Raw genomic sequence first — 72,089 nt, 5'->3', positions numbered from 1 at the left:
CAAGATTGTAGCCATTGGCGATGATGTGGACTCTATGTAGGCTTTGATTGCTAATCCTGCCATGTAACTTACATGTGATGCAGGGAGCACTTGAAGATCCGCGGTGGTCACAAAGCCATCAGACTCTTCATTCATTAAAATCATGGCAATGCCTCCGTTTCTTTTCACTTCTTGGCCTTTCTCCAATGCTCCATACCCTCCCTCACACAGCACTATCCTGCCTTTGACATCAACATTTGCCAATGATCCTGTACCGCAGTAAGCAGATGACGGATTACCATTTGCACCTGCATAAACAAGTGGCAGCAGCGTTGAAGGGAAATCTTCAGGTTGGTAAAGGGATTCGCCGTTCAGCTCTGTGTTATTTCCAAGTAATACTGTTGCTCTTATTGCTCTGTCTATAGTGCTTGCCCCTACAGTTAAAATCCATGGCGCCTCATTTGATAAAGAGCTATTATCTGGTCCAGAATTTCCTGCTGAGCAACTCACAAAGATCCCCTTTTGAATAGCTGCATATGCACCTAGTGCAATCACATCATCATAAAAAGGATGAGAACCAATTCCAAGAGAAAGAGAAAGTACATCAACACCATCCTCAACTGCAGCATCCATTGCAGCCAATATCTCACTGTCACCGGCGTTACCAGCTCTGCCGGAAACTTTATACATTGCCAAGTGGGCTAGTGGGGCCATACCAATTGCAGTGCCATTGGCCTGCCCAAAGTAATTGGCACCTTGCACAGGGCTTCCAGCTGCTGTGCCAGCTGTGTGAGTCCCGTGCTGGTATTCATCCAATGTGTTATTACTGTCAGTGGCAAAATTTCTTGCACCAATGAGCTTATTATTGCATGATGTTCCATTCAGCTCGCATTTCCCTTTCCATTTTGCTGGTGGAGGAGGCATTCCTTTACCACTAAATGAAGGGTGATCAGGCGTTATTCCACTATCGATGAGTCCAACAATCACTCCCTTGCCATAATTTGAAGAATTCCAAAGCCCTATGTTTTGTTGCAGTCCTAAGAAGCTAGGAGAATGGGTTGTGTGCAGAGGCACCAACCTTCGAGGACGGGCTGACACGAACCCTTTCTTAGCTGCCATTGCCTTTACTTCACCTGCCGTAAGTTTTGCAGCAAATCCTGTGGCGACATGGCGGTAGGAATGTATCAAACGCGGCTGGTTTGAGCTAAATGCATTCTCTGGTAAAAATGATTGATACCAGCTATATAAATCTTTGGACTTTGAGAAATCATTGCCCTCAGGTTTCTGTAAGAGGACAATATAAGTCTCTAAGTTGCTTTCCTCTTTCTCAATTGCATCACTATTTGATGAATGGATTGCTGACTTGGTGGTTGCTTGGGAAGAGCTAAACATTGAAGGGAGAATATGGAGGATCACAAGCAAAATGGTTGGCAACATTTTGCACCTTTTGTTTTCCATGTTAACAGGAGAACTGGAAAGTTCTTGTGATATTGAGTTACTTAAACCTTAATTATGTATGTATATATAGCATCCTACCATACAAAGAGACAAAGAAATAAGAAAATATAACGATGGCTGGCATTACAGAAGTTGAAGATTGTGTTTGAATTTTTTTATTTGTCTTACCCATTTAAGCTCTTGGGAATTGGCTAATTAGAAAGATCGCAAATTGTTCATGTATAGAAGTTCTTCTTTAGGACTTGGTAATGCCGCCAGTCCGTGTCAGAACAAAGCTGTGATAATCCATATGAAGGTCATGGTTTCTTTGAATGTTAAGGTTGGACATTTGTCCAATGCCAAGTGGTTTATCGTTATTTTTAATTGCATATTCTTTGAACTTTGCTCCACAAGAACTATAGTTGACGCGGATATTATTCCAAGCAATTTACAATTTTCCCTTTGTGCATAGTGCATTACTAATATCTTTTTCATTTTCTCTCTCTTCCAGGTTCCAGGATTTGGAATTTTCTTCTCTGTGTTAGTTCTTTTTGGTTTCCAATAATGTCGAACAAAAAAATATTGCAGTTTCTTTCAACACATCAATTTTTTTTTTTTTTTGGTTTTGTTCTTATTTCCTGCAAGATGTACAGTAAAGTTACCTGTTGAATCAAATACCTTGTAATTATCAGGTGAGCAAAATTACCATTATTTGATTGTCCAACTATAAGTAATGTCAATCCTGGTGTCCCGTGCCTTTAACTTGTCCAACTTGTCATTACTGATAGTATCGAAAATTTTCAAACCAATAAGCTTGTTGCACAGTGTTGCATTGAACTCGCATTTCCCTTGTCATTTTGATGGTCGAGGCGGCATTCCTTCACCGCTAAACGAAGGTTGACCAGGCGTTATTCCACTGTCTACAACTCCAATAATCACTCCCTTGCCATAATTCCAACATTTACAAAATCCTAAATTTTGCTGGAGACCCAAAATTCTAGGTGTATGGTTAGCGTGCAGGGGCACCATCCTTTGAGGCCGGGCTAACAGCAACTCTTCCCTCATTTTCATTGCCCATACTTCATCTGCTGTAAGTTTTGCAGCAATCCCAGTAACCACGTGGCGGTAGTAGTGAAGCAAACGTGTGGTTGGGCTGAGTTGAAGGCGTCTTCTGGAAAAAATGATTGACAGCAGATTTCTGAATCTTTCGAATCTGTGAATAATAATCCTTCTGGTTTCTGTAAGAGGACAATATAAGACTCCAAGTCACTTTCCTCGTACACATATACATCACTGGTAGAAGAGTTGAAGGGTGTCTCAGCGATGGCTTGAAAGGAGACATGGAAGAAAGAATAAGGACATAAACAACATGCTTGGCATTGGCAATATTTTGCATCTTCTGTTTTCCATATTGTTGGAAGAAGTGGAAAATGAGTTGGACATCGAGGAAAGCACTTATAGTTCTACAGAAGTTGGAATGAGTTGATTAGATTTCTCATTCATCTTTCGATCGTGATTGGGACTTGGGTAATGCTGCTAGTCCATGTCCAGACAAAGCAGCGATCAAAATTTACTTGAAAGTAGTCTCCATATCCATAATGCCAAATGATTTATCCTTTGAATTCTTTTTTATTTAGTGGGTCTCTTTTATTGACTTCGATTGGATTGTGTGATTCTTAGAAAATTCTTGGTGAGTGAAATTTGCTGCAAGCATGAGCGGAGACAGAAAATTAATTTAGTGGTAAAAAAAAATTATTTTACTTGATTTAATTAATACATGTAAATTTTTAATATTTAGTATTAGTTATAAAAAAAAAATATTATAAAATAATAAATTTTTATTATGACATTAAATTTGCATGATCATTTCATTATTAATTTTATTAAATAAATCTTTTTTAATATATGTAATTAAAGAATCATACAATAAATTTTCTTTCGAACACTTTAATTGTTGAGGAGTTCTTTTATAGGGCAAATTTATAAACTAAAAGGATGTGCATATTAATAAAGATATTGTATGTTGTATATATCAATATTAAAAAAAAGAAAAAAAAAAAAAGAAGCAAGCTCCATCAATGTTGATGAATTTGGTGAATGGGGTTAATTATCGACCCTTTATCATCAAAATAGTAAAACTTGGGCTCTTTAATACATATATAATTTTTTTTTTTAAATGTCCACTCATATAAATGTGGCTCTGTCCTTGGCTAAGAATAATTTTTATCTACAACCGGAAGAATACCTAGCCAATTATTAATTCCCATTTTGATTAAAATCAGGTTAGCAAAAAAATTACCAGTGTTTTTTACTTTGATTGTGCAATTCTGAGGAAGGTCGCTCCATGGTTTTTCCTCCAAATATTATCTTATCAGGGGGTAAAAAAGAAAATAAAGGGCTAATTAACATATCAGTGTTTCTTTTCGGAGGACATTTACTAGTTGCTACTAAGGAATTGCAATGCCTTGCTAATGTGCCCTGTTTAATTGACAAGCTCCCCGGGGCCAGGCCTATGCATAAAGATTTTGCAATAGTACTTAGTAATGCCGTCAGTATAAATATAAAACTTCAGAAACGCTGTGATGTTGTTGCTCAAAATGAAATTTTTCCCTGCAGCAAAATGCCATTGTCGATCTATTTCCTCTGTTGTAGTCCTAGAAGCACATCAGATTTTATCATTGACCTCTGTGCCTCTCATCCTTAGCAAATAGTTTAGGCTCTGGTGGGTTGAATTTTTAGTTTTTAATTTTTATTCCTTTCAAAAATTTTAATAGATGTATACATTTTGGCAGATGATGATAGAAAAGAAAATTACACAAGACATTAATTTTATTTTTTGCAAAAACTAATGTTATAGTTTAGCTTTGATCACTACTTCCAAGCATTCAATACAATTATTAAATCAAGCATTTCACATTTGACAAACATACCCTTAGCGTTGTGCAGGCACTATTGAGCTCTAGAACTATAGGCTAATTCTTTAATCTTCATTCAAAGATGACAGCAATTGGGCTTTTAACACTATGTAAGTCTGTCTTCCAAGTAAGATACCCTTGAGCAAAAGATCCAGTGGCATTTCCATTTCTGCTAAATGTCACCGAGTATGTTGCTTTCTGGTTCACTGCATTGAAATGTAGTGTATTAGGCGTTACTTCAACATTTACACCTTGAGGGGCAGTAATCTCATGGATGAAAGATGAGCCTGGCTGTCCGACATTTGTTACTGTTCGTGTGTATTTCTTTGGATCAGATCCCAATTTGATAGAAAATGAAGGGTAATTCAGCTGAGCTTCAGGTATACTTGAATCATTTGAGCACTTTACTGTGCGCTGCACGATAAGTCCTATTTCTTTGTCTGAATAACCCAGGCCACAAAGGTAAGGAATGTAATCATCAGATTGGATATCATAAACTAACCCTGGATTATTTGCTTCCGATGGGTTCACATGACCTGCACCAATATCAAATACATTAGCAGGAACAAATTGCTGATCGAAAATGGGCTTGCCTCCAAGGTTTGATGAACGAGCAGTGGTCATGATGGCAGATTTTATGGCAGCAGGTGACCAATCAGGGTGGGCACTTTTGAGCAAAGCAGCAACACCACTAACATGAGGGCAAGACATTGAGGTGCCTGAGATCATATTGAATGTTGATTTTGTTTTGGACCTATCATCGACTGAAACTGGCCAAGCAGCTAAAATTCTGAAACCAGGGCCTATAACGTCTGGTTTCAAGATCCCAGGACTTACCCTGCTAGGACCCCTTGAGGAAAAGGAAACAATCTGAGGAGCATCGGGCAGACCAGTTACGGTTCCTTTAAGCTTGATTGTAGCAACTGGTGATGCTGTGGAGTTTAAATAAGATTTGATAGCTAATCCATCCACGTAACCCACATGTGATGCAGGTAGAACATGAGCATCGGCTATAGTAACATAGCCATTGCGCTTATCATTCATTAGAATCATGGCAGCACCACCGCTATCCTTCACTTCTTGGCTTTTGTCAATTGCAGCTATCCCCCCTCCTATCTCACACAATACTATCTTCCCTTTGACATCAACATTGCTCAATGATCCTGGTGCACATAACGCAGATGATTCATTGCCATTGGCACCTGCATAAACAAGTGGCAAGAATTTTGAAGGGAAATCTTTGGGCTGGAAAAGGGATTGACCATTAAACGTTGAGTTATTTCCAAGCAACACTATTGCTCTTATCTCTCTATCTACAGTGCTTGCTCCTACTGTTGCAATCCACGGAGCCTCATTTGATAAAGACCTTTCTTGTGGACCCCAATTCCCAGCTGAGCAACTCACAAAAATGCCCTTTCGAAAAGCCCCAAATGCACCTATTGCAATACCATCATCGTAGAAAGGAAGCGAAGGACCTCCAACAGAAAGTGAAATCACATCAACGCCATCCTCAACTGCAGAATCCATTGCAGCCAATATGTCAGCCTCCCTGCAACCTGATTTCTCGCAAACCTTGTACACTGCCAAGTGGGCTAATGGTGCAATGCCATTCGCAGTGCCATTGGCTTGCCCATAAAAATTGGCCCCTTGCACAGGACTTCCCGCTGCTGTGCTAGCAGTATGAGCCCCATGCCCTACCACATCAAATGGAGGCTCACCAGCAGAACTGAAACTTCTTGCACCAATGAGCTTTTTATTGCATATCGTCCCATTGAATTCGCATTTCCCTTTCCATTTTACTGGTGGAGGAGGCATTCCATCGTCACTAAATGAAGGGTGATCAGGTGTTATTCCTGTGTCCAGAACTCCAATAATCAATCCCTTCCCATAATTGGAATAGTTCCAAAATCCTACATTCGGTTGCAGACCTAAGAAGCTGGGAGTACGAGTTGTGTGAAGAGACAACACCTTCTCTGGACGGGCTGAGACAAATCCTTTTTTCCTTTCCATGGATTTTGCTTCTTGTGCTGTTATTTTTGCAGCGAACCCAATAAACACATTGCGGTAGGAATATAGAATTTGGGATTGGTTTGAGTTTGAGGTGGAAGCTGGCAAAAATGACTGATACCATCGGTCTAAATATTTAGGTTGCATGGATACTGCACCTTCTGGTTTCTCTACAAATACAATGTAAGTTCCTAAGTTTCCCTCCCCCGTGGTTGTCAAGGAGGAACTAATTCTGAAAGCAAAGCAAAGTTGAAATAGGACCACCATTTCTAGTAATAAATTGCACCTCTTATTCTCCATCTCCATGTTAGCACGATGAGAACTAGAAGATGATGGCACTAAGGTTCACTCTATAGTATGACATATACCGGAAATGATTGGCTGGTTCTTGTAGAGATGAGTTCTTTAAATTTTGAAAAGAATTAGCTTGTACACAAAATCTGTGTTGCTGAAAGGTTCGGATAGAACTTGGAACTTATCGCTGTTTTAGCAACAAACTAGGCAGACGATATAATCAATATATGATGAAGCCAGATTTACCACCGATATATTCGAATATCTGGCGGAATCTTGGGCCAAATTTCACCCTAATTACTTAGATTTTTTTTTCCAATAATATCACCAGCATCAGGTTTTCTTTCTTTCTTTTTTTTTTTCCCCTTCTGATGACAGAATTTAAAACTGAAAATTTTGTAGTATTCTGAATCCCGTCAATCTCTCCTTATAATCTATATTATTTTATTTTTTAAAAAAAATGTTCTTCCTGTTCGTTGCATATGAAAAAAAAAATCACATTAATCTCTCTCCATTAGATATTTGAATTTCATTATCCTTTGTTTGGAATATAAAATTGGGTTATAATATTAATCTAAAATTCTTTTTTACTTACATCTTTTAAAAATCTTAAAATTTTTAAGTCTATAATTTTAAGCATTAAAGAACTTTGCTTATCATATTATATATACTAAAAATCAATTATTTTTTAATTAAATTTTCGATTAGATTAAAAATAGTGATTTTTATTTTTTTTAATTAATATATATATATATATATATATATATATATATATATGAGAAAGTTTTAGACTCAAATTTTTTTTTTAAAAAGTGACACTTGTATTTATCATTATCTGACACTTGACATAATTAAGAAATAATAATTTTATTTAAATAATAAAAAATATTTAAAAATTAAAATATTTAATAATTAAAATTTCATTTTAACTTATCTTATTCTTTTATTTATTAGTATAAACAACTCAAAATCTCATTTTAAAATTGAAATTAGTTTTGTTAAATTAGCTTAGTTTGAAATTTCATTTTCAGTCAACTAATCTATTTTTAATACTATAGGCAAGGGATATAAAAAGAGTGACTATTATCACCTCAAAATAAATTTTGACCAAAACATGAAATAAAATGCCTAAAAAGCACTTACTCCTTCACTCTGTTAGTACCAATTTAGTATTGAAGTTTAGAAAAAAAAAAGTTTATTAAAAAAAATATAATTTTGGATATTAATAAAAAATTTTATTTAAAAGATTATTTTATTATTTTAAAATTTTAAGAATAAATTAAAATCAAATTTAAAATGATTATAAATAAAGATGATGATAAAAAAAATTTAGAAGGTTTCAATAGTTACACTGTCATTTCCAAAATTTAAGGAGTCAAGTATACATTTCTAACAATATATATATATATATATATATATATATATATATATATATATATATATATATATATATATATATATATATATATATAAAGATATAAATAAAAGTCTTGCCACATTGGGGGCAAAGGTATATTCCTAACAGAATTTATAAAAATACAAGGATGCCCCTCCAAACACCAATATGGTTCTACCCCTGTCAAAATCTAATTTTAAATTTCTTTTAATTAATACATTTAAGAAATTATTAGAAATACGATGCTTTCCTTAACCATAAACTTCTTAAATTAACCCTATATTAATAAATTAATTGAAATTTTTAACCCTATATTAATATATTAGTAAATTAATTGAATTTTTTTTAGCCATATGTTATTTTTTTTTTAAAGTAATCTTTTGCACGTTTTACTTTTCAATTACACTTTTTTTTTCTTTACATCATTAATCAACTAATTAGTTTATTTTAAAATTCAAAATTAAATGGTAAAATTTTTATAGCCTTTATCAAATAAAAAATAAAATTATTTAAGAAATAAAATTTTAATTTAATTTTGATAGTCACATAATTATTTAAAATATTAATATAAATTTAAATTGCATTTAACATAATTAATTAAAAATTTTAACAATTAAAAATTTTAATATATTTTAAAATATAAAACATAAAAATAAATATTAAATTATATTATTAAATTAAAATAAAATAAATATTTCATGCAAGAGCAAAACGACTAGTTTTGAAGTATTTTGAATCCATCAATTTCTCCTTATAATATGTATTATTTTATTAAAAAAATGTTCTTTCTGTTCATTGCATATGAAAAAATAAAATTACATTAATTTCTCTTCATTAAATATTTGAATTTCATTATCCTTTGTTAAGAATATAAAATTGGGTTAATTGCTAAAATAAAAACTCTGAAATTTGGTAATTTTTATAATTAAAATTTAAAATTTACATAATTATCAATTATCTCTTCATGTTTGATTGATGTTTTAAATTGATTCGACCATCAAAAAATCGTTAGTATACTTAATGATAGTTTTATGTTAGCTATCATATCATCAATATAGAAGCCACATCAGAAATCCTAAATTAGGATTAATTGCAAAAAAAAACCATAAAATTTATCAAATTTTACAAAATTTTCAGTCTTGACAGAGTTTTGTGCAGTTGCGTAGGTCACTGTAACATCTCAAAATTTTAAATTTTATTATTTTATGAGCATTTTTGGTATTTTAAATTTATTTAAATTTTAGGAATTTTTTTGAGATTTTTTCGGATTTTAAAAATCGGGTTCGATTTTTCGAAAATATAAATTTTGATGATTTTTAAAAATTAATTTAAAGACCACGTGGCAAAACTAAAAATATATTTGGAGTCTACGAATTTTTCTGAGTTTTCTGAAATTTTTTCGGAATTTTTGGACCTCGTTTTCGGTCCCGAGGCAGAGTAAAAAATTTAAAATTTTGTATTCCGAATCGAACCGGCCGAATCGAACCGGACCGGATCGGACCGGTCGAATCGGACCGGTCTTCTTCTTTTTCTTCCTCCTCCCCGCGCGCGTCTGACCCCTCTCCCTTCTTCTCTCTTTTTCTCTCTCCTCCCTCCTCCTCCCGCGCCACCTCCTCGCCACCTCACTCGCCGCCTCCTCTCCCACGGCCGGCCGCGCAGAACGCCGGAAAACGGCTCTGTATAACGCGCAAAGACGCGCTCGACCGTTCACCTTCCCGGCCAAAAATCCAGCGGATCCGCCACCAATCGGACCGGGTCTTGTGTCTAAACTCATCTACTCGTCGAGAGCTTTCCATAGACACCAAGAACACCGAAATCCATAGAGCGGTTTGTCCAATTTTTGCCCGGGAAGTTTTAGCCCATTTTGACTTTCGGGCTAGATTTCTCACAAACCGTGAACCCCACGAGAAAACCGAGAGTACCAGAGCGCTCCACTCGTCGAGAGCTTCGCGGCGACATAAATTTCAAATTTTTCCGACACCGTTTTTCGGTGGGTCCCACGGAACTTCGCAGTGTTTTTCCAAGCATTAAATGAGCTTAGAAAATTTTAAAAAATTTATGTACTAACCCCCGTGTTGTGGGCTTCGTGTAGGTATCCTCAATTCGCGAAAATTCGCGATTGGCCGGTGCGTGAAATTCGCCGCATGCACTGCATCGAAAAGTCTCCGATTGTCAGACGTCCCGAGTGCGTTCCCGAAGTCGGAATTGGCAAAGGTAAACCCGAACCTTGCTTTTTCGTAATTTTCTAGTGCTTAAATAGGATTAAAAATCTATAAAATATTCTTGGTAGCTCAGAAAATTATGATTCTTTTTGCAATAGCCTAGTAATATCGCTAAGGACAGCGGGGCAAAATTTTAGAATTTTTAGAGCTTATTTGGATAGTTTTTGCAAAAATGATCAATTATAAGGACTAAATTGAAATTTTACATATTGCGATGGATGACTGATTTGATGGGCCCAGGAGGGGCTGTGTGATGTGATTGAGTTGTGGATATATGGATTGTGGATATAGAAGTGTGTTTTGAGCCCTTTTGCAGGTTGGGTAGGTCCTAGGTATAGGGAGACTCACGGATTTTCGCACGACTTAGGACGTATTTGGTCTTTTCTTGATTTGTATTGAGTCATTTGTATTAAATAAATGTAATGTAATTGTCAGTGAGCGATGACCTTCTTCCTCCGCCCAGCCGCCACAGTGACCGTTGTCAAGTCTGTGAGTAAAATATTAATTTTAATTGTAATTTCGATATTATTATATGTTCAAGCATGCCCATGCATCACTTATATGCATATATTTATGTAGTTAAACTCTAGGCACGATTTATGTTGCATTCATAACTGTTAGCGTGCCATGGATGTTGTTGTGGTAATTTGGAGCGGTGCAGCGTTGGCGTGCGTGTGATGTGGTGTGGACTATGGATAGGACGGGTAGACACGCTTGAGATCTTCGCTGGGACCGGTCCTTCGGGTAGACACGGCTTGAGTTCTTCGCTGGGACCCCGATTTGGTTATTAAGTGGAAGTCCGAGCTGAGTTCTTCGCTGGCACCAGGTTGGATTTAAGAGAGCTGTATAGGGGATCAGCTCCCTTATATTATGATTGATGTTACAGGGTGCGTGAGTGCTCCAAATTACCTTTTTGATGTTAGGATGTGAAAATGTTATTGATGTTACATTTCACTCCACAGGTTGCATTAGTTCTAGATAGTTATAGAGATTATAGTTAAAATTGATATTTTACTCTCTGAGTCGAACGCTCACTCCTGTTCAACATTTTTTCAGGCTACAGGAGGATTTTATTGTGGTTAACCTGCTTTTCTCCTTCGTAGGTTGTTTTATCAATATTTGTGTAATTTTATTTACTCCTAGAATTTCCGCATGTGTTAGAGATATTTAAATGATTCGGGTCTGTAATATAAATTGTCATGTGGACCTGTAAAGTTATTATTTGCATGTTTGATGGAGTGGATGAGGGAGCTGAGCTCCCATTTATTTTTGATGCTGATATGAGTATGTGGAGGGTGAGCTGAGCTCCCCAATTGATGATATATTTTGTTTACAGGTCGGGTGAGTCAAAAACTCCCCGTTGAAAGGTCCACTTTATGGCCGGACTCTGTTCGGTTGGTTTCTTGAAATTGGGCCCAAATGGGCCTTAGAGTTGGGTTAATAAATAGTTAGGCTTACTACGGGCCTCGGGGGCTTTAGGCTGGCCCAGGTCCTAGTGCCTATCCGGCCCATAGGTTGGATCGTGACAAATGTGGTATCAGAGCTTAGGCTCCAGATTCTTAGGGAATGTTTATCTAAAATGTTGAGAAGAGTCTAATAGGAGTCACATGCGGAAAAATAGGGTCCACATTCGTCTTGCATTGTCATCTTTGCTTCTAGTTTCTGCTCCATATATTGTGTATAAATATGAGTCTATAGAGCTGTGTAATGTGCAGTTTTGAATTTTGTGGGCTAATCTCTTGAATTTCGGAAAATGCGTAGAAGGTGAGAGCCGCCATCGCACTGTAACAGATGTGCTCGACGAGGTTTCAAAGACAGATGAGGCGCTGCCAGGAGGCGGGGTAGGAGGCCTAGAGCTGCTCAAGTAGAAGAGCAGCTGCCACCAGTACAGGATCAGTCTTTTATGGCACAGGGTCCCATGGACCCCATGGTAGCTACTCTAGCTGGGTTGCAGAGAACCATCGATATGATGGCTCAGTGTATGGTCCACCCTCCACAGCAGCAGCAGTCCACTGCACCAAGAGGGGAACCTTACAAACAGATAATCAATTTTAAGAAATTGGTGCCAGGTACTTATGATGTGTCAGACGATGCATATCGGTTTTTGGATTCCTGCAGAGATGGCAGCGAGTGCGATTGACGATAGAAGACTAATAGAGTGTATACAGCATGTCATGGGGCCTATGCCTAGACAATGGATGAATGACTACGTGTTACCTCGGATGGAGGGTTTGTCGTGGACTCAGTTTGTGGAACTTTTCATCAATCGGTTTGTGCCAGAAAGCTTCAGAGATCAAAAGCAGTGGGCCTTTGAGGCCTTAAGACAGAATGGCAGTGCAGATGAATATGCTCTGCAATTCGAATTGAGCAGATATGCCCCTACAGCGGTAGCTACAGAAACTATGAAGGTAAAGAGGTTCCTAAAGGGGCTTGACAGGAGGTATGCAAACCTGGCCATGATGTCTGATCAGTCTTTTGATGTGGTAGTTGATCGAGCCAGACAGATAGAGATTAGCTATGCTGTGGATGACAGCGAAAGGGCAAAGAAAAACAGAGCAGAGGGTTCTTCAGGTGTTCCCCACATGGCTACTAAGGCATGGTGGTGGCCAAACTAATTATAGAGGAAGAAGCAGAATAAGAGAAGTGGTTTGACATAAATCCCGAGGGTTCGCACCGAGGTATGGGTCCAAAGCGGTAGTCACGATCGGTATAGCGATTCGATGCAGTTCAGATCCTCCTTGGCACCTTGTGCACAGTGTGGAAGAGGACATTCAGGACCTTGTATGATGGGTTCAGGAGTATGCTTCAGGTGTGGCCAACCAGGTCACTTTGCTAGGGAATGCCGTGTTGATGAGCCACAGATGGGGTCACAGTGGTTACATTGCAAATGTTCCTCGTCGATTGTATCCGGTGCTTCCAAAGATGGCAGTGTCGATTCGATGGCCAACAGGCCGAGGACAAGGGGCGTGGATTTGGAGGCGATCAGAGGTAGAAGTCGATGTCGTGGTTACGCCACTCAAGGTAGGGGTCAAGCTCGGGTTTTCACCCTGACCCACCAGGATGCTCAGGCTTCGAATGCAATTGTGGCAGGTATTCTTCTGGTCTGTTCCTATGAGGCTCGTGTTTTAATAGATCCGGGTGCTACTCACTCATTTGTCTCCCCTGTGTTTTCTATGAGGTTGGGTAGAAACCCTACAACTTTAGAGTGCCCTTTGTCGGTAGCTACCCCACTTAGTGACAACATAGATGTAGATATGATTTTTCTGGGTAGCCCAGTAGTAGTGGATGGAAAGATCCTCCCAGCAGACTTGGTTCCTCTACCAGTAATGGATTTCGATGTAATCCTGGGGATGGATTGGTTGTCAACTCACTATGCCACTTTAGACTGCAGGAGCAAAAAGGTGTATTTCCACATACCTGGTGTGGAAGAGTTTAGCTTTGATGGTGACAGGAGCGTGGCTCCATATAATTTGGTGTCAGCAATTAGTGCTGGAAAAATGTTGAGGCGTGGATGCCAAGGGTATTTGGCATTGGTGAGAGATACATCTGTAGAAGGTGCCAACATGGAAAATGTTCCTGTTGTCAGAGAATTCATGAATGTCTTCCCTGAAGAGCTTCCAGGGTTGCCACCAGAAAAGGGAATAGAGTTCTGCATTGATGTTGTTCCGGGTACAAACCCCATATCAATGCCACCTTATAGGATGGCACCAGCAGAATTGAAAGAGCTAAAGGAGCAACTATAAGAGCTTTTGGACAAGGGTTTTATACGTCTGAGCACTTCACCCTGGGGTGCTCCTGTTCTATTTGTGAGAAAGAAGGATGGGTCATTGAGGTTGTGTATTGACTATGCATACGGTGAACAAGGTGATCGTATGAAGAATAAGTATCCACTTCCTCGGATCGATGATCTGTTTGATCAGCTCCAAGGGGCTAGATTCTTTTCCAAGATAGACTTGCGATCAGGCTACCATCAGTTGAGAATCAGGAATGAGGACGTGTCCAAAACGGCATTCAGGACAAGATATGGTCATTATGAGTTCTTAGTGATGTCTTTTGGACTCACTAATGCACCAGCAGCCTTCATGGACTTGATGAACAGGGTGTTCAAGCCATTGTTGGACCGTTTTGTCATCGTATTCATAGATGACATTTTGGTATACTCTCGGACTGAGGAAGAGCACGTGTGGCACTTGAGGATGGTGTTGCAGACTTTGAGGGAGCACCAGCTATATGCCAAATTTTCAAAATGTGAATTTTGGCTAGAAAGCATCTCATTCTTGGGACACGTGGTTTCTAGTGAAGGTATTCAAGTGGATCCCAAGAAAATTGAAGTCAGAATCGATTGGCTTAGGCCTACAAGATCCACCGAGGTGCGAAGTTTCTGGGTCTAGCTAGCTACTATAGGCATTTTGTGCAGGATTTTTCCAGGATAGCGGCTCCCCTAACTAAGTTAACTCGGAAGAATGTTCCATTCATTTGGACAGATGATTGTGAGGAGAGTTTCCAGAAGCTTAAGGAGTGTCTAACCACTGCCCCTGTGTTGACACTACCTATGAGTGGTGAAGGATACACCGTGTATTGTGACGCCTCCAGAGTTGGCTTAGGGTGTGTTTTGATGCAGAATGGAAATGTAGTGGCTTATGCTTCAAGACGATTGAAGAGGCATGAACAGAACTACCCCACCCATGATTTGGAAATGGCGGTTGTAGTCTTTGCACTAAAAATCTGGAGACACTACCTGTATGGTGAAGTGTGCGAGATATACACCGACCATAAGAGTTTGAAGTACATCTTCCAACAGAGGGATTTAAACTTGAGACAGAGGAGATGAATGGAGCTTCTGAAGGACTATGATTGCACCATCCAGTACTAGCCTGGGAAGGCCAATGTTGTAGCAGATGCTTTGAGCAGAAAATCTTCTGGCAGTTTAGCGCACATTTCAGTAGAAAAGAGACCGTTGATTCAGGAAGTACATGAGTTGATGGATCAAGGTTTAATCCTAGATCTTTCAGATGAGGGGGTATTGTTGGCTCATTTTTCGGTGAGGCCAGACTTGAGAGACAGAGTTAGAGTTTCCCAGCACAGAGATCAACAATTGATGAAGATCGTAGAAAGAGTACAGCAAGGTGAAGTTTGAACACCAGAGACCGTCAGGGAAGCTGCAAGAGCTCCCTATCCCAGAATGGAAGTGGGAAATGATTACTATGGATTTTGTGACTGGGTTGTCTCGTACCACGCGAGGATATGATTCGATATGGGTAATTGTAGACCGCTTAACCAAATCAGCTCACTTATTGCCTGTGAAGACTACATATTCTGTGGCACAGTACGTCGGACTCTACATTCGAGAAATAGTCAGATTGCATGGAGTTCCCGCTTCCATAATATCTGACAGAGGGCCCCAGTTCACTTCTCGGTTTTGGAGAAAATTGCAGGAGGCACTTGGCACACAGTTGAACTTCAGTACGGCTTTCCACCCTCAGACAGACGGACAGTCCAAAAGGACAATCCAAACACTGGAAGACATGCTTCACATGAGTGTCTTGGATTATGGAGGTCAATGGGATGATCAGCTAGCTTTGTTGGAGTTTGCCTACAACAACAGTTACCACTCCAGCATAGGGATGGCACCCTATGAGGCACTATATGGAAGAAAGTGTAGGTCTCCTCTGTGTTGGACAGAAATGGGGGAAGCAAAGGTGCATGATGTAGACCTAGTGCAGTACACTTCAGAGATAGTTCCTTTAATCAGGGAACGATTGAAAACAGCTTTCAGTAGGCAGAAGAGTTATGCAGACCCCAGACGGAGGGATGTGGAGTTTGCAGTAGGCGACTAGGTATTCCTGAAGGTTTCTCCAATGAAGGGAGTCATGAGATTTGGAAAGAAGGGCAAGTTAGCACCTCGGTATATCGGACCTTTTGAGGTTACTGATAGAGTTGGAGCAGTTGCCTACCGGTTGGAGCTACCACCCAACCTTTCTCACGTTCATCCCGTATTTCACATCTCCATGCTCAGGAAATACATTCCAGATCCTTCTCATGTACTACAACTAGATGTAATAGAGCTAAAAGAGAACTTGACATTTGAGGAGCAACCTGTAGCCATAGTGGACTACCAAGTGAGACAGCTAAGATCCAAACAGATCCCTATGGTTAAGGTTTTGTGGAGGAGTCAGTCGGTGGAAGAGTGCACTGAGTCGAGCGGGACATGCATAGCAAGTACCCTTATTTGTTCAATGTATAATCATGTGCTTTATTCTGCCTTGTGTAAAAATTCGAGGACGAATTTTCTGTAAGGGGGGAAGAATGTAACACCTCAAAATTTTAAATTTTATTATTTTATGAGCATTTTTGATATTTTAAATTTATTTAAATTTTAGGAATTTTTTTGAGATTTTTCGGATTTTAAAAATCGGGTTCGATTTTCCGAAAATATAAACTTTGATGATTTTTAAAAATTAATTTAAAGACCACGTGGCAAAACTAAAAATATATTTGGAGTTTACGAATTTTTTTGAGTTTTCTGAAATTTTTTCGAAATTTTTGGACCTCGTTTTCGGTCCCGAGACAGAGTAAAAATTCAAAATTTTGTATTTCGAATCGAACCGACCGAATCGAACCGGACCGGATCCGACCGATCGAATCAGACCGGTCTTCTTCTTTTTCTTCCTCCTCCCCGCACGCGTCTGACCCCTCTCCCTTCCTCTCTCTTTTTCTCTCTCCTCCCTCCTCCCCTCGCCGGCGCGCCGCCACCTTCGCTGCCACCCCAGCTCGTGGCGCCTCGGCCCTCCCCACCGGCTGCCGCTGGAATGCCTGAAGCGGCTCCGAAGCAGCGCGCGACCGTTCACCTTCCCGGCCAAAATCCGGCTGATCCGGCCACCAATCGGACCGGGTCTTGTGTCTAAACTCATCTACTCGTTGAGAGCTTTCCATAGACACCAAGAACACTAAAATCCATCTAGCGGTTTGTCCAATTTTTGCCCGAGAAGTTTTAGACCATTTTGACTTTTGGGCTAGATTTCTCACAAACCATGAACCCCACGCGAAAACCGAGAGTACCAGAGCGCTCCACTCGTCGAGAGCTTCGCGGCGACATAAATTTCAAATTTTTCCGACACCGTTTTTCGGTGGGTCCCATAGAACTTCGCAGTGTTTTTTCGAGCATTAAATGAGCTTAGAAAATTCTGAAAAATTTATATATTAACCCCCGTGTTGTGGGCTTCGTGTAGGTATCCTCAATTTGCGAAAATTCGTCAGTTGACCAGGTCTGTGAAATTCTGGCCTGACAGACCCGTTACTGGAAAAGTCTCCAAATTGGACCGAGGTTTTGGCTACCCCCCCATTGTCAGACATCCCGAGCGCGTTCCAGAAGTCGGAATCGGCAAAGGTAAACCCGAACCTTGCTTTTTCGTAATTTTCTAGTGCTTAGATAGGATTAAAAATCCATAAAATATTCTTGGTAGCTCAGAAAATTATGATTCTTTTTGCAATAGCCTAGTAATATCGCTAAGGACAGCGGGGCAAAATTTTAGAATTTTTAGAGCTTGTTTGGGTAGTTTTTGCAAAAATGATCAATTATAAGGACTAAATTAAAATTTTACATATTGTGATGGATGACTGATTTGATGGGTCCAGGAGGGGCTGTGTGATGTGATTGAGTTGTGGATATATGGATTGTGGATATAGAAGTGTGTTTTGAGCCCTTTTGCAGGTTGGGTAGGTCCTAGGTATAGGGGAGACTCTGCCGGATTTTCGGCACGACTTAGGACGTATTTGGTCTTTTCTTGATTTGTATTGAGTCATTTGTATTAAATAAATGTAATGTAATTGTCAGGTGAGCCAGATGACCTTCTTCCTACCTTTACCGCCACAGTAACCGTTGTCAAGTCTGTGAGTAAAATATTAATTTTAATTGTAATTTCGATATTATTATATGTTCAAGCATGCCCATGCATCACTTATATGCATATATTTATGTAGTTAAACTCTAGGTACGATTTATGTTGCATTCATAACTGTTAGCGTGCCATGGATGTTGTTGTGGTAATTTAGAGCAGTGTGCGTGCGTTGGCGTGCGTGTGATGTGGTGTGGACTATGGATAGGACGGGTAGACACGGCTTGAGATCTTCGCTGGGACCCGGTCCTTCGGGGTAGACACGGCTTGAGTTCTTCGCTGGGACCCCGATTTGGTTATTAAGTGGAAGTCCGAGCTGAGTTCTTCGCTGGCACCAGGTTGGATTTAAGAGAGCTGTATAGGGGATCAACTCCCATATATTATGATTGATGTTACAGGGTGCGTGAGTGCTCCAAATTACCTTTTTGATGTTATGATGTGAAAATGTTGTTGATGTTACATTTCACTCCACAGGTTGCATTAGTTCTAGATAGTTATAGAGATTATGGTTAAAATTGATATTTTACTCTCTGAGTCGAACGCTCACTCCTGTTCAACATTTTTTCAGGCTACAGGAGGATTTTATTGTGGTTAACCTGCTTTTCTCCTTCGCAGGTTGTTTTATCAATATTTGTGTAATTTTATTTACTCCTAGAATTTTCGCATGTGTTAGAGATATTTAAATGATTCGGGTCTGTAATATAAATTGTCATGTGGACCTGTAAAATTATTATTTGCATGTTTGATGGAGTGGATGAGGGAGCTGAGCTCCCATTTATTTTTGATGCTGATATGAGTATGTGGAGGGTGAGCTGAGCTCCCCAATTGATGATATATTTTGTTTACAGGTCGAGTGAGTCAAAAACTCCCCATTGAAAGGTCCACTTTATGGCCGGACTCTGTCCGGATGGTTTCTTGAAATTGGGTCCAAATGGGCTTTAGAGTTGGGTTAATGAATAGTTAGGCTTACTACGGGCCTCAGGGGCTTTAGACTGGCCCAGGTCCTAGTGCCGGTCCGGCCCATAGGTTGGGTCGTGACAGTCACTTTCTTTTGAATATATTTTTATTGCCTTAAAATCTAGAATCTCCAGTGCATTTCAGCCCTGCGAGTTTGTTGCTGAGCTAGATTTCTCCTCCTCAATGGCTTCAGAATATTTTATCAAGATCTTTTCAAATTCTGGCTTTTAAACAATCTATTTCGCGCTGAGTCTGCTACATAAAGCTAAGATCATGGTTAAAGTTTGAAGAGAACGGTCTCTCTTTTGGAGAAGAAGTCAATTCTGATGGAATCTTGGTTTGCTCGTTTCTCTATTGGCTCTCTTAATGGGTTTTGCCGTTGCTAGGGTTGGGGTTTGTGTGTCTGGGTTTGGAGTTGCTATTTTTAATTACCTTGATTTTTAACCTATTTCCTTCAAATTTAATATATTTTTCAGCTTATAAAAAAAAACTTAAAATTTACGTAATTATCAATTAAATTCTCAAGTTTCATTAATATCTCAAATTGATTAACCATCAATAAATCGTTAATATATTTTAACAAATAAATTATCTTAAATTAGTAAATTATCTTATTTGCTGATAAAAAATAATTATTAAATCATAAAAATAGATAAAACTTAATTTTATAAATTTACCGTTAATTACGTGGTAAAATATTATTGATTGAACATTTCATATAGGTATTCTAAATTGAAAAATTCTTACTTAGACCGAGTCTATCATAGACCTAAAATATAAACATATAGGATTCACCTGTTTAATAGGTGGATCTCACCGTATATCTTGTGTTTTATATCCATGTAAATCTCGTCTTTGTAAAAAAAATTCATTCTAAATTATATAATTTCCCATTAAGCAGGCTCAAACTGGAGAACGGTTTCCAACCCAAGAACGCTGAGGCCGCCACAGCTTCAAGGTAAGGCTCATAGACAGTTTGTGACGGTTTTTAATCCTATTTACGCAACATATTTCAAATTCGTACTTAGTTTTAGGGACGCTTTTCTATGTCCCCAGTAATAATTTTTTTCGTGACGTTTTCAATAATGAGGATCCATTTCTCTGTTTTAATTTGAAGCGTGAGGTGCCTTTAATCATCCATAAAAGAATGCATTATTATAAAAATAGTTTGGTCATTACTTCTGAGCATTCATTGCAATTATTAATTTCCCCAAGCGGTTTACACCCTTGCACGTCAGCTTTGGTTGCTAGCGCCTAGACTAATTCTTTAATTCATTCGAAGTAACAGCAATTGGACTTCTAACACTGTACAAGTCTGTCTTCCAAGTAAGATACCCTTGAGCAAAAGATCCCTTGGCATTTCCGTTTCTGCTAAATGTCACTGAGTATGTTGCTTTCTGATTCACTGCTTTGAAAACTAACGTATTAGGCGTTACTTTAACATTTACATCTCGTGGGGCAGTAATTTCATGGATGAAAGATGAGCTTGGCAGGCCAACATTTGTTTCTGTTCTTGTGTATTTCTGTGGATTGGATCCCAATTTGATAGAAAATGAAGGGTAATTCAGCTGAGCTTCGGGTATACTTGAATAATTGGAGCATTTCACTGAGCGCCGCGCGATAAGTCCTATTTCTTTGCCTGAACAGCCCAGGCCACACAAGTAAGGAATGTCATCATCAGGTTGGATATCATAAACTAACCCTGGATTATTTGCTTCTGATGGGTTCACATGACCTGCACCGATAGCAAATGCATTAGCAGGACCAAACTATAGGAAATAGGCTTGCCCCCAAGGTTGGTTAAAAGAGCAGTGGTCACGATGGCAGATTTTATGGCAGCAGGTGACCAATCTGGGTGGGAACTTTTGAGCAAAGCTGCAACACCGCTAAGATGAGGACAAGACATTGAGGTGCCGGAGATCATATTGAATGTTGATTTTTTTTTGGACCTATCATCAACTGAAAATGGCAAGCAGGTAAAATCCTGACACCAGGGCCTATAACATCTGGTTTCAAGATCCCAGGACTTACCCTGGTAGGACCCCTTGAGGAAAAGGAAGCAACCTGAGGAGAATCTGGCAGACCGGTTACGGTTCCTTCAAACTTGATTGTAGCAACTGGTGATGCTGTGGAGTTTAAATAGGATTTGATACCTAATCCATCCTTGTAACCCGCATGTGATGCAGGTAGAACGTGAGCTTCGACGGAGGTAACATAGCCGTTGTCCGTATCATTTATTAGAATCATGGCAGCACCACCACTATTCGTCACTTCTTGGCCTTTATAAATTGTTTTTCCATCCCCTACTCTGTCACACAATACTATTTTCCCTTTGACATCAGCATTTCTCAATGATCTCGGCGTACACAGCGCAGTTGATTTATCACCATTTGCACCTGGATAAATAAGTGGCAAGAATTTTGAACGGAAATGTTTGGGCTAAAAAAGGGTTTGATCATTAAACTTTTAGTTATTTCCAAGCAACACAGTTACTCTTATTTCTCTATCTACAGTTCTTGCTCCTACTGTAGCAATCCACGGAGCCTCATTTGATAAAGAACTTGAATGTGGACCCGAATTCCCTGCTGCGCAACTCACAAAAATTCCCTTTTTAATAGTGTTACAATTATTTAATTGGAAAAGTTATGTATTTATTGAACTTCAAATTGCAAATATATAGAGTTACAGCAGAACTAAAAATAGCTAAAAATACTGCTATCATAACTAAAAAATGGTGACCTCTATTGCCACTATTTGCTTAATAGAAATATAAAATATCTTGCTGAAAAACAGCTAAAGACTAGGACAAACTAAAGACCAGGACCACTGCAGAACAGGTCATGATCCACTTGTCAACATTCTCCTCCTGGATCAGGAACTGCATACTCCCAGCTTCTCCCTGAGAAATTCAAATCTGCTAACATGAAGTGACTTTGTAAATATGTCTGCAATCTGATTTTCTGTTTTGCAGTACAATAACATCACTTCACCATTCTTCTGGACTTCTCTTAAGTAATAAAACTTAATATTGAAATGCTTATTCCTTCCATGGAACACTAGATTTTGAGATATAGCTATGGCAGCTTGATTATCAACAAATATCACAGTGCTGTCATCTTGTTTCAGCTGTAAATCCACCATAATCTTCCTGAGCCATAGTGCTTGATTAGCGGCGGTATTCTTTGCTACAAATTCTCACCGTTGGTATGCCACTATTTCTTGTTTCTTTGAGCACCATGAAAAACACCCTGATCCAAAAGTAAAACAATAACCAGAAGTGCTTTTCATATCATCAAAGGACCCTGCCCAATCACTGTCAGAATATCCATGAAGCTTGAAATTCTGACTTTTGCTGAACTTGATGCCATAGGTTTGAGTTCCTTTGAGATATCTAACAACACGTTTGGCTGCCATCATGTGCAATTTGCTAGCACAATTTAGAAACCTGGATAAGACACTTACAGGATACAAGATGTCAGGTCTTGTTGCTGTAAGATACATTAAGCATCCAATTAGGCTTCTATACACTCCTTCATCAACTCGTTCAGCTCCATCTTCTTTCTGCAACTTCTCCTTTTGATTCATCGGAGTGCTCACACTCTTGCATTCATCCATTCTGAATCTTTTCAGAATTTCCTTCAAGTACTTCTTTTGGCATATAAAAACTTCATTCTGAGCTTGCTTGATCTCCATACCAAGAAAGTAATTCATTTCTCCAAGATCTGTCATGTCAAAGACCTTCATCATCTCCTTCTTGAATTCTTCAATCTTTACAACATTATTTCCTATGACGAGTAAACCATCTACATAAAGAGAGATAATCACAATGTTAGAGCCAGCTTTCTTGACATACAGAGTTGATTCACTTAAGCTTTTTTCAAAGCCTAGCTTCAGTAAATGATCATCTATCCTGCTGTACCAAGCTCTTGGAGCTTGTTTTAGCCCATAAAGAGCTTTCTTTAACAAGCAAACCTTCTCTTCATGTCCTGGCACACTGAAACCTTCTGGCTGCTCAATAAAAATTTCTTCCTACAATGAACCATTCAAGAAGGCCGATTTCACATCCAACTGAAAAATCTTCCAACCTTGTTGTGCTGCCAATGCCAACAACATTCTGATTGTGTCCAACCTTGCTACTGGAGCAAAGGTTTCGAAGAAATCCACTCCCCACACTTGTGCGTAACCTTTCACTACTAACCTCACTTTGTGTTTGTTCACTGAGCCATCAAGATTGAGCTTTGTCCTGAAAACCCATTTCACTCCAATTACTTTTCTGTCTTGAGGTCTTTCTACTAGCTCCCATGTCTGATTCTTTTCAATCATGGCCAGCTCCTCCTTCATTGCCTCTATCCAATTTTGGTCTATTTTTGCTTCCTCATATCCAGCTGGTTCAAAAACAGCAACATTGCATCTTTGATAAATATCTGAGAGTGTCCTCATTCCCTTGACAGGTTGATCATCTATAGATTCATCAGGAATAAGAGACACAATCTGCTTTTTGGTTTGAGACTCCTCATTCCAGTCCCACTGTTCATGTTCAAGAAATTGAACATCTCTGCTGGTTATAATCTTCCACATCGAGGTTGAAAAATTCTGTAGGCTTTCGAAACTGAACTATAACCAACAAAAATTCCTTGCTCAGCCTTCTCATCAAGTTTGTCTCTCTTCACCTGTGGAACATGTGAAAAACATAAACAACCAAAAATTTTAAGATTGTTTAGGTTAGGTTTGACACCATGCCAAGCTTCAAATGGAGTCTTCTTTCCCACTGCTCTTGTAGCGACCTATTAAAGAAGAAAGCGGCGATGTTCTTATACATCCAAAACCTTTTTTGAAGATTCTTATCATGTAACAAGCACCTAGTCATCTCCATAATGGTTCTGTTCTTCCTCTCACTAACCCCATTTTGCTGTGGAGAGTAACGGACAGTGAGCTGGTGCTCAATTCCAGCCTCTTCGCAAAATAAATTGAATCTTTCTGATGTATATTCAGTGCCATTATCCGATCTAATGACCTGAATCCTGCAGCCACTTTGGTTTTCAATCCAGTTTTTGAACTTCATGAAAATTTCAGCAACTTCCGATTTAAACTTCATAAAGTATATCCAGCACATTCTTGTTAAATCATCAATAAAAACTATGTAATACCTGCTGCCATTTAGTGAAGGAGTTGACTGCGGACCACATAGATCAGTATGGATTAGCTGCAATTTCTCTGTAGCTTTCCATGTAGACGTTCTGAATGGAAGTCTAATTTGCTTCCCAAGCATACAAGCCTTGCAGCTTGTGAGATGCTCCTCCAGGTTTGGTAGACCTCTTACAAGATTATTTCTTTGCATGAACAGCAAAGCTTGATGATGAAAATGCCCCATCCGTTTGTGCCAAGTGTCTGTGGAAGTGAGTTGACATGAAAATGCCACTTGCTCCTCCTCCAAAGGATTCAGAGAAAAACTTCTTTGCCGCATCTTAATTCTGAATAATTCTTGACCGCTTGGATTAAAGATCAAACACATTTTATCTTCAAACAAAAGTTTGAATCCTTTCTCCAGTAACTGTCCCACACTCAGTAAATTTTGATCAATTTCAGGAACATACAAAACTTCAGAGATTATTTTTATACCTGAAAGACTTTCAATGGCTACCGTCCCCTCTCCTTCTACTGTGATGTATTCTCCATTTCCAATTCTGACCCTTGAACTTGCAGATTTGTTGAGCTCTCTGAATAGCTCCTCATTATTGGTCATATGGTTTGTACAACCACTATCAACAAGCCAGTTTTTGCTTGATGTCTTTGACGTGAAACATGAAGCAACAAAGAGTTGTTCTGGCTCTTGTTGAGTTGCAACTTGAGCCTCACCCTGCTGCTGTGTCTCCTTCTCTTTGCAAATTATCTCTGCATGCCCAAGTTTCTTGCATTTTCTACATCTCATGTCAGGTTTTCTCCAACACTTGTAGTGAGGATGATTCTTTCTGCCACAATATTGACAAGGAGAATATTTTCCTCCTTTGCTGCTAGTGTTGGAGTTGCTTTCAGTAGCTGCATTTTCTGAACAGCCTGCTGCTCCTTTCTTTCCTTTCCACTTCTTGTTTTTGTCTCCAGAATTTTGCTGCCATTTGGCTTGCAAGGCTCCCTCAGTAGTTCCTTCTTGCCTCATCATTCTTCTTTGTTCCTGTGCATGCAATGCACTTACTAATTCTGCCAAACTGATCTTTGAGAGATCTTTAGTGTTTTCCAAAGAAGCAATGGTTGCCTCTTATCTTTCAGGCAAGGATACAAGTATTTTTTGAACAATTCTATTGTCAGTAAGTTCAGCTCCAAGTATCCTTTCCTTATTTGCAATGCCAGACAACCTTTCTACATACACCTTGACGGTTTCTGATTCCTTCATATGCTGCATTTCAAATTCTCTAACCAGATTCAGCACCTTCATTCCTCTAATTCTTTCATCTCCTTTATACTCATTCTTGAGAAAATCCCAGATAGCTTTAGCTGAGCCAAGCGACATGATCTTGCTGAAGATGGTAGGAGAAACTGCAGCAAAGAGACAATTCTTTGCTTTGGATTTTTTGGTCTTTTTCTCCTTGTGTGTTTTGATCTAAGCCATTGTTGGATTTCCTGGTAAAGGAGGTACCTCATAATCTTCCTCTACAGCTTCCCACAAATCACACGCATCCAAAAAAGCTTCCATTCTCACTGCCCACACTTGGTAGTCTTCTCCATCAAACACTGGTGGAGCCACTACTGAAAAAGAACTCTCACCTTCCATTTTCAAAGGTGTTTTACAGAAGCAGGATTGGTTAATGTTTTGGGTAAACACTCATTCAAAAAACTCACAAGTCTCTCACAGGTCCCTTAAGAAAATAGGGCTCTGATACCAATGTTACAATTATTTAATTGGAAAAGTTATGTATTTATTGAACTTCAAATTGCAAATATATAGAGTTACAGCAGAATTGAAAATAGCTAAAAATACTGCTATCATAGCTAAAAAATCGTGACCTTTACTGCCACTATTTGCTTAACAGAAATATAAAATATCTTGCTAAAAATAGCTAAAGACTAGGACAAACTAAAGACCAGGACCACTGCAGAACAGGTCATGATCCACTTGTCAACAAATAGCCCCAAATGCACCTATTGCAATGGGATCATTGAAGAAAGGAAGCGGTTCACCTCCAAGGGAAAGTGAAAGCACATCAACACCATCCTCTACTGCAGAATACACTGCAGCCAATATGCCAGCCTCGCTGCAACCTGATGTCTCGCAAACCTTGTACATTGCCAAGTGGGCTAATGGTGCAATGCCATCCGCAGTGCCATTGGCTTGCCTATAAAAATTGGCACCTCGCCTTTGGACTTCCGCTCTTATGCTAGCCGTATGAGTTCCATGCCCAATCATGTCAAATGGACGCGTACCATCATATATGAAACTTCTTGCACCAATGATCTTGTTATTGCATGTCGTCCCATGGAATTCGCATTTCCCTTTCCATTTACTTGGTGGAGGAGGCATTCCTTTATTGCTAAATGAAGGAAGATCAGGTGTCATTCCATTGTCCAGAAGTCCTATAATCACTCCCTTCCCATAATTGGAATGGTTCCAAAATCCTTCATTCGGTTGCAGACACAAGAAGCTGGGAGTACGAGTTGTGTGAAGAGACGACACCTTCTCCGGACGGGCTGATACAAATCCATTTTCCCTTTCCATGGATTTTGCTTCTTGTTCTGTTATTTTTGCAACGAACCCAGTAACCACATTGTGGTAGGAATATAGAATTCGGTTGGTTCGAGCTTGAGTTGGAAGCAGGCAAAAATGACTGATACCAGCGGTCTACATCTCTAGGTTTCATGGATACTGCACTTTCTGGTTTCTCTAAAAAGACGATGTAAGTTTCTAAGTTCCTCTCCACAGTGGTTGCCAAGAAGGAACTAATTTTTGTTATAAATAGCTTGTATGTTAGACAGTATAGAGAGAAAGAATTCCTATATTGTTAAAATATAAGGGAATGACAAAAGTAAAATATGTATAGAATTATATATATATAATTCAATATATATTATTCTATTATGGTACTTGGCATGTATATGTGTGAAATAAAATAATTATCCTATTGTAATTTTCGTAAATAAATTACGAATAGATGTGTTTATTAACAAGTAGATGTGTCTGTTAATAGACAGACATATCAATTCTATACAAACAGTCACAACTGTTTGTATAGGTGTCTGTTAATAAACAGACATGTCTATTCTATACAAAGGTCATAACTATTTGTATAGGTGTCTGTTAATAAACAGATATATCTATACAAATAGTCACAACTATTTGTATAGGTACCTTTTAATAAACAGACATGTCTATAACACAAATAGTTGTATCTATTGGAGATAGACAGATGTGTCTATCTAGTAAAGGTGCCATGACTTTTTATTCTTTATAAATAAGGATGAGTTTTTTCAATCCAGACATACTACTTCTACTTCTTCTTCTTTTCTTCTAATCTCTCTAAATTCAGTTCATATAAAAAGTTCTTAAGGGAAATATTCAGGAGTTGCTGTCTACAGATTTCAGGCTTTGTTGTATCTTGGAGGTATATTGCCATAACCTTGCAGCAATCTAGTGGGGGCAATTAATACCTTAAATATAGTGATTTATCACGCCTCAAAGCCTATTCTACACCTACTGCCTCAACAATTTTAAGGTATTAAATGCAATAGAGTCCAAGGCTGTTTCCGTGATGAATCAAGAGTTTGTGAAACTTGATCATTTTGATGGGACAAACAATGTTCGCTGGAAAGACAAGATGCTATTCTTACTCACCACATTGAAGATTTCTTATATACTTGATCCAAGTTTGCCTGCTATTTCACCACCAACTCCAGAAGATTCTGAACAAGTGAAAGCAGATCGAGACAAACGTGAAGAAGATGAATTGCTATGCAGAGGTCATATTCTTAACAACTTGTCAGATAGGCTATATGATCTATTTACTTATGTCAAGTCTCCAATGGAAATCTAGAAATCACTGGAGTTCAAATACAACTCAGAAAAACAAGGTGTGGATAAATTTCTCATCATGAAATATTTTTAATTCCAAATGGTTGATAATATATCTGTTATGGATTAAGTCTATGAGTTACATGTCCTTGTTTCAAAACTTAAAGATTTGAAAGTGATAGTTCCTGAATCGTTGCAAGTAGGAGGAATAATAGCAAAACTTCCTCCTAGTTGGAATGATTATAGGAAGAAATTACTGCATACCACATAAGATTTTTCTCTTGAACATATTCAGAAACACTTGCGCATTGAAGAAGAGACAAGAAATCATGATAAGAAATTTGTTTCTGAATCTACTACAAAAGTTAATTTTGTGCAAGGAAGTCAGAATTTTCAAAAGAAAAATTCTGGAAGTAAGAGAAAGTTTTCTGAAGTGAACAGCGATACTAGTTATGGCAAGAATACAAATCAAAGAAAGGAAGAACTTGTTACAATTGTGGCAAGAAAGGGCACTACAAACGTGAATGCAGGTTTCTAAAGAAACATAAGAAAGAATATACGAATAATAGAGCTCAGAATTCCAATAAAGCAAATATAGTTGAACAAACTACTGAATTGATTGCAATGATATCAGATTTGCATATTGGAATGGTAACATAGCTCAATATGGCTACAACAACCAAATCCAATGATTGGTGGTATGATTCTGGGGCTACTGTTCATGTTTGCAATGATAAGACTCAATTTAAATATTATGAAGAAGTTGTAAATGGGCAAAAAGTTCTAATGGGCAATCATGATTCCGCTAAAGTGGTGGAAAAAGGAAGTGTTGAATTAAACTTCACTTCTGGAAAGAAGCTATTATTAGTAAATGTGTTGTATGTGCCAGAAATAAGGAAAAATCTTGTGTTTGTTAGTCTATTGTGTAAGAAAGGTTATAAGGCTGTTCAGGAGTCCGATAAAATAATTGTGTCCATAAATGGACTATTTGTGGGAAAATGTTACTCATGTGATGGAATGTTTAAACTCAGTATTAATAATAATATGAATATTTCTGTTTATACTGTTGAGTCATCTTTATCTTTATGGCATGATCGTTTAGCACATATTAGTTTTAAATCTTTAAAATTTATGGCTAAACATGGTTTAATTTCATATATAGATGATAATAAAAAATCTTGTGAAATCTGTATACAAGCAAAAATGATTAAGAAATCTTTTCCAAAAGTTGAGAGATTTTCTAAGTTATTAGAACTTGTGCATTCTGATATTTGTGAATTAAATGGAATATTGACTAAAGGAGGAAATAGATATTTTATAACTTTCATAGATGATTTCTCCAAATATACTTATGTTTATTTAATGAAAAATAAAGATCAAGCATTCCAAATGTTTCATATTTATAAATCTGAAGTTGAGAATCAAAAAGGAAAAAAAAATCAAAATTTTGAGAAGTGACAGAGGTGTTGAGTATTTTTCCATTGAATTTTCTTCATTTTGTGAAGAAAATGAAATTATACATCAAATAAGTGCACCTTATACACCACAACAAAATGGGTTGGCAGAAAGAAAGAATAGAACCTTAGTGGATATGCTTAATTCTATGCTTGTGAAATCTAATTTGCCAATAAACTTATGGGGAGAAGCTTTACTTACTGCTTATCACTTACATAATAGAATTCCTTCAAGAAAATTTAAGATTTCTCCATATGAATTATGGAAAAATAGAAAACCTAACTTGAACTATCTAAGAGTATGGGGCTGTTTAGCTTATTATAGAGTTTCAGATCCTAAAAGGACTAAATTAGGTCCTAGAGCTTTGAAAGGAGTTTTTGTTGGTTATGCCGAAAATTCCAAAGCTTATAGAATTTTAAATTTAGACTTAAATGTAATTGTAGAATCTAGGGATGTTGAATTTATTGAAAATAAATTTCATAATGACCCTATACATAAGCCCATTAATAGTTCAAGTCAAAGCAATGGTTCTAGTATTGATATTAATTTTGAATCGACGTCTAGCAACAAAAGAAAGTTAGATTCTTCTAATAAAATTAGAAGAAGTCAACGTATTAGAAAAGAAAAGAATTTACATCCAGATTTTATATCTTCTCAGGCTATTGTTTTTCTAGTAGAAGGCAATAGGTCAGTTGTACTTAACAAAATACCAATTTTGTTAAATGTAAAAGATGATCCTAAAATGTTTCAAGAGGCAATGACTACAAGGGATGTGGCCTTTTGGAAAGAGGCAATCAATGATGAAATGGATTCATTATTATTTAATAATACATGGGTTCTAGTTGATTTGCCACCTGGTTCCAAACCAATAGGATGTAAATGGGTTTTCAGAAGAAAATATAACACAGATGGATCGATTCAAACTTTTAAAGCTAGATTGGTTGCAAAGGGTTTTAAACAAAAAGAGGGAATTGACTACTTTGATACATATGCACCAGTGGCTAGAATAACATCTATTATAGTACTTTTATCTTTAGCATCAATATATAATTTATATGTACATCAAATGGATGTTAAGACAGCCTTTCTAAATGGTGACTTAGAAGAAGAAGTTTATATGGAGCAACCAGAAGGATTTGTTTTACCAAGGAATGAAAGAAAAGTTTGTAAATTAAATAAATCTTTATATGGTTTAAAACAAGCACCGAAATAATGGCATGAGAAATTTGATTATGCAATTTTGGAATATGACTTTAAACATAATAGTGCTGATAAATGTATTTATTCCAAATTTACAGATCATTTTGGTGTGATAATTTGTCTTTATGTTGATGACATGCTTATAATTGGAACAAATATGGAAGGTGTGAATGATACAAAGAAGTATCTAACCTCAAAATTTAAAATGAAAGATTTAAAAGAGGTAGATACAATCTTAGGTATCAAAGTAAAAAAATATAGTGGGGGTTTTGCTCTTGCCAATCTCATTATATTGAGAAAATATTAAATAAATTTAATCATTTAAAAGTCAAAGAAGCAAAAACTCTATATGATGTTTCTTCCAAATTAACTGAAAATTCTGGCAGAGCAGTTGCTCAAATTGAGTATGCTAGTGCAATTGGTAGCTTAATGTATGCTATGCATTGCACTAGACCTGATATTGCTTTTGCAGTATGTAAATTATCAAGATACACTAGTAAGCCTAGTATTGAACATTGGAAAGCAATTTCAAGAGTTCTTGGTTATTTAAAAAGAACTATAAACTTTAGTTTATTTTATAATAAATTTCCAATTGTGTTAGAAGGTTATACAGATGCTAGCTGGATAACTAGTATTAATGATAATCAATCAACTTCCGGTTGGGTTTTTACCTTAGGAGGATGTGCTATTTCTTGGGCATCAAAGAAACAAACTTGTATAACCCATTCTATAATGAAATCAGAATTTATAGCTCTAGCAGCAGCTGGTAAGGAGGCAGAATGGCTGAGAAATTTTTTATTAGATATCAAGTTGTGGCCACAACCAATGCCTGCTATTTCCTTATATTGTGATAGTCAAGCAACAATGTCTAGAGCTTATAATAAAATTTATAATGGAAAGTCTAGACATATTAGCTTAAGACATGAATATGTGAGACAATTAATCTCTGATGGAATTATTACTATTACTTATGTCAAGTCTTGTAATAATCTGGCAGATCCGTTTACAAAAGGGCTCTCGAGAGATATGATAAAAAATACATGTACTGGATTAGGATTAAAAATATTCCATTAAATTTACTAATGATGGGAACTTTACTTTATAGTATTATTACTAAATAAAGTTTAAAGGGTAACAACAAGTTATTAGTAAATGTTGTAATTAAGTACTTAGTGTATTAAGTTAATGGAATGAGGATGAGTATTTATACTCTTAACGAAGTTTAAAATTTTTACAAAAGAAACTTCACCTATATGAACATAGGAAGTGGTGCCGCTTCAACAAAAGTGAGAATAACTTTTGTAAATGTTCATGAAAATAGAAGGTAGCACAAGGCCATATTCGTGCTAAAATTTTGATGAACTTTTTAAGTCGAACTAATTGATTTGTGTATGTAGTATTTCCGGTTCTATTTAATAGGGATCTAGGTTTAAGCTAAGGCCACCATGATTTCTTTAGAACTTTGAAATACTTACACTAAGGAAAAGTTTAAATCGAAAGATACTTTTCATTATGCATGAAACAATGGGATCTAACAATACAAATTAGGCGGGGGATTGTTATAAATAGCTTGTATGTTAGACAATATAGAGAGAAAGAATTCATATATTGTTAAAATATAAGGGAATGACAAGAGTGAAATATGTATAGAATTATATATATATAATTCAATATATATTATTCTATTATGATACTTGGCACGTATATGTGTGAAATAAAATAATTATCCTATTGTAATTTTCGTAAATAAATTACGAACAGATGTGTTTATTAACAAGTAGATGTGTCTGTTAATAGACAGATATATTAATTTTATACAAACAGTCACAACTGTTTGTATAGGTGTCTGTTAATAAACAGACATGTCTATTCGATACAAAAGTCATAACTATTTGTATAGGTGTCTGTTAATAAACAGATATGTCTATACAAATAGTCACAACTATTTATATAGGTACCTTTTAATAAACAGACATGTCTATTACACAAATAGTTGTATCTATTAAAGATAGACAGATATGTCTATCTAGTAAAGGTGACATGATTTTTCATTCTTTATAAATATGGATGAGTTTTTTCAATCTAGATATACTATTTATACTTCTTCTTCTTTTCTTCTTATCTCTCTAAATTCAGTTCATATAAAGAGTTCTTAAGGAAAATCTTGGGAGTTCTTTGTCACAGATTTGAGCTTTGTTGTATCCTGGAGGTGTATTGCCATAACCTTGCAGCAATCTAGTGGGGGCAATTAATACCTTAAAGATAGTGATTTATCACACCTCAAAGCCTATTCTACACCTACTACCTCAACAATTTTCGAAGTGACGCTAAGCAGAAACAAAAGCACCATTTCTGGAAACAACTTGTACCTCATGTTCTCCATGCTGGCAAGAGAACTAGAAGAGAAACAGCTTGGATGGGTAACTATGCTACAGAATTTAAAATTGAAAATTTCATGTTATATTCTTATGTATAGATACTTGAATTTTATTGAATGAAAAGCAATAAAAAATGAACACTCTCACTCCAGGCTTCTTACGGTATCAGATATCAAATCTTATGTTCCTTTTCTCAAACTCTCCTAATGTAGATCTTGTACTTTGATTTTCATTTTAAAAATCTAGCCAAATGTAAGAATATGATCAGACATCTAATCTGGTAATTCATGTTCCTTCTTTCTCAAATGGCAAAATGCTCTCCTAAATATTTACCCTTTACAATTAAACATATGCCATATATAAATTCTCTTGATTGACATTTTAAAAATCTAGCCAATTGTCCTTTGCCTTTAATCAGTATGGTAACTTCTGATTTAACAGAGGATCGCTTGGATTCTTAATTATATCTATTTTCCCCCAGAAAAATTTAATAAATCCAGCCAAATGGAAGAATATGTTAATGGTGAATGGTGACCTCTTCTTTTTATGGAAAAAGTGATCTTATTAAAACACTAAAGAAGCGATTTTTATTAAAAAGAAAAAAAAAACTCTTGCCTGGAGTCAGGCTTCAGAATATGCTATGTGGGCCTGATATCTGTTGATGGCCCAAAAGAATTTAAGAAATGTCCCAAGCCCCCAATGCCATATTAATTTAACAGGCTCGAAATGGAGGTGGGTTTCTGACCCAAGAACACTGATCCACACCCCCAATGCAACGCTTAGGAGCTTAGCCCAGAAGAGCATAATGAGGTCTAACTTTATAATGATTTTTCCATTTAATTATATAAGTTATTCCATTTTTGTTCTAAAAATAAATATTAAAAAATATAATTTTTTTTTTTACCATTTTATTAAATAATCTTTCACTAATGCATTGGCTTTTTGTGTATGTTGCCATTTAATATCATATATCAACTTTCAAATATTGTTCTAGGGGGAGTATTTCTCCAATTCCATCTTCTCATTCTTCTACGGAGGCTTTTTTTTTTCCTAAGTATACAAAGAAAAGAATGCAATTGTTGACTGCACTTAAAAAAAAAAATAAAAAAAAAAAAAAAAAAAAAATCTTTAGATGCATCTAGAAAGCAGAAACCAGAACTGGAAAGGAAGGTAACAGTACATAAAGTAACTATTTCGCTCTGCCTAGAACACATAATAAAATGGGATTTCTAAGGTCAGTGACGACAACAACAAAGACTGCCATTGCAGCCTCTGCCTTGCCTGCGGCCTTCACTCTCTATTCCTCTCAATCTTCAACTCCTAATCCCAAACCCCATAACCTCTCTTTTCTCTCAATCTCCTCTTCTTCCCTTCGCCCTCCAACTCGCTTCGGCCTGGCAAAAAACTTGGCTTCTCCTCCCTCCGCTGTTAAAATGGACGCACCGACATCAGATCGCAAACACACCCCTCAGGTTCCAGATTTTATATCAACCCGTTTCTTTTTATGTCAAAATCTTTCTTATTCGGCTCTAAATTATGAATCTTGTTCACTTTGTTTTGCAGGAAGATGCAGTCTTGCCCGAGCTACTTGTAAGTTAAATTCTTCGTTTCACTCCCTGTTTCATCTTTAATTATCCTATTTAAGCTGATATTGGTTACCTTATTGATAATTGTTTTGTGGATTCTATTTATATGTGTGAAATTTTCGGTCTTGATTTGATAACAGACAGAATTCATGGTGGATATGAAGTGTGAAGGTTGTGTTAATTCTGTCAAGAATAAGTTGCAGACCGTTAATGGTATGCTATTTTTTGGATAAACAATCATTGATTGTACAAACTTAGGTTAATATTTTCTAGGTCAATATTTTCCATTTTAAATTTCTTAATTATGATAAGTTACGTTTTTCCATTTGGGGGGGAATTCCAGGAGTGAAAAATGTGGAGGTGGACATGGGCAATCAAGTGGTGAGAGTTCTTGGTTCTTCACCAGTAAAAACGCTGACTGAAGCTCTGGAGCAGACAGGTCGGAAAGCCAGGTTGATTGGCCAAGGAGTCCCTGAAGGTTGGTCAATTGAATACCTGTGGGTTCTTTTATGCTATTTTGATAGTCCTCAATTCTGAATGCTTACTTATCTTCCGAAGGTTATTCCATTTGCGAATGAGTTAGCTAGACATGTAGTTTTCTACACTTGTTCTGCTTCGTTAATTAGTGCGTGGAGCATCATTAAAGTTGAATACTGTGATAGATGTGTAATTTCTTTATAGTTTGCAGAGGCATTGCCGAATGATTCCAATCCCTGGGATCCTCCTTTCAAACATGATGGATCCAAAATTAGAAGTGGTTCTGATATAGTTTCTATCATTTTGGAACTTACTATTAAACAACCTTCTTTACTAGTTCTACCATACTTCATGCTTCTCTTCAAAAGATGTTGGATAAAAATTCATTTATTGAGACCCCATGTGCTCTTAACTCATACTTTGGAAAACTCATTTGCCAACACATTCCTTCATTCCTTTTTCTGAAATTGACCTTTCATACCATATTTAGTGAAGTATACAGAAAAAGCCTTCAATTTGAAGCATTACAACTTTTATCCTTGCACACATCATTGATTCAATTCTTGCAAAAGAAATAGTGATTAGGACATAAATGTATTACATTTCTCTGTCATTCTCTTCTTTTTAAAGCTATTGTTAGTTCTCATGCTGTGGACGAACATAGGCCTGCATTTGAGAGAGGGGCTAAGGATTAAAATTCTAGACTTTTCTGTTAGAGGTTCTAATACCATGACAAGAAGCCATTGAACTTTTAGATTTTATATAATTAAGGCCTCAAGAGTAGGTTTTTAATATCTCTTAACACTTTTGATTTTTTTTTTTTTTAAATGAAGTCTGCTTTGGTTACACTATGAACTTTAGATTGTTTGAAGTGTCTGAATTGTGTTTAGTTTTTAATTGCACTTCATAGTTTTTGAACCTTACAGTTTTCAAAGATACCAATCTCGTGCTGAAAGTGAGGCTGTGGGGGATATATAATACAGATTTCTTTTTGCAAACAATGTGCATTTTGAGTTCAAGCTTAATTAAAAGAAAGTCTTAGCATGCTTAAAGCCTTCCGAAAAGGAAATAAGTTCAAAATAATTATCTGCTAGATTCATAAACACTTGACTATTATTATTCTGATTGCTCGTGTCTAATAGTTTTTGGTTGTCACATGTTTCTGATTTAGTCTGCATTTTAGTTCTCTGTACAACAACAACAACAACTAAACCTTAATCCCAAAATATTTAAGTTCTCTGTGCCTTCTTTAAATAGGGAATCACAGGAGGCCAAACTTTGTATTTATTGTCAAAATGTCATTAAAATTCTGAAGTAATTTACCCTTGCTTTTGTTTCTTAGACTTTCTAGTGTCTGCTGCTGTTGCTGAATTCAAAGGTCCAGATATTTTTGGTGTGGTTCGCTTTGCTCAGGTAAATATGGAGTTGGCTAGGATTGAAGCCAACTTTAGTGGGTTGTCACCTGGGAAACACGGCTGGACTATCAATGAGTTTGGTGATCTGACAAGAGGTGCAGCAAGCACAGGGCAAGTGTATAATCCTGCTGATCAAGAATCTGGAAAAGAGGTTTGCATCAGCATGTTTTATGCTTTTTATTATTTTGCAACAGATCAAGACTAATGAGTGATACTATAAAAGATTATATGAACATTTGCATGTACTACAAATTTTGTTTTATGATGTTGATTTGGGCTTTTTCGTCTGGGGTTCTGTCAGTTGATTGAACCTTCACAAATAACTAATAAGTCCTAATCCAACTGTTATTGATACTAGTTAAATAATTTATTTTGTTGAAATCATTAGCCATGACCTTCAAAATTTGTCGGCCCTTTGGATCACTTGGTCCTCAATATTTATGTCACGAATTTTTGCTTTATGTATGCATAGTACAGTCACATTAGCATCCCTAACCATATTCCTTAATTGATCAGCCACTTGGCGACCTGGGAACATTAGAGGTTGATGAGAAAGGAGATGCATTCTTCTCAGGTGTGAAACAGAAGCTAAGAGTTGTTGATCTTATTGGGAGATCAGCGGTGGTATATGGAACAGAAGATAAATCAAATGGTGGTCTCACGGCAGCAGTAATTGCTAGAAGTGCTGGGGTTGGCGAGAACTACAAGAAGGTATGCACATGTGATGGGACCATAATATGGGAATCAAGTAATAAAGATTTTGTCACCAGCAAGGTTTGATAATTCTAGTAAACCAACACATAGTTGAGCATTTACACATTTTGTTCACCTAACGAGGTGTTTGTTGTTTTTTACGTGTATCACCTGCTTGAATGGTTTTGTTATATAGTAAAAATAACACTAATAAGCTCGGCCTCTTATTTGAATGGCATTGATTATGTTTATGAACTGTAGACTTTTATCTAATAAAAAAATAATAATAAGAGCAGTCCTGATATTTTTTACGGAATTGGTTACGCATGGATGAGCCACTCGAGTAAATGGTTTAGAATTCCTCCCTAGTTTTGTGATAGGGTCGGCAATCTCGCCTGGTTTGTAGCTTTGCATGGTTGACAGATTGTAATGAGACACCATGGCTTTCGTCACGGACCTAGTGATCTCAACATCAAAGCCGTGCAGCACTTAGCCAATTGGGTGGACAAAGTTAGCTTGAAATTTGTAGCGCGATAAATAGACTAACAAGAGCGACAAAAGTCACTCAAGGAAGCCAAGCGCACAAAGGAAGAGAATTTGGCAAAGGAAAATTTGTGTTGCTTTTGAAGGCTTTTGTGTACGAGTTAGTTGCAATACACTTGAAAATATGGAATATGAATGCAAATGACTTGCAAAGTTTTTATTTATAGGCTTCTCAATCTCCTTAACATGTGGTGGAAAATGCACTTTTAAATGGACGGCAAGGATATGATCTCTTCTACCTTTATAGTTTGGAGGGCTAGAATGAAGTCTTTTTAGAAAGTGTGCACTTCTTTAGCTAAATATTTTCATAATAACTTGCACGGAGAATTCTAGAGTTTCTTAGAGGCCACTTAAAGTTATCTTCCTAAAAGTTTCAATTCCTAAGGGGCTACTTAAAGACACCTTTCTAGAAGTTTTAATTACTTAATGGCTATTCAAAGTCATTTTCCTGGAAACTTCCTTGGAGATGTGGAGAGTAGGCTAGATAATTCTGGGACATTTCACATGAGTCTCCTAGATGCTGGCATATTCTAAGCCATTTCGAAGAGTTCTAGTTGATTTTGTTGCAACCACTCATCCAGTTGGCCCATAGATGCTCTTATACCACCAATCATGCTAGCCACTTACATAGCACCTGTCTTTACCCCATACTTATCATGATATAAATATAAACACACATTCACATATAAGTACACGTACTTCTAATAAGATGTGTTATCCACGCTTTCATTCCAAAAGATCAGCCCACTAATAATTGATTAGGTTTTTAGCTATAAGCACACACAATTTTTTTTTTAATAATCTTTTTTGTCAAAAATAAATAAATATATATACAGATTAAATAAAAAATAAAATAAAATAAAAAATTTTTTAATAAAATCGTGACAACTTTATCATAGCGTAATAACCCTTATAAACACATATCCTACACAACCGAAATATGTCACATTATTAAGGATGGCATCTCATAAAATAATAGTCCTGCAGTAAATCCAATCTTCACATCATTTTACGACCCGCTGCGGAATTCTTTTGCGAGGTTCCTGCGCCAATAGATTCATTTAGGTAGCCTAGACACTGGCAAGAGCTGAGCACTATAACAGCCCTGTAAGCCTATGGCAATTTAATTTTTTGACGAATATTATTGTGTCACGTGATACATATATTCTTGCACTCTCTTTTGAATATTTTATTTGTTATCGGTTTAAATTTTATTTTATTTTATATAATTAAATCATGTGAAAATTAATAAAATAAAATTAATTGGTGAATAGAAATTTTATTTAATATAGTTAAAGAATAATATTGAAAAATAAAAGAATTCCAAATCATATATAAATAAAAAATGAAAACTTTACTCAGCTGGCAAAGTAGATTGCAAGTTACATGGTAATTTGGACTAATTATAAAGAAAATGTATAAGAAAGTGTTATTAGCATTTATCATTTAAAGTTTATTCATGCAGGACATCTAATTAAGTATTAGTTAATTACAACAAAATATATTTATTATTTGTAAGTAAATGTGGAAGCTTCGCAAGCCAATCTATATCTAATCTATTTAAGTATCCCAATTTCCTTGTAAACTTTAGCTCAACGTAAAGACAACTTGGTACATACTTCAACAGAATTTTCATATACTTAATGCTGCTCATCGAGATATTCAATTTTGTCTATTCTTTTTTTTTTTATCTCAATTAATTTAAATATTAAAAAAATTACAAAATTAAACTTATTAATTTTTGAATTAAATAAAAAAATCAAGAAATTTAACTCAAAAATTAAAAGAAAAATATAAATTTTATTTTTTAGGCTTAATTGAAACTAAATTAAAACTTTTGAATTAATGTAAACAAAAAATTAAAAATGTAATAAATTAAACATTTTCAATAAGCATAGGATAAAATGAGCATTTAGCCACTTCCATGATTAAAATAATGGTTAATAAGTTGATAAAGTTTACCGGTCATTGTAACACTATGCAGAAAAACTAGTCGCTTAGAAACTAGGAAAACTTAGACAAAACCTGAAAAACCAGAAAATGAAACCTGCATAGTGCCTAGTAGCAGCAAGAGTAGCAAGGAGATTAGGCTTTCGAGGGCAACAGTCCTTCCTTCTTTGCCATCTCATAAATTGCAAAGGCCATTAAAACCTTAGCATAGCCTGTCATGTGCCAAAGTGTTGCATAGGGAACCACACGAACCTTAATCAGCTCACCACGATCATGAAGGCCGGTCTCTTTGCCTTTTAGTTGTGTGATGACATCTTTATTAACACATCCTCTATAAAGGAAAATGCCAATTTCTTCATCCCATCCTCCCTAAACATGGAAGGTAAACAACTTATGTAAGTTACAGAGAGTTTCTTTCTCAAAATTTGTTACTGCTCGTAAGAAAATTGTGAAACATGTCACAACACCATATTATGACAACATACCAGATATTTATATATATAACTGATACTTGAAATTCACTCTAAATAATCATAGATTGCAAGCACTTGCTATTTTATTCCAACAATAAGATAGACAAGCTGAGCATCGTTATATCTCAAAGAAAAAAAGAAAAACTTACTCAAATCAAACTTCCACAAATTTAATCTAAACAAGGATGAAAATGATGCCAACATACAGGAGAAGGAATAACTCTGCATCCAGTGGCTGGATCCAGGAAGGCTGTCAGATCAACCATGTCTTCTAGATTTAAGTGAATACCAGTCTCCTCTTCAACCTGTCAAAGCCATCTGATTATCATACACTAGGAACTATATTAAACTTTTGATCCGCTTAATTTTCTGAGTCTCCTCTTCTAAGTTGAGTTAGGCTCCTTGTGCAGCAGAATCTATCTTTTTTTTCTTTTTTCTTTTCAGTTTTCCAAAAAGAACAAAACCACTTGTTCAGCAATAAGAACTACTTATGCAGAGTAAAAGAGACCTCACGAACTGCAGTGCCAACCAAATCACCTTTGTCATCATCCAACATCCCAGCAGGTAATTGCAAAACAAGCCTTCCAGTGGGGACCCTAACCTTAGACATGCATGAAAATTCTTCAGGGTTTAGACGAGGCAGCAGCATACAACTAGCTATCTTTTTAACTTGAATGTATTTTCATTTGCACTAGATCTTCAAGAAATTCAGGAAATAAAGAAGCTAAAACTACCTGTTCAGTAAGAACAGCAATAAGTCTCACCCTCAGAGTCCAAAAGAATTAGCACAGCTACAGCTGGTCCTCGTGCAAATACTACACCTGGAACCTAAGCATGTTTTAGTCCTTACAGAAAGATAAGGGGCTTATAGCATTGATAGCTTTGCATGTGGAATGCCAGCAGCATGGACAAATTGGAGGTGGGGGTGAGGTGCCAGCAGCAGCCACGGTCCACCCTCTACCCTCCAAAATTGCTAAATGTCTCTCATAAATTAAACTTCTTATTCAATTAATGTGAGGATTTTCTAAAGCTGGCTCCTCAATTTTGGTATTTAGGTGTAAGTATTGTGATTTGCATTAAGGTGACACTATTTGCACTCTGTTTATTTATATTCTTATTCTACATTAATATTTGCAATAACACAAAAATAAGTGAAGTGCAAATATACTTATACAATTGATTGCTATGTTTAGAAACTAAATTAATAAAAAAAAAATTTACGTTGGTCGTTATTTTTCATTATTTAAAACGAATAAATAAGAAATGCTCCTAGTATATGATTCATACACTTTTCTTAGTTAAATGTCTTTTCTAGCAAAAAAACACACACAGTTTTGTCTACACAAACTCTTTTCCATTATATTTTTTTGTACTGTAATTTTTGCTATTTGTAATGTTAAAAGTGAAGATTTTTGGCAGAACATTTGAGTAGAAATTCACACACCAAAGTTAGGAGGAAGAAAGGTATACCTTTTTCCCTGTTTCCAGATCAAAAATATCTGCCTTGAATTCTAAAAGCCAATACCTGTCCGAACATATCCACTCCCCCTATACAAATGGGCCATCAATGACAACATGTGCAAATCAACGAGAAAAAGAAAGGAGGCCAGATAGTTATGGTGCGGCACAAGTAAGCTACACTTTTGTTTTATAGCAGCAATTATGTGAAGTCATGGAAACATTCATCTATTCCTGCCTACATTCAACGAGATTAAACTGGAAACAGAGAAATTGGAAATGTTGTTCATGTATCCCCCGTGCATATCAAGGAATTCTAGTCATGTTACTCAACAAGAGTTCATTTCAGTCCCAGGAAATAGCACTTCAAGACGTGACGGTGTAACTAAGCATAATCCATAAATCAAATGAGCTATCTCTACTTGATCATCGATTAGTGGAGAAATTAACAAATCTGTAAACTGACAGAGAGACACCTGAACAAGTACTCGTTTTAATGAAAAACAGCCATTAGCTAAAATCCCAGTTTCAGATTGCAAATTCTTTAGCCACAGCTTAAGCAGGGAGGAATCAATAGCATTCCTGCAACCACCACAGAAAAACAAAGAAGAATTAAAAAAAAAAAAAAAAGGAGGTTGGGGGGGAGCTTAATTCTTAGTTCGCGTTTTCAATAAATAAACAGTAGCATAGAGAAATCGAATTAGAATGAAATTTCCTTTTACGTATACTAGCTTGAAATCGGAATCGGAGACGCCAGGGGCAGCAACGATCTCGACGGATTGGCCGGGTTGACACGGCGAGACAAGGGAGCGAGTGAGGGGCTGCGGGGATACCGCCGACATTTGGAGATAGAACACGCTTCGACTTTTGCCAGTGTAATAAAAGAAACGGTGCGTTTTGGGAGTGCAATAGAGGCATTGATGGATGGAGCGGGACTGGAAGCTTGAAGAAGAAAAAAGGAGGAGCTCGAAAGTCTCTACATTCAAGGCTTAGTTCTGCGACACGTGCTACTTCCTTGTGCTATGCGTTATCAGAACGCAAATCAATTTAGAAAAAAATATTATTTAATTTTATATTATAACAGAATTCATTATTTAATTTTATATTTTAAATTATTCTTTAAAATTTTATTTTACCATATAATTTCGTCTTTTTTTAACTTTTACTATTAACAAAACAATTAATCATTCAATTTTTATTATTGTAAACATTTTCAATATTAATTCTTTGTTAAATTAAAAAAAATGAAAATACCAAATAATAAACAAAATTAAATATAAAAAAATAAATTATATATCTTTTAAAATTAAAATTAAATCATTAATTTTAATAAAATCAATATATTAAATAATAATTTATCCATCAATTTACAATTAACAAATTTTATTGCTGCCTTTCTCACTGTCATTAATAATTTTTATTTTTATTTTTATTTTTTTTAATCCAATTAAACCTATTTTTAGAGAAAGTCGATATAAGAACTAATTTGTCAATAGCAAAAATTAATTAATATCAAATTTATAAATTAAAACTAATATATTCTTAAGTTAACTAATTAAATTATTTAATATAATTTATTTTTATATAAAACATTTGTCATTAAAAATTTCATATATATTAAATATTTTATAATTTATCTCTCATAATTTATTAAAAACTACAAGTTGATTTCTTTTTTCTATTTTTACTCTCTTTCTCTCTTATCTCTCGTTTTCCTTAATAAAACCACTAAAATAATAGAAAATATAATTTAACTAAAAATTAAAATATCATAAATTTATTTTACCTTGCTCAATATCATTTTAAAATTAAAAATAAAATTATAATTTTTAAATATTCAACAAATTAAAAACTATATATTTTAAAAATTTTTGAAAAATAATTTTTAAAAAGAGAAAAAAAATATTACTTATTAATTTTATTAAGTTTTCAGAATTAAATAATAATTAAATTAAGAGTAATAATATAATTTACTTTTAATAATTTAAGTTATTATCTTTATCACAAACAGCCTCATGATGGAAGAATTAATTACTGTTTTTTTTTTTTTTGTCAATGATGGTGGTGCTTATATTAAGCCTTCAACCAGTCAGCAAAGAGGGCGGGGCCACATGGCCGACATCCATTTCTGACTAAATGAAACAAGCAATTCTCAAAATTAATAGCTAAAACTAGGACATCATCGATAATCCCTTGAATGTGGACCAAAGCTCCTGCTGCATACAAGGCTTGGATGACTGATAGAAAGTCACCTTCAATACTATTCAGCGCCATCCGATAAAGGAAGTTCTGTCACCGTGTGGTCTGTTTGTATATCATTTATTGTGTTAAAGTGTAAATAGGATAATTAATTAGAATTAAAAAATTATTACGAATTAGAATTAAATATTAAACAAAATTAAATATTGATTATGAAGTAAGATTGAATTTAATTAAAAAGTTTATTTTTTTATAAAAAATGCTAAAATAAAAAAAAATGGTGTTGGTGTGTCCAATAAGAGTTGGGCGTAGTGTCTCCAATAAGAATTGGGCGTGAATTTGGTCTTGGTGTGTCCAATAAGAATTGGACGTGAATTTGGCGTTGGAAGTCCAAAGTGGAGTGGACTTGAAATCCAATAGTCTCACTGACCATGGAAGTCATAAAAACAAAATGATTACTTCTTATGCCGTGTGAGTGCCAGCAATTTTGCATTGTGTTTGGATCGAAAGAAGAAAAATAATGGAATGAAAAAAAAAATGTTAATAATAATAAAAAAATATTTTTATTATATTTAAATAATAAAAAAAATATAAAAAAAAGTTATTTTATAAATAATAAAATTATAATTTTATTTTTAAATTAAAAAATAAAAATTTATATAATTTTATATATTTTATTTCACTTTTTCTCTACTCTTGAGAGAAAGTAAAAATAAATAAAATATATTTATTTTCCTCTTAAATTTTCTTTCATCTCTTATTTTCTCTTTATTTAAATACAAAATAATAAAAAATAAAATTATTTTACTCTCAAAATTTTTTTCCTCTATTATTTTCCCTCTATCCAAATATAATATTAGAGAATGGTATCTAAAAAAAAATTAGTGATTATAATTATTTTTTTTAAATTCAAGATTATTTGCAGAGTGAGTTTTTATTGAACATTTTTTTTTATTCTTTGATTTTATAAGGTAACTAGAGGAAGACCCGTGCTATGCACGGTAATATATATATATATATATATATATATATAATTAAAAATATTTTAATATTACTATTTAATATATTAAAAATTTTAAATGTTATCAATAAATTTTAATCAAATAAGTTAATAATTACTCTCAAATCAATGAACTTAATAGCCATAAGTTTTTTTTTAATGGCTATAAATTATTTTTCATATATAATAATAATAAAATTATTTTAAAATAATAAAAATAAAATAAAATTAAAGTAAATTAAAATTTATTAAATGGATAAAAGGAAGAGAAAAAACTTTTAAATATTAATTTCTCTTCAAAGTAAATATGAGTATTGATTTTAGCGCAATTGACTTTTTAAATTAAAAATTATGAACATAATAACATGTGATAATTATATTACATATATTTAAAAAATATAAAAAATATTTAATGTTGACTTTTCTCTTTTAAAAAATTAAAATTTAATGAATAGGCATTACCTTTAATAATTCGACATGTTTAAAAAAAACTTAATCATTAATTTCTCACAAAAATTTAAATATGCTTGATTCTAATTTAGAGTAGATATTTTAAAGGAAATTAAATTTTTAGTTGTAGTAATAATTGGATAATTATTATAATATTAGTTGAATTTTAAAATTAAATGTGTTGTCAAATTATTAGCAATTAAATACTAAATTTAATTATAGTAAATGTGTTCAAAAGTATTTAACTTTCTTTTAAAATAACTGCCATTGACTTTTTAAATTAAAAAGTAAGAAACTTTTAATGAATGATAATTATATTTAGTAATCAATATTTTTTCTATTATTGGAATATCAAAATAATTAAAAATCATATTTAAAAATAAAATTATATAATAATTATATATCACAACTGTTTAAGAAATATAGAAAAATTGTTATCAATAAATTTAATTAAAAATTGCTACTTGCTATAAATGTGACAAATTTAAAATCCTATATCTTATTGAATTTGTTTTATAAAATTTGAACAACCTTTTTATCAGAAAGCGAACGTGGAATATACATAAATTAATATATATGTGTTCATTGAGTATAATTAATAAATTAATATGATTAACTCTTAGTTTTTCCTAACTCTAATTAAATTAAATTTTTCTAAACATTTATAATAATAATAGCTACTTATTATAATATTAAAATATAATAATTATATAATTTGTAACTTACATATACATAATTAGGAAATTAATAACTTAATCATAATTTATAGAAATTATATCATTAATTAATTTTTCTAAATAATAATAAAATAATATAACATAACATGATTAATATTAACTAAATTAATGATATTAATTATTTATTAATATACTATAAAAAATATTAAAAAAATAATGAAAATTGAATATTAATATAAATTTATTATTTACCATAACTATGAAAATAAATTTTTATTTCATTTTATTTTTTCATAATTCATTTTATATAGCATTCAATATATAATTAAAAATATGTCTTTATTAAATGAATACTAAAATAAGATGAATAAAAATAAAATAACATTAAAGTAAATTAAAAATTATTAAATATATAAAAGAGAGAGAGAAAGAAAGCAAAATATTTAACTCCATGTGACTACTTTCATAGCATAATTTTAAATTATTTTATTAATTTTAAAATATATATAATTATTAAATTTTTATAATTAAATGAAATAATTAAAAATTTAAGCATCATTAAATAAGAAATTTATAAAATTATTAAAATATATCTAATATTTTTAATTAGTTAACCATAAAAATTGTGATAATAATGATAATAGTAAAAATAATTAATGGTAATTGTAATGGTAATAATTTATCACATTAATTAATATAATTATTAAATATAACCTCTATATATATATAAAATAAAGAGTTTTTTCTATATCTAATTAAATTGAGATTTCTACATAATAATAATAATAATAATGATAATAATAATAATAATAATAATAATAATAGCTACTTATTACAATATTAAAGTGATAACTAAGTAAATAGTTTGTAACTTATGTACACATAATTAGGGAATTAATAACTTAATCATAATTTAAAAAAATTGTATCATTAATTAATTTTTCTAAATGATAATAAAACAATATAACATAATTAATATTAACCAAAGTAATAATATTAATTATTTATTAATATACTATAAAAAATATAAAAAAATAAAAATTGAATATTGATATAAAATTCCTATTTACCATAACTATGAAAATAAATTTTTATTTCATTTCATTTTTCCATAATTCATTATATATATATATATATATATATATATATATATATATATATATATATATATATATATCATTTAATATATAATTAAAAATATATCTCTAATTTCTTATTTTAATTTAGAGCATATATTTTAAAGGAAATTAAACTTAATGAAAATTTTTATCATTAATTTCTAAAAAAAATTCAAATATCTCGTGATTCTCAATTCTAATTTTAAATATATATTTTTAAGGAAATTAAACCTAATTATGGGGTATATATATATATATCTTAATCACTAATAATCTTGGTCATAATTTAGACTAGATATTTTAAAGGAAATTAAATTTAATTAAAACTCTTTAGGAAATATAAATAAAATTTAGTGGTGACCTTTCATTTTTTTTTTAAATTCAATATTAATTACCTTTAAAATTTTAAGCATTAATTTCTCATAAGAATTCAAATATCCATTGATTCCTTATTTTAATTTAAAGCATATATTTTAAAGAAAATTACACCCAGTGAAAATTTTTATCATTAATTTATAAAAAAAATTCAAATATCTCATGATTCTTAGTTATAATTTTAAACATATATTTTAAAGGAAATTAAACCTAATTATAGTAATTAATAATTTTTCATTATTTAAATTTGGAAGATCATATTAATTAAGAATTGTATTTAGAAAATTAGATTATATAATAATTATATATTACAACTATTTAGGAAATATAGATAAAATTTAACTTTGATCTTTTTTTAAATAACTTATAATAATTAGACATCTTTTAAAAAAATTTTAATTATTAATTTCTCACAAATATTCAAATATCCTTGATTTTTTGTTCTAATTAAGAACAAATATTTTAAAAAAATTAAATTTAATTAAAATTGTTTAGGAAATACAAATAAAATTTAATGTTGACTTTTTCTTTTTTTTTAAATTTAAAGATATTTAAATTTAGAAGTTATATAATAATTATATATTTTAACTCTTTAGAAAAATACTGAAAAGACTAGGCCTTAAAGGCAGAGTCTTTTTTATAGTTACCATTCTTTTCTTCTTCTCCTTCATTTTATTAGTATTTTGCTTTAAAATGACAATCCCTCTTGTGATTCTTTCTGGATTCTCACTTATTCTGTCACTCTTTATGGTAATTTTGCTATGTTTTTTTTTATTTGACTTGATTACACTCGGTTCTGTGCTCTGTGCTCTGTTTCTTGTTTGGATTGTTGATTTTCTACTTAATTTCTCTACAAAGAAAAATATTTTAACTTTATTTTGAAAGAATATGGGAAACCTTCCTTACTAAGAAGATTGTTTTTTTTTTTTTTTTTTGCTTGTTCTTTTGCAAGAACATGATCATTTTATTCTAATTCCAGTTAAATAAAATTGTCTTTATTTATTTATTTTTAATACCATGGGAGGCATGTTTTATTTGTTGAAGTGAATCTTATGATGGATCTTCCTAGTGTTTGATTTGTAAATTTGAGATTGTAGTGCTGATCTAATAATATGTTTATGGTACAACCTCCAAATGAAGACACAAGGCCTGCAGTGACTTCTTTGCCTCACTTCAAGTCTGAAGAATCATTACAATTCATAAAATGATAGAATTTGAATCACAATGAATAGAATATTATTCTTTTAATTTCTTGTACTCAAGAAATTGAACTTTGATATTGATAAAAAAGAAAATATGTGTATTTAGGCATATTGAAGATCTTTTTTATATGTATTTAGGCAGTAAAAAGTTAAATTTGTATTATAACTTAAAAATTAAATAAGAGAAAAAAAATTGCTATCAATAAAATTGACAAATAAGGTAAGGGAAAAAATTGCTAGCAATAAATTTAATTTAATATAATTGGCATATGTGGGAAGAAGAAAATATTGCTAGTAATAAATTCAATTTAATATTGCCACTTGGCATTGCTACTTAGCACAGAAGAAATTTTGACTACTTTAAATAGTGCCACATGACATAAATATAATTATATTAGAATTCTATATAGCAGCACCCAAGGAACACCACTCTGCTTTATATATATATATATATATATATAGATTTTCATAACAAGTGATTTTAGAGTCAAATTTGAAATGCCAATGTTTATAAACACACAATTTAAGGTGAAATCATTTAATAGAGAAAAATAATTTTAGTATGTGGGAGAAGGATTAATCAAAACATTGAATAAAAAGCAACCAACAAATTATTAATGATAATGTGTAGAAAGAACTTCAATAAAAGACGTCAAGTACAATTTCATGACATTAATTTTTAATATAAAATATAATAATTTAGAATATATTTCATGTAACACCCTCATTGTAACAATTCCGTATATTCTATTATTTCGGTGACTGATATCGGTCCGGACAGCTAGAACGTCTGGAAAAATATTTAGACTAGAGTAAGAAGTCATAAATAACTCAAATAATAATAAGAAAAATTTAGGAAAAAATTTTAGAAATAAAATACAACCAAGTTAAATGAGCTGGTGCCCTAGCGATAGGTAACCCAGTGGGAAGTTGCGATTCTCACAGCTAGAAGCCCTAAACCCTGGAGAAAATTCATAAAATAATTTTTGGGACTTCAGAGAAGAGTCATTGAGGTTTCTATAGCATTAAAATGCCAAGAAAATGCTTAGAAAACTTTTTTGATTGGTATAGATAATTTTAGTGTTTTAAGTAAAACGAATGGCATTTTGGTCATTTCGCCTTCAGAGATAATTTTTGACCAACTTGTCTATTTAAGTAAATAATTATTATGACATAAAATATAAATAAATATTGCTAAAAATTTAATAGAAAAAAAAATGAGAAAAGAAAAGAAAAGAAAAAGGAAGAAAAAAAATTAAAGGAATTTATGATGTAAGCATGACAACATGCAATGACATAATTAAAATATTTTGACCAATAAAAATTAAGCAACTACATATAAGAAGATAAGAGAGAGTTGAAGAAGACAAATAAAAATTAAAAGCCATCTTCATTATTTTTTTTCAAGATTGCCGAATCTCTTTCATGGTGAGCTTTCACCATTTTTGTCAAGCTTGAGCTTGATTTCTCCTTCATTCTTCCACCAAAATCCATAACTCCTTCCATCAAAAATTAATTCCACACCTAGACTAAGCTATTGACAACGAAGAAAAGAGGAAAAAAGAAGGTTTTTCACAAGTCCAAGAAGTGCTACTTAAAGGTTAGTGCTTATTCTTCCTTTCTCCATTCATTAAACATTGAATTGAAGTTAAAATGAGTAGCTTTTGCATGAAAAATTAAGAAAAAAAGTGGATGTGTGATGTGATCAAAATTTCGACAGTCTTGAGACATAAGGACATAATGAGTTTAATTGATGATAAATATGCCTATGGATGGCGATTGATAGGTATACTTGATAGTCATAATGTTTAGATGTGAGTTACATGATTTGGGATATGTTGAGTTAGGGTTTGGGCACCAAAATTTGGATTTTGTTTTTATGTATTGATGAAAAGAAGTTGTAATGGTCAATTAGTGACAATTTGGTCATGTTTGAGTAGGAAATTGAGTGAATGGTGCCAAGGGAATTGAGGTTAGGTGTGTTGTCCAATGTGCCCTGCATGTCTGGATGTGAGTCCAGCATATTTGGACAGCTATAACTTGAGTTGTGTAGGTTTAAGTGGTACAAGGCCAATTGGAAATGAAATTACACACATAATGGCACAACTTTGATGAAGGAAACCTGTCCATAAAACAAACTTAGAATACCCTAAAAATTGACCAAATCCAGGTAACCAACCTGCTGGTTCTGGAAATTGATCAAATGAACAGTGTTTGTTCATTTAACCATAACTCAAAGTAGAAATGTCCAATTGACCTGAAATTTATATCAATAGAAAGCTTAGACAATTTAGGACAACTTTCATGAAGGACACAACTTCAAATTTTGACCAGAACTTAATGAAATTGCCCACCAAACTCAGGACACCAAAACTGCCAGAATGGATTCTGCCCAGAAATTCTGGGTACTGCCCTATCCGGCCAGTTATGGTAAATTGACCATAACTTGAGCTACAAAACTCCAAATGGAGTGATTCAAAAAGAAAATTAAAGAAGACACATAAGGAATAACTTTGATGAAGAAAATTTTGGCAAATTTCCATTGTAACAATGACCAATGGAACAGTAAACTTAAGGTATGAAATCTAAAAATTTTGAATAACATAAAATAAGTTTTGAAATGGTATTGGAAATCAATGCCAAAAAAAATAAAATATAAAATGTGGTATATTGGTGAACTTAGACTTAATAAATCTATTATGAATCAAAAAGTCAACCTTTGAATGGAAATAGTCAAGTGAATAGTAACCTCAATAATATTAAAGCAAAAGACCAAAACTTAAATTGCAAATGATAAGTTATATAAATAGTGTAATGAATAAATGAATCATGTTAATATATGAATGAGACATTAGTTCTCATTATTGTAGAAAGGAAAAGTACTTTGAGTACAATGATATATAAGGATAATTGATATGAATTGCAATCATATGAATGATCAAAATGAATGTATAAATTATAATTAGAATTTGTCATGAAATAATGAAGTCATAAAACACAATTTATTAACATTTAATGGTACTATGTGCCAATGTATTGCTTAGACACGTTTAGACACGTGCGTCAGATTGGATAGATTAGCATGCCAATAGGGTATTATTTTAGCAGTTACTGCGAAAGGCTTTATGCTCGTATTCATGGCTTTGTGCCCGTATTCATTGCTTTATGCCCGTACTCATGGCTTTATGCCTGCACTCATGGTTTTTATGCCCGATTATGTGTTATCATGGCTTTTTAGCCATTATGACTGCATACGTGGTTGATGTTCTGCGTCCCATGGTATGACGGCCCGAGGCACTGCGCTGTCCAGTGCCAACGACCCGTTATCTAGTTTAGTTAGCCTGTCATAGGTTACTTGGGCAGTAAAATTTATTGAAATAAGTTAAGAATAATAGCAACTGAAAATATTAGCAATTAAATAAATGAGTAAGAATATTTAAAATAATTTAGATTAGTTATTTAGCAGAAAGAATTGAAATGACTTAGAACGATATTAAAATTTAATTATTATAAAAGAATTGAGCGCTTCTGAGGAGGAATAAATTAGAACAAAAAATAGTTAATACTAGAAGTATCATATTAAATTAGATTAAATTCTAGAGTGTCACGACCTAACCTATGGGCCGGACCGGCACTAGGACCTGGGCCAGCCTAAAGCCCCCGAGGCCCGTAGTAAGCCTAACTATTCATTGACCCAACTCTAAGGCCCATTTGGGCCCAAATTCAAGAAAACAAACGGACAGAGTCCGGCCATAAAATGGACTTTCCAACGGGGAGTTTTCGAATCACCCGACCTGTAAACACATTATATATTCAATTAGGGAGCTCAGCTCACCCTCCACATACTCGTCAACATAAAAATAAATGGGAGCTCAGCTCCCTCATCCAATCCATCAAACATGCATAGCATATTAAGTTTACAGGTCCCAAAATAATAATTTAGTTTACAGACCCAAATCAAATAAACATTTCTAACACATGCGGAAATTCTAAGATTTAACCAGTTTATACAAACATTAGTAATTGACCTGCGAGGGAGAAAGCAGGTTAACCTCAAAAAAATATCCTCCTGTGGCCTGTAAAAATTTTTGAACAGGAGTGAGCATTCGACTCAGAGAGTAAAATATCAATTTTAACCATAATCTCTATAACTATCTAGTACTAATGCAACCTGTGGAGTGAAATGCAACAGCAACAACATTTTCACATCATAACATCAAAAAGGTAATTTGGAGCACTCACGCACCCTGTAGTATCAATCATAACATATGGGGTGATCCTATCTGACTCTCTTAAATCCAACTTTGGTGCCAACAAGAACTCACTCGGACTTCCACTTAATAACCAAATCGAGGGTCCCAAATGAAGAACTCAAGCCGTGACTACCCCTCGAAGGATCGGGTCCCAGCGAAGAACTCAAGCCGTGACTACCCATCCTATCCATAGTCCATACCACATCACACGCACGCCAACGCACGCACACTGCTCCAAATTACCGCAACAACATTCATGGCACTTTAACAGTTATGAATGCAACATAAATCGTGCCTAGAGTTTAACTACATAAATATATGCATATAAGTGATGCATGGGCATGCTTGAATATATAATAATATCGAAATTACAATTAAAATTAATATTCTACTCACAGACTTGACGATGATCACTGAGGCGGCTGGGCGGAGGAAGAAGGCTGTCCTGGCTCACCTGACAATTTTATTACAATCATTTAATAAATTTGACTCCATACAAACAAGGAAAAAGACCAAATACGTCCTAAGTCGTGCCGAAAATCCGGCAGAGTCTCCCCTATACCTAGGACCTACCCAACCTGCAAAAGGGCTCAAAACACACTTCTATATCCACAATCCATATATCCACAACTCAATCACATCACACAGCCCCTCCTGGGCCCATCAAATCAATCATTCATCACAATATGTAAAATTTCAATTTAGTCCTTATAATTGATCATTTTTGCAAAAACTGCTCAAATAAGCTCTAAAAATTATAAAACTCTGCCCCGCGGTCCTTAGAAATATTACTAAGCTATTGCAAAAAGAATCGTAATTTTCTAAGCTACCACGAATATTTTATGAATTTTTAATCCTATTTAAGCACTAGAAAATTACGAAAAAGCAAGGTTCGGGTTTACCTTTGCCGATTCCGACTTCGGGAACGCGCTCGGGATGCCTGAAAATGGTGGGGTAGCCAAAACCTCGATCCAATTCGAAGACTTTTCTGGTAGTCGTGCACCGCCGAAATTCACGATCCGACAACCGTTGAATTTCCGAATTGAGGATACCTACGAAGCCCAATAATAATATATAAAAATCGTGGGTGTTACATTCTTCCCCCTTACAGAAAATTCGTCCTCGAATTTTACACAAGCGAATAAAGCACATGATTATACATTGAGCAGATATGGTACTTGCTACGCATGTCCCGTTCTAACTCCCAGGTGCACTCTTCCACTGACTGACTCCTCCACAAAACCTTAACCATAGGGATCTGTTTTGATCTCAGCTGTCTCACTTGGTAGTCCACTATGGCTACAGGCTACTCCTCAAATGTCAAGTTCTCTTTTAGCTCTATCACATCCTACATGCAGACATGAGAAGGATCGGGAATGTATTTCTGAGCATGGAGATGTGAAACACGGGATGAACGTGAGAGAGGTTGGGTGGTAGCTCAACCGGTGAGGCAATCGCTCCAACTCTATCAGTAACCTCAAAAGGTCCAATATACCGAGGTGCCAACTTGCCCTTCTTTCCAAATCTCATGACTCCCTTCATTGGAGAAACCTTCAGGAATACATAGTCGCCCACTGCAAACTCCACATCCCTCCGTCTGGGGTCTGCATAACTCTTCTGCCTACTGAAAGCTGTTTTCAGTCGTTCCCTGATTAAAGGAACTATCTCTGAAGTGTACTGCACTAGGTCTACATCATGCACCTTCGCTTCCCCCATTTCTGTCCAACACAGAGGAGACCTACACTTTCTTCCATATAGTGCCTCATAGGCGCCATTCCTATCTTTGGAGTGATAAGCTGTTGTTGTAGGCAAACTCCACCAAAGCTAGCTGATCATCCCATTGACCTCCAAAATCCAAAACACTCATGCGAAGCATGTCTTCCAGTGTTTGGATTGTCCTTTCGGACTGTCCGTCTATCTGAGGGTGGAAAGCCGTACTGAAGTTCAACTGTGTGCCAAGTGCCTCCTGCAACTTTCTCCAAAACCGAGAAGTGAACTGGGGCCCTCTGTCAGATATTATGGAAGCCGGAACTCCATGCAATCTGACTATTTCTCGAATGTAGAGCCGAGCATACTGTGCTACGCAGTATGTAGTCTTCTGAGTAAGAAGTGAGCTGATTTGGTCAAGCGGTCTACAATTACCCATATCGAATCATATCCTCGCGTGGTACGAGGCAACCCAGTCACAAAATCCATAGTGATCATTTCCCACTTCCATTCTGGGATAGGGAGCTCTTGCAACTTCCCTGACGGTCTCTGGTGTTCAAACTTCACCTTCTGACAAGTCAAGCACTTGGACACAAAGTCTGCTATGTCTCTCTTCATGCCATTCCACCAATAGCTATCTTTCACATCATGGTACATCTTGGTGGAACCTGGGTGGACACTGTACAGTGTGTAGTGTGCCTCTCGCATGATTTCATTCCTGAGGTTGTCCACATCGGGCACACATATCCTAGAACCTTGCACTAGGGCGCCATCATTGGCAAATCCAAACTCACCACCCTCACCTTGCTTTACTCTTTCTATAATCTTCATCAATTGTTGGTCTCTGTGCTGGGAAACTCTAACTCTGTCCCTCAAGTCTGGCCTCACTGAAAAGTGAGCCAACAATACCCCCTCATCTGAAAGATCTAGGATTAAACCTTGATCCATCAACTCATGTACCTCCTGAATCAACAGTCTCTTCTCTGCTGAAATGTGCGCCAAACTGCCAGAAGATTTTCTGCTTAAAGCATCTGCTACTACATTGGCCTTCCCAGGGTGGTACTGGATGGGGCAATCATAGTCTTCCAGAAGCTCCATCCATCTCCTCTGTCTCAAGTTTAAATCCCTCTGTTGGAAGATGTACTTCAAACTCTTATGGTCGGTGTATATCTCGCACACTTCACCATATAGGTAGTGTCTCCAGATTTTTAGTGCAAAGACTACAGCCGCCATTTCCAAATCATGGGTGAGATAATTCTGCTCATGCCTCTTCAGCTGCCTTGAAGCATAAGCCACTACTTTTCCATTCCGCATCAAAACACACCTAGGCCAACTCTGGAGGCGTCACAGTACACGGTGTATCCTTCGCCGCTCATAGGTAGTGTTAACACAGGGGCAGTGGTTAGACACTCCTTATCCTCATCATTATAACTGACTCTATCGAGCTCTCTTCCTGTCCTTTGCATCTTATCCACTTCCCTTTTGATATTTTTGTTATTTTTTTTATCATTTCAACCTGTTGTACTTATTCCTTAATTTTAGTCCTATCTCATCCTTACACCTTTTCCTTCAAAGATGTCTATCCCATCATCAACTTTAACTTTCTTTTTATTTCTTAGTCTTATCTTGAATACTAGTTTCATTACTTCAAGAATTCTAACCCTATGATTTACTCCTACCAAAGACATTCTTCACCTTATGTAACACTTATAATTACCCATAAAAATTTTTTTCTTGTATCCCCTTTTTTCCAACTTAACTATCAGAACATTATCATTCCCTATCAGCCTTAGTAGGAAATTGCTTATCCTGGATGAATATGAGCCCCATAAACTATAAGTTCCATCTGAACTAACACGGCTGTAAGAAATATGTGTCATGCCTTAATTCCAAACAAGATACTTCACGTGTTCATTCTCCTTAATATAATCATATATACTGCCCATAGCTTTCTAAACTTCAACCTCAAATTACCCATCAGCAACAATTTCATCTATTGAATCTCAACCATAATGTCACGACCCAACCTATGGGCCGGACCTGCACTAGGACCTGGGCCAGCCTAAAGCCCCCGAGGCCCGTAGTAAGCCTAACTGTTCATTTACCCAATTCTAAGGCCCATTTGGGCCCAATTTCAAGAAAACAAACGGACAGAGTCCGGCCATAAAATGGACTTACCAACGGGGAGTTTTCGACTCACCCGACCTGTAAACACAATATATAGTCATTTGGGGAGCTCAGCTCACCCTCCACATACTCATCAACATAAAATAAATGGGAGCTCAGCTCCCTCATCCAATCCATCAAACATGCATAGCATATTTAGTTTACAGGTCCAACATGATAATAATATTACAGACCAAATTCAAATAATTACTGCTAACACATGCGAAAATTCTAGGAGTAATTAAAATTACACAAATATTAATAAACAACCTGCGAAGTAGAAAGGCAGGTTAACTCAGAACAAAATATCCTCCTGTGGCCTGTAAAAATTTTTGAACAGGAGTGAGCGTTCGACTCAGAGAGTAAAATATCAATTTTAACCATAATCTCTATAACTATCTGTAACTAATGCACCCTGTAGAGTGAAATGCAACATCAACATCAACATCATATTCACATCATAGCATCAAAAAGGTAATTTGGAGCACTCACGCACCCTGTAGCATCAATCATAATATATTGGGAGCTGATCCCCTATACAGCTCTCTTAAATCCAACCTGGTGCCAGCGAAGAACTCAAGCCGGACTTTCGCTTAATAAACCAAATCGAGGGTCCCAGCGAAGAACTCAAGCCGTGACTACCCCTCGAAGGAACGGGTCCCAGCGAAGAACTCAAGCCGTGACTACCCCGTCCTATTCATAGTCCACACCACATCACACGCACGCCAACGCACACACACTGCTCCAAATTACCACAACAACACTCATGGCACATTAACAGTTATGAATGCAACATAATTCGTGCCTAGAGTTTAACTACATAAATATATGCATATAAGTGATGCATGGGCATGCTGAACATATAATAATATCGAAATTACAATTAAAATTAATATTTTACTCACAAACTTGACGACAAATTCTCGTGGAGGTCGGAGGAAGAAGGATGTCCCGGCTCATCTGAAAATTACTTTACATATTTTTATTAAATTTGACTCAATACAAACAAAGAAAAGATCAAGCACGTCCTAAGTCGTGCGAAAATCCGCAGAGTCTCCCATACCTAGGACCTACCCAACCCGCAAAGGGCTAAAAACACACTTCTATACTCACAATCCATACATCAACAGTTCAATCATATCACACAGCCCCTCCTGGGCCCATCAAATCAGTCATTCATCACAATACGCAAAATTTCAATTTTGTCCTTATTATAGATCATTTTTGCAAAAATTGCTCAAACAAGCTCTAAAATTATAAAACTTTGCCCCGCGGTCCTTAGCAATATTACTAAGCTATTGCAAAAGAATCGTAATTTTCTAAGCTACCACGAATATTTTATGGATTTTTAATCCTATTTAAGCACTAGAAAATTAAAAAAACAAGGTTCAGTTTACCTTTGCCGATTCCGACTTTCGAACGCGCCGAGACGTCCGACAATGGGGCTAGCCAAAACCTCGGCCCAATTCGGAGACTTTTCCAGAACGGTCCATTCGCCCAAATTTGCACTGATCAATCGCCGAATTTCCGCGAATCGAGAATACCGCACGAAGCCCATAACACGGGTTAGTACATAAATTTTTCAGAATTTTCTAAGCTCATGTAATGCTCGAAAATACATTGCGAAGTTCCGTGGGACCCACCGAACAATGGTGTCGGAAAAATTCAAAATTTATGTCGGTGCGACGCTCTCGACGAATAGAGCGTCCGGTGGCCTCGGTTTTCGTGGATTCACGGTTTTCAGAAATCTACACCAAAAGTCGAAATGGGCTAAAATCTTCCCGATCAAAAATCGGACAATCCGCTCGATGGATTTCGGCGTTCTTGGTGTCTATGGAAAGCTCGCCGAGTAGATGATTTTGGACACAAGACCGGTCCAATTGGTGGCGGATAGGCGGATTTGGCGGATAAGTCGGCGGCTGGCAGGGCGCTGGGCACGCGCCACACCGTTGGCAAGGCCGGCCGCGCGCCATTTGCTGGTGTCACGGCAATGGTGGCCGGGCGAGTGAGGAGAGAGAAACGAGAGAAAAGGGAGAGTGCCATCGCGCGCGGGAGAAGAAAAGGAAGAAGGAAAAGGGCCGGTCCGATTCGACCGGTCCGATCCGGTCCGGTTCGATTCGGCCGGTTCGATTCGAAATACAAAATTTTGAATTTTTATCACTGGACCAAAACGAGGTCCAAAATTCAAAAAATTCCATAAAACTATGAAAAATACGTAGATTCCAAATATATTTTTAGTTTTGCCACGTGGTCTTTAAATTAATTTTTAAAAATCATCAAAGTTTATATTTTCGGAAAATCGAACCCGATTTTTAAAATCCGAAAAATCTCAGAAAAATTCCAAAAATTCAAATAAAATTAAAATACCAAAAATACTCATAAATAATAAAATTTTGGGGTGTTACATTCTTCCTCTTACAGTAAAATTCGCCCTCGAATTTTTACACAAGGCGTAATAAAGTACATGATTATACATTGAATGTAAGGGTACTTGCTACGCATGTCCTGCTCGACTCCAGTGCACTCTTCCACCGATCGACTCCTCCACCAAACCTTAACCATAGGGACTGCTTTTGATCTCACTGTTTCACTTGGTAGTCCACTATGGCTACAGTCGCTCCTCAAATGTCAAGTTTTCTTTAGCTCTATCACATCCTTTGCAAAGACATGAGAAGGATCGGGAATGTATTCCCGAGCATGGAGATGTGAAACACGGATGAACGTGAGAGAGGTTGGGTGGTAGCTCCAACCGGTAGGCAATCGCTCCTACTCTATCCGTAACCTCAAAAGGTCCAATATACCGAGGTGCCAACTTGCCCTTCTTTCCAAATCTCATGACTCCTTCATTGGAGAAACCTTCAGAATACATAGTCGCCATCGCAAACTCCACATCCCTCCGTCGAGTCCGCATAACTCTTCTGTCACGAAATGTCTTGATCGTTGCTCCTCGATTAAAGGAACTACCTCAAGTGTACCGCACTAGGTCTACATCATGCACCTTCGCTTCCCCATTTCTGTCCAACACGGAGGAGACCTACACTTTCTTCCATATAGTGCCTCATAGGGTGCCATCCCTATGCCGGAGTGATAATCGTTGTTATAGGCAAACTCCACTAAAGCTAGCTCATCCCATTGACCTCCAAAATCCAAGACACTCATGCAAGCATGTCTTCGATGTTTGGATTGTCCTTTCGATTGTCCGTCTGCTCGAGGGTGGAAGGCCGCATCAAGTTCAATCAGGTGCCAAGTGCCTCCCGCAACTTTCTCCAAAATCGAGAAGTGAATCGGGCCCTCGCCGATATTATGGAAGCCGGAACTCCATGCAATCGACTATTTCTCGAATGTAGAGCCGCATACCGCGCTACGTAATATGTAGTCTTCACAGGTAAGAAGTGAGCTGATTTGGTCAAGCGGTCTACAATTACCCATATCGAATCATATCCTCGCGTGGTACGAGGCAACCCAATCACAAAATCCATAGTGATCATTTCCCACTTCCATTCTGGGATAGGGAGCTCTTGCAGCTTCCCTGACGGTCTCTGGTGTTCAAACTTCACCTTCTGACAAGTCAAGCACTTGGACACAAAGTCTGCAATGTCTCTCTTCATGCCATTCCACCAATAGCTATCTTTCACATCATGGTACATCTTGGTGGAACTCAGGTGGACATCTGCATGATGTGTAGTGTGCCTCTCGCATGATTTCATTCCTGAGGTTGTCCACATCGGGCACACATATCCTAGAACCTTGCACTAGGGCGCCATCATTGGCAAACCCAAACTCACCACCTTCACCTTGCTGTACTCTTTCTATGATCTTCATCAATTGTTGGTCTCTGTGCTGGGAAACTCTAACTCTGTCCCTCAAGTCTGGCCTCACTGAAAAGTGAGCCAACAATACCCCCTCATCTGAAAGATCTAGGATTAAACCTTGATCCATCAACTCATGTACCTCTGAATCGGTGGTCTCTTCTCATCGAAATGTGTGCCAACCGCGTAAGATTTTCTGCTCAAGGCATCTGCCACAACATTGGCCTTCCCAGGGTGGTACTGGATGGTGCAATCATAGTCTTTCAGAAGCTCCATCCATCTCCTCTGTCTCAAGTTCAAGTCCCTCTGTTGGAAGATGTACTTCAAACTCTTATGGTCGGTGTATATCTCGCACACTTCACCATACAGGTAGTGTCTCCAGATTTTCAGTGCAAAGATTACAGCCGCCATTTCCAAATCATGGGTGGGGTAGTTCTGCTCATGCCTCTTCAGCCTTTGAAGCATAAGCCACTACCTTTCCACTGCATCAAAACACACCCTAGGCCAACTCGAGGCGTCACAATACACGGTGTATCCTTCACCACTCACGTGTAGTGTCAACACAGTGGGCGTGGTTAGACACTCCTTAAGCTTCGAAACTCACCTCACAATATCTGTCCAAATGAATGGAACATTCTTCCCGGTCAACTTAGTTAAGGGAGCCGCTATCCCGGAGAAATCTTGTACAAAACGCCTATAGTAGCTGCTAAACCTAAAACTTCGCACCTCGGATCGTTGTAGGCCTAAGCCAATCGATTCTGACTTCAATTTTCTTGGGATCCACTTGAATACCGCTCTAGAAACCACGTGTCCCAAGAATGAGATGCTTTCTAGCCAAAATTCACATTTGAAAATTTGGCGATAGTGGTGCTCCTCAAAGTCCGCAACACCATCCTCAAGTGCCACACGTGTTCTTCCTCGGTCCGAGAGTATACTGAATGTCATCTATGAATACGATGACAAACGGTCCAAAATGGCTTGAACACCCTATTCATCAAGTCCATGAAGGTCAGGTGCATTAGTGAGTCCAAAAGACATCACCAAGAACTCATAATGACCATATCTTGTCCTCGAAGCCGCTTTGGACACGCCCTCATTCCCGATTCTCAATTGATGGTAGCGACCGCAGATCTATCTTGGAAAAGAATTTAGCTCCTTGAGCCGATCAAACAAATCATCGATCCGAGGAAGTGGATACTTGTTCTTCATCATCACCTTGTTCACCGTCCGTAGTCAATGCACAACCTCAATGACCCATCCTTCTTTCTCACAAATAGAACAGAGCACCCTGTGGTGAAGTGCTCTGACGTATGAAACCCTTGTCCAAAAGCTCCCGTAGTTGCTCCTTCACTCTTTCAATTCACTGGTGCCATCCTGTAAGGTGGCATGGATATGGGGTTTGTACAGACAACATCAATACAAAACTCTATTTCCTTCCCGTGGCAACTCGAAGCTCCTCCGGGAAGACATCCATAAATTCTCTGACAACAGGAACATTTCCCATGCTGACACCTTCTATAGATGTATCTCTCACCAATGCCAAATACCCTTGGCATCCACGCCTCAACATTTTTCTAGCACTAATTGCTGACACCAAATTATACGGAGCCACGCTCCTGTCACCATCAAAGCTAAACTCTTCCACACCAGGTATGTGAAAATACACCTTTTTGTTCCTGCAGTCTAAGGTGGCAAAATGAGTTGCCAACCAATCCATCCCCAGGATTACATCGAAATCCATTACTGGTAGAGGAACCAAGTCTGCTGGGAGGATCTTTCCATCCACTACCACTGGGCTACCCGGAAATACCATGTCTACATCTATGTTGTCACTAAGTGGGGTAGCTACTGACAAAGGGCACTCTAAAGTTGTAGGGTTTCTACCCAACCTCATGGCAAACACAGGGGAGACAAATGAGTGCGTAGCACCCGGATCTATCAAAACATGAGCCTCATAAGAATGTACTGTAAGAATACTCGCCACAATCGCATTTGAAGCTTGAGCATCCCGGTGGGTCGGGTGAAAACCCGAGCTTGACCCCTACCCCGAGTGGCGTAACCACGACATCGACTTCTACCTCGACCGCCTCCAAATCCACGCCCCTTGTCCTCGGCCCCGTTGGCATCGAATCGACTACCGCCATGTTGGAAGCGCCGGATACAATCGCCGAGGAACATTCGCAATGTAACCTCGTGACCCCATCCGTGGCTCACGAACATGGGGCATTCTCAGCAAAGTGACCGGTTGGCCACACTCAAGCATACTCGATCCCATCAAACAAGGTCTGAATGTCCTCTTCCACTGCGTGCACAAGGTGCCAAGGAGGATCTGAGCCGCACCAGTAATGCATTCGAATCGTGACCACCTTTGGATCCGTACCACTCGTTCGAATCCTCGTGTTTTGTGTCTAAAACCACTTTACTTATTCCTACTATTTCCTCTGTAATTACTCGCCACCACTATCCGAGTACCCATGGAAGGGACACCGAGGAACCCTCTCGCCTGCTTTTTCTTTGCTCTTCATTGTCATCTACAAAGATAATCGATCTCAATCTGCCTAGCTACCAACCACCACATCAAAAGATCGGACATCATGGCCAGTTTGCATATCTCTGTCAAGCCCCTTTAGGAATCTTTTCACCTTCATAGTCTCTCAGAGATCTGCTGTAGGGGCATATCCGCTCAATTCGAAATTGCAGAGCATATTCATCTACAGACCAGCCATACTATCTTAAGGCCTCAAATGCCCACTGCTTCTGATCTCTGAAACTTTCTGGCACACACCGGGTGATAAAAAGTTCCACAAACTGAGCCCATGTCAAACCCTCCATCCGGGGTAACACGTAGTCATTCATCCATTGCCTAGGCATGGGCCCCATGACGTGCTGCATACACTCTATCAATCTTCTATCGGGCCAATCAGACTGCTCTCGCCGCTCAGAATCTAAAAACCGATATGCATCGTCGACACATCATAGGTACCGTGCACCAACTTCTTGAAATTTATGATCTGCTTGTAAGATTCCTCTCTTGGTGCGGTGGATCTGCCGCTGTGGAGGGTGGACCATATACTGCGCCATCATGTCGATGGTTCTCTGCAGACCAGCTAGAGTAGCTGCCATAGGGTCCATAGGACCCTGTGCCATGAAAGACTATTCCTGAACTGTGGGTAGCTGCTCTTCTACTTGAGCAGCTCTAGGCCTCCTACCCCACCTCCTGGCAGCGCCTCATCTGGCCGACACCTCGTCAGCACATCCGCTCGTGCAATGGGCGCTCTCGCTTCTACGCATTTTCCCGCAATTCAAGAAGATTAGCCCACAAAATTCAAAACTGCACATTACACAGCTCTATAGACTCATATTTATACATAACATATGGAGCAGAAACTAGAAGCAAAGATGACAATGCAAGACGAATGTGGACCCTATATTTCCGCATGTGACTCCTAGTAGACTCTTCCCAACACTTTAGACAACATTCCCTAAGAATCTGGAGCCTAAGCTCTGATACCACATTTGTCACGACCCAACCTATGGGCCGGACCAAGCACTAGGACTGGCCACCTAAAGCCCCCGAGGCCCGTAGTAAGCCTAACTGTTCATTTACCCAATTCTAAAGCCCATTTGGGCCCAATTTCAAGAAAACAAACGGACAGAGTCCGGCCATAAAATGGACTTACCAACGGGGAGTTTTCGACTCACCCGAACTGTAAACACAATATATAGTCATTTGGGGAGCTCAGCTCACCCTCCACATACTCATCAACATAAAATAAATGGGAGCTCAGCTCCCTCATCCAATCCATCAAACATGCATAGCATATTTAGTTTACAGGTCCAACATGATAATAATATTACAGACCAAATTCAAATAATTACTGCTAACACATGCGGAAATTCTAGGAGTAATTAAAATTACACAAATATTAATAAACAACCTGCGAAGTAGAAAGGCAGGTTAACTCAGAACAAAATATCCTCCTGTGGCCTGTAAAAATTTTTGAACAGGAGTGAGCGTTCGACTCAGAGAGTAAAATATCAATTTTAACCATAATCTCTATAACTATCTGTAACTAATGCACCCTGTAGAGTGAAATGCAACATCAACATCAACATCATATTCACATCATAGCATCAAAAAGGTAATTTGGAGCACTCACGCACCCTGTAGCATCAATCATAATATATTGGGAGTTGATCCCCTATACAGCTCTCTTAAATCCAACCTGGTGCCAGTGAAGAACTCAAGCCGGACTTTCGCTTAATAAACCAAATCGAGGGTCCCAGCGAAGAACTCAAGCCGTGACTACCCCTCGAAGGAATGGGTCCCAGCGAAGAACTCAAGCCGTGACTACCCCGTCCTATCCATAGTCCACACCACATCACACGCACGCCAACGCACGCACACTGCTCCAAATTACCACAACAACACTCATGGCACATTAAAATTTATGAATGCAACATAATTCGTGCCTAGAGTTTAACTACATAAATATATGCATATAAGTGATGCATGGGCATGCTGAACATATAATAATATCGAAATTACAATTAAAATTAATATTTTACTCACAAACTTGACGACAAATTACTGTGGCGGAGGAAGAAGACTGCCCGCTCACCGACAATTACATTACATCTATTTAATAAATTTGACTCAATACAAACAAAAAAAGATCAAGCACGTCCTAAGTCGTTTAGAAAATCCGGCAGAGTCTCCCTATACCTAGGACCTACCCAACCTCGCAAAAGGGCTAAAACGCACTTCTATACTCACAATCCATACATCAACGCTCAATCATATCACACACCCTCCCGGCCCATCAAATCACCATTCATCACAATACGTAAAATTTCAATTTTGTCCTTATTATAGATCATTTTTGCAAAAATTGCACAAACAAGCTCTAAAAATTATAAAACTTTGCCCCGCTGTCCTTAGCAATATTACTAAGCTATTGCAAAAAGAATCGTAATTTTCTAAGCTACCACGAATATTTTATGGATTTTTAATCCTATTTAAGCGCTAGAAAATTACGAAAAAACAAGGTTCGGGTTTACCTTTGCCGATTCCGACTTCGAACGCGCTCGACGTCGACAATGGGGCTAGCCAAAACCTCGCCCAATTCGAGACTTTTCCAGAACGGTCCGTTCGCCCAAATTTGCGCACCGATCAACTGTCGAATTTCCGCGAATCGAGAATACCTACACGAAGCCCATAACACGGGGGTTAGTACATAAATTTTTCAGAATTTTCTAAGCTCATTTAATGCTCGAAAATACACTGCGAAGTTTCGTGGGACCCACCGAAAAACGGTGTCGGAAAAATTCAAAATTTATGTCGTTGCGAAGCTCTCGACGAATGGAGCGTGCTGGTGGCCTCGGTTTTCTCGTGGGATTCACGGTTTTCGAGAAATCTAGCCCAAAAGTCGAAATGGGCTAAAATCTTCCCGAGCAAAAATCGGACAATCCGCTCGATGGATTTCGGCGTTCTTGGTGTCTATGGAAAGCTCTCGCCGAGTAGATGATTTTGGACACAAGACCCGGTCCAATTGGTGGCTGGATCGGCCGGATTTGGCCGGATAAGTCGAAGCGGCGCGCGCGCGCGCAGGGGCATTTTCACGCTCGTTTTTCCGGCCGTTCGGGCGATACGGCCGGGTTGGTGGCGCGCGGCTGGCCGGGCTGGTGGCGGCCGTGGCCGGTCAGTGAGAGGAGAGAGAAACGAGAGAGAAAAGGGAGAGTGCCATCGCGCGCGGGAGAAGAAAAGGAAGAAGGAAAAGGGCCAGTCCGATTCGACCGGTCCGATCCGGTCCGATTCGATTCGGTCGGTTCGATTCGAAATACAAAATTTTGAATTTTTACTCTGCCTCGGGACCGAAAACGAGGTCCAAAAATTCTGAAAAAATTCCATAAAACTCAAAAAAATACGTAGACTCCAAATATATTTTTAGTTTTGCCACGTGGTCTTTAAATTAATTTTTAAAAATCATCAAAGTTTATATTTTCGGAAAATCGAACCCGATTTTTAAAATCCGAAAAATCTCAGAAAAATTTCAAAAATTCAAATAAAATTAAAATACCAAAAATACTCATAAATAATAAAATTTTGGGGTGTTACACATAAATAGTACTTCCTCCAGCTCATAGTTTAAAACAGTTGCAAGCCTTAGTAGCTAACTCAATTTAACTCCTGTCATTACTCTGTTCGTCCTTTCATACTTAATACTAGGTATGTACTTACTGTCATTCTCATATCAGGAAATTATGTATGAATTTGTGCTTACTAAACTCTCAATAACTAGGTCTCCTTGACTCAGTTTTTGTTCCTTATATAACCTTCTAGAACCAAAAGCACAAGCTAAACTTGAAAAGAAAGAAAATATCCTCTTATATTCAACTACACCCGATTGTCATATTATAACGTTTCACCTAAGTTTCTTGGTCTTTATCTCCAAATTTCATCATCTCCTAGCACAATTATGCTCTACCTATAAGGTATCATCTGCATGAACCATTTACCGTACCATTTTCCTTCTTGACATAATATTTTATAATTTATTAACTTTACTTATACTCGACCTATGATTCATATCTATCATCGTTTTTATTGTGCCCTTAACTTTTGTTGATTCCTGAAAGATTTCTCTCACTAATAAATTCTTCCAACACTAATTCCACCCTTATCTAGGGTCATTAATTTGATCCTTGAACTTTCTAGTGATTTATAACCATTCAGACTTGTCACTTTTCGTTCTACCCCTACTATTGTCCTGTCGTTATTGCTTCACTACAAAGTGATTCTGTTGATCACACTAAAAATGTTTGCCTGACATTCATAACGAACCTCTAACTACCTTCTCACTATCTCAAAAGTCTAACCTAAAACCTATGTGTCATTATCTATCATTCTTTTCCTCTCATCATACCTATTTGATCCCTTAGACTGACTTTTATTCAACTTACTGCTTACTAACTTCTCTTTCTCTACCTATTTAGGTAGTCCGCAATACCATCGCACACCTTCTAACATTTACTCATTATTATTGTATTCCATACCTCCATCACTTTTCTCACTAATGTGATCCCATTTTGGGTTTTCCATCCTTGTCATTCTCCTTGCCAAGAATAACACTTAGCCTATCCTATATCTTAACTTTGTTCCTTTTATTATGCGCTCTTTAGGTTGTCCTTTCATTTATTTCCTTTGTCTTACCCAAAATAGAACTTGACTATTCTATCCTGGTTCCATTCTTCTTCCTAACATAATAGCAGATTTGCTAACTATATCTTCGAGTCTCTATCGCGTTATCATATGTCCGTGCTACTCGATTTGGTCCTTTGACCACTCTAGCTAGTACTTCCACTAGCATTTAGATTATATTGCATCCGCAATCAATTGCCCAAACTTTCATTCGCACTTTCTTTATCCATTGGCCTTCGTGATTTATCTTCGCTAATTTATTACTCTTAACACTATTATAATTAGATTATACTATTGTTTTGAATAATTTGAAATTAGAAAGGAACTCAAAGAAATTACAGTCATACTTTTATTGTATGATCTCTATTCTTATCCTTTAACTTACATAATACCCTTACTACCTCGAGAACTGATTCTGCAGTAATTTTATTTATTATTATTATTATTATTATTATTATTATTATTATTTTCCAAGTTTACTCAATTCCAAAACTTAAGATTTCGGGCACCCAAACCCATCATCCAATTCAAAGGATTTACATCCATCGTGATCTGATTATATATGATTCCTATAATGGAACTTGTATCCTCTCCAGGATACCCGAGCCAACTACTCTCTACCACACTCTACAGTCCCATCTGGGACACTATTCCATAAGTCATCATTATCAGTAATAACCTTCGATCCATTCTGAAAAGATAGGACTATATCCTAACTTGCTGCAACAAAGGTACTACATCTACCAACTTGCCAGAACCATGTCAAGTTAATGACTCTTTTATCATATCATAGCTCTATAAATCATCAATTCATAGTTTCGACCTTCTCTAGGTAGTAGAGTTGTACTTTATTCCATACTGATACACACAAGGTATACTATTCTCACTCTATAAGTGTCACCTTTACTTTGCAACTAGTCCGAAACCTCTGGTCTGATGGCAACTCTTGATGAAACTCTAGCTCATGTCAGTAATCGAGTCACCGACTCTAGTTATCACCCAACCGTGACCTTTTAATATTCTAACTCTAGACTCTAGCCAGGAGTTCTCAACTCCTCTGCAAATATAGAACTCGCTCGCATAACTGTACCAAAACGAAGCCATCTCAAACACCCTCATTATGGAGCACCACGGGATGCGCAGCTCTACACAATAATCTCATGTCGATCAGAACTGCAGACTACAGAGCGCATACATCGAGAATATTGTATAGTTACTACGATACGCCCCGATGCACTAGGTCTCCTAATTTCTTATCTCTCCGAATCTTCTATTATCACAAACTTATTTTGACTGGGTCATCTACCGATGACCGCCAAAGAGTGGTATCCTCATCCTTATCTAGGGCAACTGCATTTTTAAGACTCACTTTTATGTACTGTGTCTTACACAAAATGGGCACACCATTTAAACCCATACCGACAAAAATATAACATTTCTTGGAGTACGATCCTCATGATAGATCTCACATGTCTACTAACTCTATTTCACATTTATGTGTACTCCACGAAAAATCAAGACACTAATCGAGGTAATCTTATATTTCCGAGGTATAACGTAGAATCTAGAAATAAAGAATTACAGAAAAGACGAAATGTAATCCTATACTCCGCATGTGACTCCTAGTAGACTCTTCCCAACACTTAGATAATTTTTCCCTATGAATCGAGCCTAAGCTCGATACCACATTTGTCACGACTCCAACCTATGGGCCGACCGACACTAGGACACAGGCCACCTAAAGCCCCGAGGCCCGTAGTAAGCCTAACTGCTCATTGACCCAACTCTAAGGCCCATTTGGGCCCAAATTAAGAAAACAAACTGACAGAGTCCGCCATAAAATGGACTTTTCAACGGGAGTTTTCAATCACCCGACACAGAAACACATTATATATTCAATTAGGAGCTCACTCACCCTCCACATACTCGTCAACATAAAATAAATGGGAGCTCGGCTCCTCATCCAATCCATCAAACATGCATAGCATATTAAGTTTACAGTCCCAAAATAATAATTTAGTTTACACCCAAATCAAATAAACATTTCTAACACATGCGAAAATTCTAAGATTTAACCAGTTATACAAACATACGTAATCGACCTGCAAGGGAGAAAGCAGGTTAACCTCAAAAATATCCTCCTGTGGCCTGTAAAAATTTTTGAACAGGAGTGAGCGTTCGACTCAGAGAGTAAAATATCAATTTTAACCATAATCTCTATAACTATCTAGTACTAATGCAACTGTGGAGTGAAATGCAACAAAGAATAACATTTTCACATCATAACATCAAAAGGTAATTTGGAGCACTCACGCACTCGTAGCATCAATCATAACATATGGGAGCCGATCCTCTATACGCCTCTCTTAAATCCAACTCGTGCCAAGAACTCACTGGACTTCCACTTAATAACCAAATCGAGGGTCCCAACAAGAACTCAAGCCGTGACTACCCCTTGAAGGATCGGGTCCCAGCGAAGAACTCAAGCCGTGACTACCCGTCCCATCCATAGTCCATACCACATCACACGCACGCCAACGCACGCACACTGCTCCAAATTACCGCAACAATATTCATGGCACTTTAACAGTTATGAATGCAACATAAATCATGCCTAGAGTTTAACTACATAAATATATGCATATAAGTGATGCATGGGCATGCTTGAACATATAATAATATCGAAATTACAATTAAAATTAATATTCTACTCACAGACTTGACGATGATCACTGAGGCGGGCGGAGGAAGAAGGTCATCTGCTCACCCGACAATTTTATTACAATCATTTAATAAATTTGACTCCATACAAACAAGGAAAAGACCAAATACGCCCTAAGTCGTGTTTAAAATCCGCAGAGTCTCCCTATACCTAGGACCTACCCAACCTCGCAAAGGGCTCAAAACACACTTCTATACTCACAATCCATATATCCACAACTCAATCACATCACACAGCCCCTCCTGGGCCCATCAAATTAATCATTCATCACAATATGTAAAATTTTATTTTAGTCCTTATAATTGATCATTTTTGCAGAAACTGCTCAAATAAGCTCTAAAAATTATAAAACTCGCCTCATGTCCTTAGAAATATTACTAAGCTATTGCAAAAAGAATCGTAATTTTCTAAGCTACCACGAATATTTTATGGATTTTTAATCCTATTTAAGCACTAGAAAATTACGAAAAAGCAAGGTTCGGGTTTACCTTTGCCGATTCCGACTTGAACGCCGGATGCCTGACAATGGTGGGGTAGCCAAAACCTTGATCCAATTCGAAGACTTTTCCGATAGCTGGTCTGTCTGGCCGGAAATTCACAGATCCGGACAACTGTCGAATTTTCGCGAATTGAGGATACCTACACGAAGCCCAATAATAATATATAAAAAATCAGGGGTGTTACATAGAGTATCCAAAGTATAATCCATTTATGTCTTTATTTATATATATTATTTTCTTTGTTCTATTATTGCACCACTAAGCAGCAATCCTTAGCGCGATGGATTTGTTTCCTCGCGCATGTACTGAAGGTAAAGCCCAGAAAAAATATTAAACAGAGATTTTGGGGTTCTGATCTGCAGAAGTATCTGAAGTATTCAAGGTTGTCACCTCCTCAGCAATGCATGTAGATAGGGTCCATATAGATCATCTTTTGTATTTTGTATAAAATGCATAGTTATTGTATTGTAATGTAGATTATGAAAATATAATTAATAGATATGTAATGTAGATTAATAAATTGATTAGTTCATATGTAATTAATTTGTATATCATGTAAATTATAAATTTATTCAATTAGTTTGCAAATTATGTAAATTAATGGAAATATGAGAATTTTGATATGTGAATAGAGTATGAAGAAAAGTGGATGGAAATGAATATGAGAATTGAAATACATGGATGATATTGAAATATGAGATGATTATGAGATCTTATTTTGAAAATATTGTTGAATTTCAAACAGGTGAATAGTGAAATATGTCAAATGGTAATAGAAACAAGGGAAACTCCGCTGGTTTCTCCATAGAAAGATAATTTATATTAAAATATAACGAGAATAAAATTTTTTAAAGAATAAATTAAGATAAAATAGGGTGCTCCGGCACCTAGTGTGACATGTCTTGCTCAGTTACACTGTAGTCGGGTAAGGGGTGTCACATTTCACCTAATGTTTTATGAACTAAATTACAAGATTTTATAT

General features: G+C 36.2%; 3 protein-coding genes and 2 pseudogenes across 3 annotated transcripts in view; 1 reads left to right on the top strand and 4 right to left on the bottom strand.

Moving 5' to 3' along the window:
• Positions 1-1,460, bottom strand: part of LOC110640001 (subtilisin-like protease 3) — a 2,366-nt gene extending 906 nt beyond the window's left edge. The window contains exon 1 of the mRNA XM_021791136.2: positions 1-1,460. This exon is cut by the window's left edge and continues 906 nt beyond it. Within this exon, the coding sequence (XP_021646828.2) occupies positions 1-1,437 (1,437 nt within the window). The 5' untranslated portion in view covers positions 1,438-1,460.
• Positions 1,461-4,403: 2,943 nt separating this feature from the next.
• Positions 4,404-6,644, bottom strand: LOC131176900 (subtilisin-like protease). Its single transcript, XM_058141925.1, has one exon. The coding sequence runs from the start codon at positions 6,642-6,644 to the stop codon at positions 4,404-4,406; it is 2,241 nt and encodes a 746-aa protein (XP_057997908.1).
• A 13,717-nt stretch (positions 6,645-20,361) lies between these two features.
• Positions 20,362-33,138, bottom strand: LOC110640471 (subtilisin-like protease; annotated as a pseudogene).
• Positions 33,139-34,225: 1,087 nt separating this feature from the next.
• Positions 34,226-37,620, top strand: LOC110652652 (copper chaperone for superoxide dismutase, chloroplastic/cytosolic). The gene is made up of 6 exons (XM_021808273.2): positions 34,226-34,605; positions 34,697-34,723; positions 34,860-34,932; positions 35,063-35,197; positions 36,539-36,762; positions 37,128-37,620. The coding sequence occupies exons 1-6, from the start codon at positions 34,354-34,356 to the stop codon at positions 37,389-37,391; spliced, it is 975 nt and encodes a 324-aa protein (XP_021663965.2). The 5' UTR covers positions 34,226-34,353; the 3' UTR covers positions 37,392-37,620.
• A 2,122-nt stretch (positions 37,621-39,742) lies between these two features.
• LOC110652653 (nudix hydrolase 14, chloroplastic-like) lies at positions 39,743-44,002 on the bottom strand (annotated as a pseudogene).
• Positions 44,003-72,089: the final 28,087 nt, after the last annotated feature.

The sequence above is a fragment of the Hevea brasiliensis genome, unplaced genomic scaffold, assembly GCF_030052815.1.
Source record: "Hevea brasiliensis isolate MT/VB/25A 57/8 unplaced genomic scaffold, ASM3005281v1 Scaf267, whole genome shotgun sequence".
In the NCBI taxonomy this organism is placed as follows: Eukaryota; Viridiplantae; Streptophyta; class Magnoliopsida; order Malpighiales; family Euphorbiaceae; genus Hevea; species Hevea brasiliensis.
Note: the sequence above shows the minus strand (reverse complement) of the source record. Positions and strands in the feature narration are given on the sequence as shown.

Excerpts from the sequence above, each read along its gene's own strand:
- LOC131176900 (XM_058141925.1), bottom strand. The coding sequence starts at position 6,644 with ATGGAGATGGAGAATAAGAGGTGCAATTTATTACTAGAAATGGTGGTC.
- LOC110652652 (XM_021808273.2), top strand. The coding sequence starts at position 34,354 with ATGGGATTTCTAAGGTCAGTGACGACAACAACAAAGACTGCCATTGCA. Across the intron at positions 34,606-34,696 it reads ATCGCAAACACACCCCTCAG|GAAGATGCAGTCTTGCCCGA; the intron begins GTTCCAGATTTT and ends TTTGTTTTGCAG. Across the intron at positions 35,198-36,538 it reads TGGCCAAGGAGTCCCTGAAG|ACTTTCTAGTGTCTGCTGCT; the intron begins GTTGGTCAATTG and ends TTTGTTTCTTAG.